At 40.7% G+C, this 72,089-nt stretch overlaps 1 protein-coding gene across 2 annotated transcripts; it reads right to left on the bottom strand.

Annotated features, from left to right (window-relative positions):
- Positions 1-20,495: 20,495 nt before the first annotated feature.
- On the bottom strand, positions 20,496-70,357 carry LOC126184951 (trafficking protein particle complex subunit 5-like). 2 transcript variants are annotated; one of them, XM_049927626.1, is made up of 6 exons: positions 70,127-70,357; positions 69,573-69,749; positions 50,969-51,095; positions 40,477-40,659; positions 26,499-26,607; positions 20,496-20,748 (listed from the first exon to the last, which is right to left on the bottom strand). In XM_049927626.1, the coding sequence occupies exons 2-5, from the start codon at positions 69,728-69,730 to the stop codon at positions 26,509-26,511; spliced, it is 567 nt and encodes a 188-aa protein (XP_049783583.1). In that variant the 5' UTR covers positions 69,731-69,749; positions 70,127-70,357; the 3' UTR covers positions 20,496-20,748; positions 26,499-26,508. The 2 variants fall into 2 exon arrangements, with proteins under 2 accessions (XP_049783583.1, XP_049783584.1); XM_049927627.1 differs by lacking the exon at positions 70,127-70,357 and adding an exon at positions 69,932-70,073.
- Between the last annotated feature and the right edge of the window lie 1,732 nt (positions 70,358-72,089).

Here is a 72,089-nt window from a genome sequence, read left to right as displayed (position 1 = left end):
TTCTAATGTGAGGTCCAACAAAGACGCCTTCTTTTAGTTTAGCTGCTGAAAGGTGTGGAAACGTTTGGCAGAGATACTAAGAACATGGTCCATCTTTAGGCAAAGCCTTTACAAACTGTTTCATTAGGCCTAACTTTATATGTAGAGGTGGTAGGAGTACATTTTTTGAATCTACAAGGTTTTTGTGTAGTATGTTCTTCTCACCATGTTTTAAAGACTCCCTCACAGGCCAGTTCTTTCTGCACCAGTGTTGATCCTTACCCCTACTGTCCCATTCACACAAGAAACACGGAAATTACTCTGTCCACAGGAGTGACAGATCAAACAGACCTGGTGGAGGGACAGCCATTCTGGTCAAAAATAAGTTAGTGCATCGAGAAATCACCTCATCTCACAGTCATGGAAGCAACAGCCATAGAAACTCAACTTTATAACAGAACCATGACACTGGTAGCAGCATACAACCCAACATCTGGGAGGAGTATGCACATACAAGACCTCCAGCAACTACGGCAACTAAGCGAATACGTTCTGATCTGTGGCAAGTGAAATGTCAAATATAGGTCCTGGAACTGCAATGCTACTAACACCAATGGCAGAACTCTGAGGAAATTCCTTGACAACAACCAAAACATGGCAACCATAGTGCCAGATGGACCCATCCACTACCACTATGACCCGAAACGATGCCCAGACATCACGGACATATTCTCGGCTAAAAATCTTGCCTTGTTCATAACAACCAAAGTGGTTAATGGTTTGGACTCTGACTACAGCCCAGTAATCCTAGAAAGTAATGGAAACCTGGCAAACTTCCATAACAATAGAACAATCAAGGACATCCAGACTAACTGGATCAAATATAATCATCTGGTTGCAAGTAACACGCCAGAAACACCACCATTGTGCACCAGGAAACAAATAAATTAGGCCATAGAGGAGTTCACAAAAATCATCACAGAGAGCAAAATTCATCACAATCATCACACACACCACCAGTCGAGACACACTACCATCGCATATCTGCAATCTAATAAATGAGAAAAGAAGAATCCGAAACAGGTGGCAAACTACCGAGAGCCTGTGGACCACAGAAAAGCTGAAATACTGGCCAGAAAATTAAAGAGAGCACTCCAACAACACAGCAGTGAACTGTGGGAAGAAACCCTGGAAAGCTGCGGTAAATCATGATGAAAAGTTCTGGAGGCTAATTAAATGATGGACAAAACATCCATACAGCCACTCCACGGGGAAAGAGGAATTGTATATGACCCCGTGGACTGAGCAGAAGCACTAGCAGACTCACTAGAGCAACAATTTTGTGCTCCTGAATCAGTAGAGCAAGACAGTGATGACCACGAAGAAATGGTGCTAAGACAAGTCAACAAGATGGAATTCAGCACAGTAGTTGCAGACAGAATATGCCACCACATCCAAAACATACACTCCAAAAAGGCTGTCAGACCAGACAACATCAAACCGCAATTACTACACCATCTCCCACCAACAACAATCAACCATCTGATGAACATTTACAATGCCTGTTTGAAATTTTCCCACACCTTGGAAACAAGCCAAGATCATAATGCTGCTAAAGCCAAACAAAGACTTGCTCTTCCCACAAAACAACAGGCCTATATTGTTGCTCAGTTTCCTGGGAAAAATCTTAGAAAAATTCATCCAGTCAGAATTGAAACAGTTCTTAGAGGACAATAACATCACAATACCAGAGCAATTTGGATTCAGGGAAGAGCATAGCACTATTCACCAGATCACAAGATAAACAGAAGAAATATGCCAAGCCAGTACTATATGCCACAGCACAGGAGTAGTCCTACTTGACATCAAAAAAGCTTTTAACAGAGTATGGCACCAGGACCTCATACTAAAACTTCGCAACTATAACTGCCCAGGCCACATCCTCCAATTGATTGCTTCATTCTTCAGAAACAGAACATTCTACGTCTACATTCCGGCTGCTGACAGCAATGTTAGAGCAATAAAGGCTGGAGTACACAAGGCTTGATGCTGGGACCCCTTTTCTATTCCACATACACTAACGACATCCCCCAGTAGGATGGAGGACATTACCACTGTTCACAGATGATACTGCAGTATAACGCAACAGTTCAAATATACAAAACATCTCTCGGAAACTACAGCAACACTTAGAGGAAATAGAACATTGGGCAAACCTCTGGAAAATTACAAACAACAAAAGAGAAGACACAGACCATACTCTTCACCAACAAAAGAATTCCACCCGAAATAAGCATCACATTTGGAGAAAATACCCTTCCATTGACACACTCGGTGAAATATCTAGGAATCAGGCTAGATAAAAAGCTCACCTTCACAGGCCATATCACTGACATATGCAATAAAGCCTCGGGAATGATATTCAGGCTTTATCCCCTCTTCAAAGAGAACAGGATAAATATCAGATCTAAGTAGAAAATATTCAAAACCATCAACCAACCTGCAATCACATATGGCTCAGAAATTTGGCCCATGGCTGCGGACACCAACATCAAACATGTCCAAAGAGTGCAAAACAGATTCTTCAGAATTGCTACTGGTGCTAGTCGGTACCAACCCAACAGAGACATTTTCACAACAAACTACATCCTCAAAATCCCTGACATTATCAAAACAAAATCCATAAAGTTTTCCTTCAAACATCCAATTCCAAACACTACCTCACCAAATTTAGGCCAAAATCCACCCAACCCCAGAAGCAAATTTCCCATAATGACAACAACTAGAACCTACCACATTCCTTAAAGCCAACACCAAACCTACACATACATCACAACTCTAAAACATCATCATCAACTAAACACTTATAATTAAGATCCATCCATCCCATCATTTTGCTACCATCATCATGAGACAGAAGGCGGGGACCAAAACTGATCCGATCCTTCGCATACAGGGGTAACCAAGCCATCAGACCACTTCCTGGTCTTCTGTGCTCGAAATTCTTCTGAGTGGCTGGTCCTCAATGTGTTAAATGAGAGTCAAACATTCTGCGATTTAAGAAATTCATTGCACATTCTCATATGTAACAGAATTAATCTTGTTTAAAAGGAAATTTACTTTGAAAGTAATGCTTTTCAAAGCATCATTCACAATATTTTCCCACGACCTGTTAGAAATAGGTTCATTTCAGCAGTCGCCAGAGAGTGCCAGAAAACGGGCATTACTGTGCGTGGGCAGCTACAATGATGTAGCCTGTACATTTTTAATGAGATCTTACATGACGTCATATAAGAAATAGAATGTCAGAGGATGCTGGAGCAACAGAATTTCGTAAACCATACTAAAATGAATAATTCAGCTTAAAGTGCACATTCATATGTCCAGATTGATAGTGAAGTAGGCCCAACCTGATGTTAAGCTTTTCATTGTGGTTTTCGGGATGCAAATTTTCTTGGAGTATCAGTACTGTATTATCTTGTATTTGGTTCTTTATTATGGCATAATGCAATAAGAGCTAGAAGGTGAAAATGTGCACTTGAAATTCAGTGAACGATTGAAACGAGCCAATAGTGTGGAATGAAACATTTCATTTCTAAGAAATTGACTGCCTCCGCAGAAAAGATTAAGAAAAGCCATCTTTATTTAGCAAACCAACAAAAATAACTTCATTGTTCTACGGTGCTATTAATGCTCGACTGCCAAGAAAGTGGAAAGAAAATAAAATCAGAAAAACTGAAACTAATAACATATTTTAGCCTTCCATAATTATGTGAATGTATTTTAATCCATTTGACAGCTCCCATCCACAGCATCCTGTTTTCTTTTTGTTTGACGTGAGAACTGTAAACAAGGAGGAAACAGCAAATTCATGTGGAGACTAACCCCCTCCCTACTACAACCCAGACTGCTCTGTGAATGCACGAATATGGCTGTTTTGGCGCACCAGAAAAAGTTTTCTGGGTAGCATCTGGCTGCTTGTTACTACTGCTGATACAAATGACAGCCACACTTCAAGTAGCTGGAAGCAGAAAAAGGTACTGCCCATATGTAACTCAACTGTGCATGCATGTGAGCCCATTGACAACTGCTCAAATGAATTTAATGTAAACAGTTATGACATCACACTCATCGACAGCAGTTTATTTTTATGAAGTATTCCATAGTCTTCGTCCTAAAGCCTTTGACACACCTTGCTGTTTATCAGTTCTTACCAGCCAAAATTATAAAAATGTAACTGAAGACTAAATCAATGAAAAATTCCCAGAATTCTAAAAAGTTCCTGAGTTTTTCCTGAATTTCCCAGTTGTCCCTGAGCATATACACCCTGAATGATCCCAGTCAGCAAAAGATCAAAGATCACGTGCGTCATAGAGCTTGCCCTTAAATACTTTCTCTGATGTCACACACTACCCAATCCACGCAAGGTACTTAATGACCACCAATCATATACCTATAAAGTTAATTGCACATACATGTGAGATACTAACTAGACTACTGTTGAAATTATCATTGAAAAAAATAACAGAATATTAAACAAGTTATAAACACAATTCAAGGGCATACCTAAATCCGGTTTTACAATACAACTAGAAATAACATAAAATTATAAATACATATGCCCAGTTGGGAGAACGAGTGTTGTCCTGCTCTTTAGTTGGACTGTCTTTTATTTTCATGTGTTACTCATTACAATCTGCACTCATCAACTAGGAAAATATGGTAAGGAACTAAGAAACACACGTTGCCTTTATACTACTGGTGAGGATTTATAGTGTTGGCAACTTTGCAAGTAAACTTTTAATAAACTAGTCTGTAATTCCTTATATACATGCATGATGTGTGATGTAGCTTCTTGTGGTGTTTACTGATGTCATTAGCTTTCATTCTACTCTTCATGATCAGTTTGCTCCAGTGGTTCAGTTGTTATTAATTTTATAAGCTATTGTAACTAAATCAGTTATAATTTTCTTAACACTTATCATAGTATCATGCTTGAAATTGCAATGAGCTACTCACATAGCCACAATTTTTCTGGTGTACTTAGTTTTGCTGTACCATGTTTGTAGGGTCTCAACATAGTTTCATTGAAAAGATAATATTCATCTTTCATTTTGTCCACATTTGCTACCACTGAGTCATCTCCATCTATCAGCCAAGTACACATGCTCAAGCCTTGGGAAAAAAACCAACAACTGGTGCCTAGCCATGAGCCCACCTGACATCCACACAGTTGGTTAGCCACCAAGAGCTGTCAAAGCACTCACCACTGCCTCTCGCTGTTTAAGCCAGCTTCTCATAATGTCACAGTGTCTCAAACTGTGTGATCTCGTTCTGTGGTAGAAGTAACAGTATAGCTGATTTAACAAGTGTTAAAGCCTATGTAAATTGGGATATTGATAGTGGAAACAAATCTCAGAAAACAAAAAGGTCATCAATGAATGGAACATTTTGAAATATTAAATTTTGCATAATACCAGAAAGGACTACAGTGGAACTTCATTTTCCTGTCCTTCTGTAATCCAGATCTCTGGTTCATCAAGATGAACTATGGTCCCATGGGACACCAGGGTGACACATGCCAACTCTTACAAAGCCTTGATTATATGGACAAGGAAAGTCGACTAGGGTGGAGATGACACTTCAAAGTTGTCCTCTAATGACTATTTTGTAACAGCCATTGATCACAGCAATATGTATTTCGTTCCATTAGATCATTATCTCCATCTTTTCGTATCTTTTGCAATCCAGAAAAGAAGTGCCTTTGTCTACCTATCATTTATCACACCCAGCTTGATTTCATTTTCGTGTGTGTTATAACTGTGTGTTCCACCAGTCTGTTCCTTGACACTTTTTTTTCCCTAATAATTCCCAAAACGCATATCTCCAATGCTCACCAATTAACCTTCAAGTTGAGAATTATTTTCTCATTTGAAAGCCCTCAGTGTTGCAAGTCACTATTAAGACACAGTAAACGGTAAGCTAGCTACTGATCGGTAGACCCAGGAGGAGGCTACTGTAACCGTGGCCAAAATGTTGGTTTATCCAGTACAGTTTTTTTTACATTATAACATAGTGTGATACTCATGGAACTCTTCTGTCAGCTGACTCTGGCCATGGAAGCCTACACACAATTAAATTATTTAGTTTATTTAATGCTCTTCAGGCCATTTTTAATCTGCTTATTTGTTCTACTACCAGTCCAGTTACTAAGATATCAACTGGTTCTATAACTTCAGTGTCAATTTGTAATATTTCCCCTTTGATACATCGTTGGTATAAGAGTTTAAAGTTATAATTGGTTTAAAGGTGTATTTTCAAGCTTGCTCTGTTAAGCATTTTCATTTGTTGTTGAAGCTTATCTACACACACACACACACACACACACACACAAGTCCAAATGGTGATTCGGATATGTTGCATTAACACCAGTTCTGTCTTTGTATTTATCTTCCCATTTTAATAATCTGAAAACTGTTTCTAAGATGGTTGAGAAGGGTATTGGTGATACATGATCTCCTTTCATGACTACTCTTAATTTTTAATTTCTCACTATCGTGATGAAGTCTAATGGGAACTGCACCACTGATGTATATTTTCTTTAATACACAAACATAATTTGAATCAAAGCCTTGTTTTTGAAGAGTCATCTGTACAGATTTTGTTGAAGCTGAGTCAAAGTTTTTTCAAAATTTATGAATCCCAAACAAAATAGTAATCCATACTCACTATTCTGTTCTTCAATTTTCTTAAATCTCAATTGGCCCACTGTGTTGTAGCCTCTTCTAAGGTCAGTTTGCTCATTTGCTTCATTAAATCTCTCTCTCTCTCTCTCTCTCTCTCTCTCTCTCTCTCTCTCTCTCTCTCTGTGTGTGTGTGTGTGTGTGTGTGTGTGTGTGTGTCATTCTCACTCTCCACACTTCATGACAGTTTTAGTGAATACAGTGATAGTTTTAGTGAATATCATCTACATGATGGATAAAAAGTCAATAGGTTTAGAGACTTTTGTTATATCTACTGTAATAATTTTCCTTCACAAAAAAGGCAATGTCACATTTTTGAAGAATAGTCTTCTTTCACAAAAACTCTGTAAGTATTTTTTCAAATTTTCTTTGTATCACTTTACCTCCGGCTGTAATCATCTCCTTCAGATCACTATCACCTCCAAGTTTCCTTCCATTCTTTATAACTCAAATGGCCTTTTACACCTCATCTAACATTACTTCCCATGCCTTTGTCTTACATTATCAACTATCTGTATGGCTTATTCATCTTTGGCACTAACAAACAGTTATTTAAATCTTGCCCAGTTTTTACAGTTTTCTGTCAGTTGCTAGTTACTATGCCATATTGAGTAGTTTAATGTGGTCTCTGCTCTACACAGCTTTTTGTTTTGTTTTCTCTACAGTCTTACTGTTTTCTTGTCTTTCTCTTCTAAAATTCTCATTGCCTCCTCTTAACAGTTGGTCTTGAGCTAATAACATGGATAGAAGTGTTGTAAAATATTTACGTAGAAACGAGTATAAATAATAGTGGCGTTTAAAAAGTTCTTATGTAGTTATCTGTGAATAAAAAAAGGTTCTTCACTGCCATTCTTTTTAGATATGTCATTCATTTAAAGAATGTACAGGGCGGAACCCAACACCAAACTTTTCGTTACTCCTGCCTCAGTTTTACTTGGCTGGAGTAAATATTATTTACTACAGAAAAGTGCCACTTTGAAAGGAAGGAATCAATAACCCAGATTGTTTGCTCAGGACACCCAAACTGATCTGAGGATGAAGCCACCATGCTTGACATGATCGAAAGCTATTTCAATGTCTCTAAACATTGCTGCTGTAGTTTCTTTCCTTGCCCTCGTCTTACAAGGCATACTCAACGAAACATAAGAATTGTTAGATTGTCAAGTGCTCGTTGCAGAGCACAAACTGCTTGGACATCAGAAGTTATTGTCGGTGAGAAATTTTCAGAGGGTGGTAAGGACTACTAGCTGTTGAATATTATTGAGGTCTATTAGAAGTGAGATAATTTTCCAGGAGGGGTACGTTTTTGTTAAGAGTTGGGATGCCACAAAATAATAAAAATCACATTTCCATTTTTAAGCCTATAAAATAAGTTTGAATTTTCTACTCAAAATGGCATAAAATTTGTTAAATTCTAATTGTAAATATTTTTACTTCATTTTTCAAAATTGTATGTGTGCTCAGTAAAGTTACCCCACTTGCGATGCGTTTGTATTCACATTTCTGAAAATATTAGATATAGAAAGGTGGAGATTTCTCTCTTCAGTTGTAGAAACTTTGATCTTTCAGTAGGTATCATTATCATACCAACCAGCAGTGTTTACAGTTGCTTTTGATCTGCAAGTTTGCATTTCAAGTCTAGTGTTTCGTTTGCACCTTAATCATTGTACCTGGAAACGAAAAGTGTCATTCAACAACAGCATATGAACTCTAGTGCCTAGTAATGTATTTGTTGGGATAAAAACTGAGTCAGTGATCATATGATTTCACTTCATAATGGTCATCTGAGTAGATTAAAGGTCATAGAAAGGCTTGACATTGTTCGTGTTGTAAAAACTGTCAAAGGGCTTCAGCTTCTGGATAAATTGTGTGTACACAAGGCTCAGTGTGCAGCTGAATTTAATGCAAAGAAAGCAAGGACAGCAAGAAGAAGAAATCTTCTAAGTGAAGAAGAAGAACCATAAGATGACTCTGATTACTCTGTTGGACACTTTTAACAAAATAAGAGATACTAGTGAATTTTTATAATAAATTACTTTAATCGCATTCTCTAGCATTTGATATTTTCAGTGTTATATGTACCTTTATCTCAGAAATCATTAAACCAATGACATTGAAATTTTAAGAAATGCTATAAAATTGTTAAAAGGTGCCACTGAATATACTCATGAGAATAACTGACTTACTTTCTGAATCAAGAACACATATATGAAATTTTCCTCAATTAAAAATGGCTTAAGGGTAAAAATTTCATAAATATCACCAAGAAAGAAATATTGATTCTACTTCAGTGAGCTAATAATACATGCTGAAATCAGCTGTCAAATTCCAATGTTCTAGGTACAACAGTTATAGAGAAAAAAAAGTACAGAAAGATAGCAAATTTAACATCACGAGATACGGCATTCCAACTCCCCTTGGGAAGCGTGATAACTTTGGCAATTTTCCACACCAAGAGGGAGTAGGGTTTTTTTTTTCTCAGACCTGGTGGGTGGGTGGATTGGGGGGGGGGGGGGGGGAGGGGGGGGCGTTAACAGCTGAAGATGTGGCCTTTGAATATGAAAAATTTATAGGATGAAGGTTTGCAGTAGATAAGTTGATAACACAGTTTTGTGTTTTGGTTGTGGTTTGCATGGGATGTTAGGAGCGAGTTTTGAGGGTTGTGGCAGATAGAAAAGGTCAGCAACATAATGTCTGCGAGCTATGAGGGATTGAAGGGTGTTCACTGCGGATGTAATAAATGCTTGTTGGCTGAATGAGGGGTGTGAATGTGGTCAGGGTTCGGGGATTTGTGATGACCTTGGCACTCAATTATTGCATGCAATTCAGAGAAGAGAAGAGTATCGCCCGAACCTCCTCTGATTGTTTCCGATGCAGTGAGGCAGGGTGATAGTGAGAGGACCTCAAAATCTCTGCAAAATGGCAGCCCAAGGTGTTGGAGATAGCAATAGAGTCCACTATGACATTGTCTGCTATTCTCAGGCCACAAATTGGGGAATGGATCTTGGTCCCACAGAGTCATCAGAGGTTGGCTCACACAACAGAAAACAAAGTGGAGCTGTTAAAAGAACTAGCGAATGAAATCCAACTAGCTTTTTTGCTATCCCAAAGAATGTGATGAACCACCTGGTAATCATAACTGTGGAAATGTTGTTCATCGAAGGTTGCCAGGGAAGAGAGTAAAGCCTCCAGTTGGCCTTACTAAGCTGCCATTTGGGTGTGCATGGAGGTGGGGTAGGAGTCAGTAAATGGATAGCACACAGGAAATAGTCGCTCAAATGTGTGTCAGAGAGAACGGACCACTTGAGATGATGGGCAAGTTGGGCAGTGCAGAAAGAGAGGTCCAAATGGGAATAGGTGTGTGTGGAGTCTGAAAAGAATGTGTGTGCTCCTGTGTTAAGGCAGAAGAAGTGAAGTTGATTAAGAAGGTCAGCCAAGAGTGCGCCTCTCTGACAGGTTCTGGGAGATCCCTGAAGGGGATGGTGCAGAAAGGAGTGAGGTAGCTGCCCAGTAAGCTGGAGGAAGTCTGCCCTGGTGACATCATATGACAGAGGGATGTAAATGGCACAAAGGGAAAAGGTCAAGCAAGGAACAAAGAGGCGAACTGCAACTGCTTGAATGTGCGTAGTCAGGGAGATGGGTTGACTATGAACATCATCCAGTATGAGCAACACGACTTCCCCCATGAGACGGAATGTCGACCTCGGGGGGGATGTCAAAAAGAACCAGGAACAAATGCAAGAGTTAAAAGCAGTTGTGAGGATGCAATTTTGTTTCCTGAAACAGAGAACAATTGGTCGCTGTAATTCTAAGAGCAGGCATAAATCCTCTTGTTGGATCAAAGGCCGTGAATGTGCCATTGGAGGAGAGCCATGATGATGAAAAAATGAAGAAGTGTCACCTCAATGGCTGCCAAGTGCCAGCCTGCGAGGACTCGTTGCGACGTGGCACAGAGGAAAGAGGATCCTGCTCCATGAGGTCTACAGAAGCATCGGCATTCTTCTGCTGTCAGCCTGCGAAGTCCACGGCAGAGAAACGGTTAGTGGTGCGCACTGGCAACATGGAGGTCAGCCTGGCAAGGGTATCACGTAGCGACACCATCAAAGAGGATCTTTGAGTCAGCGAAGGAGACCATTTGCCTTTATTTGACGTCTTCAAGCCTTTTTGGTTAGCAGAGGAAGACTCAGGTGGTGGTTGGCTGGAGGGACATAAGAAGTCTTCATCAGAGTAGTCCTTCTGTCCTTTCTGCTCTGCCAGTTGTGTAGCTGGTGACTACGACCCATGAGGCAAGAGTTTGGTAGCATGTTACACAGCTAGAGGAGGAGACTGGGATGCTACCATGATGCTGGTCGATTTCGCAACTGCGGTACTAAATTTGAGGTCTCATATTTGTGTGGCCATGTCCTTCATGAAGCGAGGTGTAGCTAGAACAGTACTGTAGGTGCCAGATGGTAGACTGCAGAGTTTCTGACTAGCCAACAACTTGCGAGCGGCCAGGTGAGGCACTTTTTCCTTTACCTGCATCTCCTGGACAGCCCGCTCATTGAGATACATGGGACAATCGAGGGAGGAGCCAGTGGGTGGCATGGTCACCATTGCAGTTGATGCAGCAGGGAGGAGGAGGCAGCAGACAGTTGCCCTCATGAGCATCCCTACCACAGGTTTCACGTTAGGTGGGTGTCAACAGGACTCTCGAGAGTGTGGTTGTAATGATGACACAGGTAGCAGTGCATCAGCTTTGGAATATATGGTCTGACTGTGACAACTTCATAACCTACTTTTGATTTTTGACATAACAACCACTCTATCAAAAAAGAGAAAGTGTGTGCATGTGGGCACTAACAAAGCATCTACTTTTTTCATAACCCGGTGGACGGCAATGACACCTTAATGAGAGAGGTATGTTTGGATTTCTGCCTCACACACACCATTGAGCAGCCTAGTGTAAATATCACCATGGGAAGAATTCGGCGTTCGATGGGCCTCAACACAAACAGCATAGCCATGGAAGAGCAAAGCTGCAAGCAATTGTTGTGCTTGAGAATCAGAAGAAGTCTCCAAAAGCAAAGTGCCATTGCGTAAATGGGATCAGGATTTCACAGGGCCAGCAACTGCACCAACACCTTTCTGAATAATAAACAGATTTACCGTAGCGAAGGACTGACCATCTTCAGTACCTGAAACCACAAGTAACCATGGTGCAGCTGGAAGGGTCTTTGAATCATTAGCCTCATTCCGTTTACGTTTTGTAGCCGTTGACTGTGAAGATGATTGGCTCATTGCAAGAAAATCCCCCATGATTGCCATCATCTCCAATGGCATGCTCCTTCCAACTGGGGCCCTCTTCAGAAGAGGGCACACCAGCCTTAGGTATTGTTCACACCTCAGGTCACACCTCCCAAACACCTGACAGAGGGACCAACAGGCAATTGGGGAAGGTAGCAGCTCAGACAATCACCCCTCCCTGGGCCCGGCTTGTATTAGGGGGTACGTGCGAACCCTACCTGTTGACCCAGGGCTGGGAATTACGCATTACCCAGTCATCTTTTACACATCAGACACATGAGTCGGCCTTCAGGAGCGCACAGGGAGGAAGAGAAAGAGGAACCCCAAATGCTGAAGCGGAGGAAGGATAGGAGAAGGTGAACGAAGAAATAAGAAAGGAACAGTGGAGAGTATTCTGACACTGACTACCAAAAATTCAGGATAGTTTTCCAGAAATAGCCCAGACAGGCTGCCCAAGGAAGGGGAAAAAGAACAGCAAGAGGATAGACATGCAGCATGGAAGGGAAAAGATGCTGCAAAGGCTGAGGACCCGTGGTAGCCAAGCATGAACCAACCAAAGAGCGGCGAGCCTCCTGGGGGGTACTCTGGTTGTGACTTTTCACTGTCTCTCATCGAATAACTTCGGTTTTGGCTGATATAAGTTTGTCCTCCCAGCAGTGACTTTTGTGCTCTTTTAGTCTTTATTTAATCTGGTCCTCAAGGCTCCAAAGCAGGTGGCAGCTGGCTGGCTTGCAATAACACTGCTACAGCTTATTGCATTCAGAGTTTGGTAACAATGAGGTATAAGATGGCAGGGGTCAGGATCTGACACCCAAGTTCAAGAACAAGCCTGAAGCTTGTTGCATAAGCAGAGGCATGAAGTAAGTCATTGACCCAATTGATGACCAAGTCCATAGAGCACAGTGCCTGCCACACCAGGATTCAGGTTTTCTGTCAAGAAAATACTGTACACGAAATGTCTCGATTTTTTCTCAAATGGAGAAGCATGTGTGAAGCCTCAGCAGGTGCAGTTATGACAAGGGAAGTACATATCGCGACAAGTCCATCTGCCTGCATTTTCTGTACAACAGGCCCAGTCTCTACACTTCGAGTTAAGGTGTCAAAAGCATTTTATGCACTTGACTAGTACAGTGAATGTGCGCTTCCAGACTGGTCCATACATTCCCATACACACTACAGATTACATAATTCTCTGCAGAAAGGCAGTCTGTAAGATTTAGGCAAGCTTCATACAGACACAGCATCAATCAGGTGCCAGTCTAAAAAAAAAAGTCTTCTGTCAAAATTTTCTTTTTAATTATGTTGTCAGTGTCTCAGTTTAAACTTTTGATCATTCTGGGTACGTGGACGTCTGTAAATGGAGGACAGTCACGAATATTTCCACCAAAATCATTATTTTGGATAACTTATCAGGTGCAACATCTCCTTCAGCGTTTCATTAGTTACCACATACCCCAGGATTCTGACATGGTCTGATACCCAGCAGAAAGCCATTACCTTCCCATGCAGCTGCAAATAATAAATGATGGTCCCCATTTTTGGACAATATTTGTCTGTCGACTGCAGGTGCTGGATGGAATGCATAACACTACGGAATCAGAGGTGAAGTATTTTGTCCCTCCAGAGTTGCACAATGTTCAATGTCAAAGGTAGTGTACTTATTTGGGAGACAAATACTGAAGACAAGGCAATGCAAACAAATGCACAGCCTAGGTTATCTGCCTTCTTAGACCCATATGTGCTTAAAACTTTAAAATATTTGTTCTTCACTGAAATCTAATAATACTTTATTTTAAATTCTAGTGAGTTCCCAGCATACATTGCAATATCATTGTAAGAAAGTGTTTGTATTTAAATTATCTTGTTTTAAGTGTTTTTTGTTCCTCCATCTGGTGCATACACAAATCACAAGGTTTTCATGCAGAGCAGGCCACAACAGGTGTCTGTAAGAAGGGTGGATTTGTCAATTTTAGTTCACACACTTTTAGCCATTGACCCTGTGCTTTGTTGGCTGACACTGCAAATGTGAGACATTGGAAACAGCAAACATTTGAATTTTAATAGCATATATGTCTGAATCATTGGCATGCATGGCAACAGTAGATAATCTCTTATAAATTTTACATTTACAATTGTAGCTTCACTGATACTGTTCATCATATTATTTTCTGGAATCATAGTATTGTTGCAAAGTCATGGTGGATTTATGTTCCACATAATAGGCAATTTTCAATGTTAAATCATGCAGCAGCAACACATCAAGTCAAGTTAATCTAACAATTCAGTTGGCTAACACAACTTTGTCTCAATTCATTACAGTAACAGACTGATACACTGTCGCTTCGCCTGGCATTTCGTTCGGCATACTGAATTGAAGGCATTGATATCTTTGTTTTTGGCTGCTAATATACCACTTTCACTAAGCCACTGAAGATTACATTAATTCTGTGCAATATTTGGGAAATCTTTGTGAATAAATTTGTCTGTGGTTGCCCTGATTTTACAGAAATTCTTTGACAATGTGATAAACTGTGTGGATTCATCAATTGCCATTTTCCCCATTCTCAATGACCAACAATTCTACTGTGAAACATTCAGCAGATGCATCAGAGTCAATTTCTGTACATTTCACTATAAAACTGACAATTTGAGACATGCATTTTCCATGATACTGACTTCTTTATTCATTTCACCTCTTTGCAGGTTTCTTAATTTGAAGCTGAAATGATGTCAACCTTCTCCTTGTCAAAATAAAATTGGATACTGCAATATGTCATGTCAGTGATGAGTTTTTGAGATTCCTTGAACATCATTTCTGTAATGAAGAATTATACCACATGAGTTAAATGTTTCACCAACTATAATTATCACCACTTCATCAATTGTCGGTGCACTGTACTGTCTTTCATGTTTGTTGACAGGTGTTTTGTCTGCTCTAACTACAACTCTCTAGTAATCAGCTATCACTTGTTCAAGTGCAGTTCACTGTGTTGATTGAATAAAGTTTGTAATGCAGTGACAATTTCTCATTTACAGTCCATGTTGAATTAATAACATTGACTGATTTGTTCATCAATTTTCGCCATGAAATAAATTTGAAGAAATTTGTAATCTGTGTTTGGCTGTGGCGATAGTGATCCCGCCACAGAATATTTGTTGCACTGAACATCATTTGGAAACATGAATTGCGTTAGTCTGGACCGAGAATGCGTATTTGTTTCCAGTCTTGCTTCCTGTAGCTCGGGTATTTCTGAAGCTCATGATGCCTTTTTCTTTGATACTTGAGATGCTAGCCGGCCGCGGTGGTCTAGCGGTTCTGGCGCTGCAGTCCGGAACCGCAGGACTGCTACGGTCGCAGGTTCGAATCCTGCCTTGGGCATGGGTGTGTGTGATGTCCTTAGGTTAGTTATGTTTAAGTAGTTCTAAGTTCTAGGGGACTTATGACCTAAGATGTTGAGTCCCACAGTGCTCAGAGCCATTTGAACCATTTTTTGAACTTGAGATGTGTACCACATATTCACTTCTCATTTTGGTGGAATAATTTATTTGACAGCACAAGTAATTTTTTGTGGCAACTATCACAAATGTACTTGGAGAAAAAATAAAATACTAATGATATCTATGAGGGTCATTCAACAATTAAAGAGGTAAACTGGTCTGGAGGAAAAAAAGCATTTATTTTTACAAAACAACACTTTTTCTACTTTTCAACATAATCCCCTTGAAAATTTATGCATTTGTTCCGACAAGCTACAAGCTTTTTTTATTCCAGCTGCAAATAACTCTCTATCTTGATGTTTTAACCAATTTCCCACAAACTTTTTCACGTCCTCATTGTCCTGGAACATCTTCCCACGTACTGCCTCCTTCAGTGCACCAAACAAATGGAAATCACTAGGTGTTAAATAAGGACTGTAAAGGGGATGAGGCAGTACTTTCCAGTCCATTTTGTGGATGGTTTAATGGGTTAGTTGAACAATATGAGGAAGAGCATTGTCTTGCTGTAGAATCACACCTCTCCTCTGAGATCCATGTCTCTCTCTCTCTCTCTCTCTCTCTCTCTCTCTCTCACATGGCAGGCTTCACTTTGTCTAAAATCAAATCCAAGCAGTATTGGCTGTTCACTGTATGCTGCTCTTCAAGATAATCACAAAAAACTGGACCTTCAGCAGCCCAAAACACAGTAAACATTACTTTTCCAGCTGATGCTTGGGTTTTGATTTTTTTCTTGACAGGTGACTTGGTGTGCTTCCACTCCATGCTTTGTCTTTTTGATTCTGGCTCAAAGTGAACCCAAGTCTCATCACAAGTTAAAATTTTGTTGAGGAAGTGCTCACCTTCTCTTTCATAATGTTCCTTTAGCTCCATGCACACTCTCAACCTTGCTTCCTCGTGTAGCCATGTCAACTCCTTTGGGACCCATCTTGCACGTTTTGCAGTACTTCAGCATGTTACAGATAATGTTATGAGCTGTACCAGTACTAACCTGAACCTTATCAACTATCAATTTCACAGTCACATGGTGGTCAGTATGAATAATGCCATCAATTCGACTTTCAAGTGAGAGCATTGAAATTGCAACTGGTCAGCCAGAACGGTGTTTGTCAGTCACTGAGTTGCGACCATTTTTGAACTGCTCTACCCACTTGTAAAAATTTACACGATTCATACAATCTTCACCATAAACTTTAGACATTCTAGAGTTTCTCACCTTCAGCAAGTGTAAAAAATAAATAAATAAATAAATAAAAAACGAATAACAGAACATTGCTCAACTAATGTGGCCGTTTCAAGCAGACTTACCATCTTGAAATGTACGTTTGAGGTTATAAACAAAACAATGATGATACATCAGCTGATCAGGGCTCATTTCAGTGATACCAACTTAAAGTCATAAAAGTACCAAACTTGCTCTACTAACAGTTTTTTCCCCAATTTGTCTCTTTAATTACTGAATGATCCTCGTGTTATCTAATGTTAACTGGCACTTGCAATTTCACATTCATTACCACTTGCTATGTCACATACAAACTGAAATGTCGATACCTGTATTTTATTCAATTCCATTACGTCATGCATTTGTGCTCAAACACCAAATACACACAAACAATTGCAAACTATATGAAACACACATATTTGCTGAAATGACTCCATCATAAAATGGATGTGCTAATTCAGAAACCTTAGTGGGCATGCACAACAACAAGTCAAAGTTTCACCACAACTGGATGAATGTAACAACAATAAATATGAGACAAAAAAGTGTATACCGTCAAACGGGGAGAATTCGGACGGTTTTGTCGTTATTTTGACTCTAACTTTCGTATATATTGCTAGATTAAATGGATTGTTATGAAAGTGGTAGGGTATATGTGTAACGAATAAAATATCCCAGAACCAGAATGTGTATGTGTAGGTATATTTATCTGAAGCAGTTAAATAAAGTGTCCAAAGTCACCCCATGGATTGGGGTGATTTCGGACACGTGTGTTTTTTAAGTCTCTGTCCGAAGTTACAGTATATAGAGGACGAATTCGGACAGTTACTGCCTTTTTTTAAAATTCTATGTGCTTTTTATTTGATTTTTTCTCTTTTCTCCTTTCGGCCAGATTTATCAAGGTAGCCTTTAACTAAATATCTAATATTCAATTTAGTGAAGGGAAATCCCCAATGTGCAGCCCTCAAGATACCTTGCTTCAACATTTCTTCTTCTTCTTCTTCTTCATTTAGCACTGGCTGTCCTCCCATTTTTTTCAGATGCGCTTTCTGCACTTTATTTGGTAGGGTTGATTTAGGTATACCATACAAATCTCAGGCTTTTCTGTACTATAATGTACCACTCTGAATATCATGGGCAGCTTTATCTAAAAGTTACGGGTCATAATTACACCGTACTGTAGCATCTCTCCTGCTCTTATACGTTCTTGGCATTGTCCAAAACCACCCCACACAGTACACAGTTTTACAAAAACCGTCGTTATTTTATTACCTTGCACAAGAAACTTGACATACTTGTACAGAAATTGTCTCAATGCTGTTACCTACTGAGCGTATCAACAATTATGGTTACAATAACTTCCCGCTTGGCGCAACAATAGAAAGTTTCAACTTTATGATAATGCTTGGATTTTTAACACTGAGACTGTTCGTATATTATTCACCTAGGAAACAATTGACGCAAAATAAAAGTTGTGGAAAGTGATAAATGCAATCTTGCACTTAAAATAACTGGCGCACGGACGTTAAAATAGATAACTCTTTGTTTCTATGCAGTAGCAAAGAGCAAAATAAGCCATACTGTCCGAATTCGCCCCAGTGTCCAAAATCATCCCGTTTGACGGTACATAGTTTTTTTGAGTATGTGACTTAATTAGCTCCATTAAACTAGGAATATCCTGGTTCACTCCAGTATTTAGGGAGGAAGCCTACTCCAACCGTAAGACAGAACACTTGTGCCTCCTACAACTTAGTCGATCAACAGTCGCTCCGCTCAAATAAAAACAGGACCTCGTCGCATTTGAGTGTTGTGCTTGTAAGTGGTACATACAGTGATAGGCAACATATGGGTATACAACTATATGTTCAAAGGACAGATATTTGCAGCCATGTTACACAATGAGGAGTTGCCACAGGCTGTATAACAGGAGGCTTCCCCATCTCAGTCAGGGGCTGAGTGTGGCATTTTTTCTGTAAGCCCCAGCAGCCAATGTAATGCCCTTATGTTCGACTACATCTAATATCTTCAGATACAATCAAGCTGATGTATATACAGGAAATTGACAAATTTTGGAAACACCAAAAACACATCATCATGCCTAATACAGTGTAGGAAATCTGCTGGCACTCAAAACAGCTTCCAGTCATCTCAGAACAGATAAACACAGGTCCTGCATGTTTTCAAGAGATTCTTATAACATTTCCTGCAAAATAGTGGCATATTCATGAAATAACAATGAAAGTGTATAGCGATCATGCAACCTTTTCTTCAAAGTAGACTACAAAGGCTCAATAATACTAGAGACATGTGACTGTTGTCCAGGGGAGATGCAACACTTCATCCTCTTGCTCACAAAACCAGTCCTGGATGATGCAAGCAGTGTGAATAGGGGTCCTGTCGCCTTGCAACACAGCATCACTATTGGGGAATAAACACTGTACCATGGAGTGCACCCGATCAGCCAAAATGGTCGCATATTCCTTGACAGTAATGTGTCATTGCAGAGTACCCATGGAAAACCATGATATGGCTGCCAAATAGCCAAACCCCTGCCCTGTTTCACTCTTGAGATGTAAACTCGGCCAAAAGCAGCATGACTCATCTGACAAAATGACTTTCTTCCACCGCTCCACAGTCCAGGTTTTATGGAGCTCCCTTCATGTTGTTTTGGTGCTGACAGGGGTTTCAAGAGTTTCACTCAATTCTGCAGTGACTTCTTCAGTTGTCGTCCCCTTATTTTTCATCAGAATCTTCTTCAACGACTATCCATCATCATCAGTCAACACACGGTCTCATCTGTGTTGTTACTTACTTGCCTGCTTTCCCTGTATGCAGTATAAATCTTCTATATGGTGCCTCTTGAAACACCAGACACTTTGACTACCTTGGTTAAAGAAGCATCCACCACACGAGTGTCAAATATTTTTCGCCCATTCACTTAGCTCAATGCACTCACAACCACAAAGAATACTGTTCTGACTATGACTGACACTTGCATTGTATTGAGGATTTTACACAGGTGTCGTTCCTGGTCAAATGCAACAGCACATATTCAAGCATGCATTTCCCGTGGTGTTTCCATATTTTTGTCCAACTATAATCAATGTTAGAAAGACGGAAACTTCAATTGAATTGCAGTATGCTAGTTCTGTCTGCCTCTAAGGCATTTTAATATGTCAAGGCTTTCATTTAATCAGCTTTAAGATCTTTCAAATGTGGAGTCAAGTAAGAATCTCAGGACCATTTCACAGAATACTTTGTGGTGGATAACTTACTGTAAAAGAAAGAATGAAAAGGGTAATAATTTAAATACTTCCCTAAGAGGCATCTTTTTTCTGTATAAAATGATTTGAGAAGGTAAATCCCACCCCGCACCTAAAATGTTAATCACTTATTACTCAATTACAATAACTCTGTGATAGCAATAAAACAAAGAATCCAAGTCATGGAGTTGACTTAATAGTAGCACCATATGCCTTCTCCAAGTCAAAAAGTATGCCTATGAGGTTTTGCTTATACACACATGGTGTACCATATCCCAATAGTTAAATGTATTTCAGCTTACACCTATTTGGGTGTTCTCAATAACATACAAATTTGGGAAACAATGTAGCAATGAAATAATGACAATAGCACTACTTCTGGACTGCACCTGAAACTTGCAAACCTTAAATTTACTGCAAACTTCCAACACAGAGTTATTATGCACAATGGTGGGCAGAACTAACCTAGATTTTACAGCCAGTATTAAAAAAAGACAATCACAAACATTTCTTCCACTACTTATTTTATTCTGATACAAAATACATTTTCATTTTAACATCACAGATATTCTCAGTCTTGATAAATAAGAAACATTTCTAAGTCTCCCACATGCCCTGTCTGCTGCTACTTGAGAACAGAAATATTAATCATTAAATGTATTATTTGAATCCTTTATTCATTGAAACAAGACAAATGTAATCACAGAAGACTTTTTGATTTAATTCTTTTCAAAACAAACTTCCAGTTAACTTCAGGATCCTGCAAAACAGAGACATACATTAACAATTTCAATATCAAAATAAGTAAGTGGCAAAACACGGTCATCACAATTACAGTTACAAAATATTACCACTACCTAAATGGCACACAATCTACTTCGTGAAGCCGTGATAAGCTACAACGGGAATCACGATAATTATTCAAACAGCGATACCACATTTATTTTAGAATAATGTTCTCTGTTGAACATCAGTGCTGAAACTATTGTCAAGTAACAATGGCCCACACATATTTGGTTAGTGATACACTCTGCAAACAGTCAAGCCACGTGTGAAGCTGTCTGCATTACAGGAAAGATTTATCAGAGGGTCTCTGATAAGGTTGTTGTCTATAAGAAAGTAGCAGTATTGAAAAATGGAGAAGTACTTATACAATATTACCACTTGGTGTGCTGAATGGCAGTTATCCTTTCATGCAGATAAATAAAAGGTAACAAATAAGAAAAAGAACTTCACAGTACACTCTCTCTCTCTCTCTCTCTCTCTCTCTCTCTCTCTCTCTCTCTCTCTGAGGTGTCAGAGGTGGGGGGAGGGGAGGGGGGGGGGGGGCACGTGCACCTCTTCTATGTGGTAACATCTATCCACTGTTGTTATTCCACCTAGGATTTGTTTGATTTCCTTATCATATATGTTTCAAATGAATCACTGTCTCACACACACAGTGAAAAGAGGAAGTATAGAAATTTTTGGATCACCTGAACTGTAAATACTATATTGACACTGTGTGCACCATAAGCTCATGAAAAAATTATTTCATATCACCCCAGTTCGTAATAGTATCATCGTATTCATGGAGTCTATAGTTTCAGCACTGACAAGTAAGCCTTCTCTATTTTGATAACAGCTTGCTGGAAACCCATATATTTTCTGGAAGCTTATGTCACAAGCAGAAAAATTAAAATCTTAGGGGCAGAGGAACAGGCATTTGGAAGCTATAGGACCCACAAAGTATCAGTAAACCGTGTGTAGGTGGACATATTACTGTCATGATGTCTACATTCCTTATGTTCCCATATGTTGTTAAGTACTAATGTATTGGACATTATCTTCTTACATTGCAGATGGATCCGAAAGTCACAGTGGCTACCTTGGTCTCTCAATTTGGAGCAAGCAATCAGTCTCCGTACATACCGAAATCAGATATCATAAAACATGTAACTACTCTCCTGGAAAATGATATGGAGATTGTGGAACATATCTGGACATTAGGATTTGCTGGAGGCGATGGGGAAGAATGGGACGAAGAAATAGACTTCAGAGATGGTGTCGATAAGGAACAGCAATGCTCATGACAACAGTCACCTACCTCTACTTTGAGTTCAACGGCATCTGAGTATGTGCTTTCGCACAAAAGGTGAATGCACTCATGGTCCAGTAGATATGACAGAAGAGGACTGAACTGCTTAAAAGCAGCACGTTTCTGTGTACTGGACCACAAATCCTACAACAGGTGAACCTCTGGTGATACGTCTGTTGCATGTGTCAGTAATAAAGCAGTTCAAGATAAATGAGAACAAGAACATTCTGTACAACTTGGAGAAAAACATGAATACTTCATCAATTCAAAAAATCTGTTGGACTGTCCTGCAGAAATTGAAAGAGAAGGGAACAGAAGGAGCAATTATTCACAACCTGACATTGTGACTGTGGGCCATGCAACTTAGGATAGCAATGGAGCTACAAAATACAATTCAGTTTAAAGCTTCTGATTTCTGGGTATATCACTTCAAGAAGCGGAATTACGTTGTTGACAGAGCAGTAACCTACACAGTGTGCAGGAATTGTCAGGATAAGGAGGCAAATTTCTCACAGGTGTGTGATGATTTTGTTGCAAAATTTCGCAACCTCACTGTGACAGAAAAGTTTTCGACGATACATCTTCCATGCTGATCACAGCAGATCTGAGAAAGAGTTACATGGCCATCGAACACTGTGAACCAGAGAAACAACAGTTGTTCACACTATTGCTGGATCAGTCTTTGCAACACAGCACAGTTTAATGATTATGCTTGTGATTTCAATGGAAGGCGAAATATTGTGGTTAACGTACGTGCTTGTATCCGAGCCTTATGGAAAATTTTCACAGTCAAAAGCCAGTAAATCCTCTGAATATAAGATCATGTGTCAGAAAAACAGCAAACGTGTCGAAAGCAGACCTCAAACGGTTCTATTGTGATGTATTTTGGCCAAGTATGCCTGATGACAGGAAGAAAATTCTGCTTTTAGTGGATTCATGGTGTTCTATCAAAGACCATGCATTGTCTGCTTCTGAAGTACCTAATGAAAGTCCTACACAAAGAACTGGTACCTGAAGGATGTACAGGAAAGATCCTGGCTCTGGATATTCATTTTTCAGACACGACAAATATTTTGTTCGTTACATAATGGACACAATTATTATCAAACAATGGAAAATCCAGTATTTAATGTAACAATATAATGGAAAGGATAGTTGCTACTAATCTTACAGCAGAGATTCTGAGTCGCAGAAAGATACAACGAAAATACTGCCGGAATGTTAGCTTTCAGCCAACACGGCCTTTCTCTCTCTCTCTCTCTCTCTCTCTCTCTCTCTCTCTCTCTCTCTCACACACACACACACACACGCACACAGTCTCCAGCAGATGGAGCCACACAGAGACTAGCAGCACATTACGAGAGAGGCAACCGGGTGGGGGTGAGGAGGAGGTTGGGGCATGGTGCGGGAGGGATAGCAGGGTAGGGGTGGGGAATGGTGATATGCTGCTGGGAGCATACACAGATGAGGTGCAGAGCAGGGCACCTAGGTGCAGTCGAAGGTTAGTCAGAGAGCATGGGAGAGAAGGGGGGTGGCGGAAAAGGAGAGAAGTAAAAAGATTTGAGTGCGCTGGTGGAATAGAGGGATGTGCAGTGCTGTAATGGGAACAGGGAAGGGGTTAGATGGGTAAGGACAATGATTGATGAAGGTTGTGCCCAGGAGGATTATGGGAACACAGGATATATAGAAGGGAGAGTTTCCACCTGTGCAATTCAGAAAAGCTGGTGTTGGTGGGAAGGGTCCACATGGCAGTCTGTGAAGCAGTTACTGAAATGAAGAACATTGTGTTAGGTGGTGTGCTCAGCAAGAGGGTGGTCCAGTTGTTTCTTGGCCACAGTCTATCGGTGACCATTCATACAGGTAGACAGCCTGTGGTTGTCGTGCCCACATAGAATGCGGCACAGTGGTTGCAGTTCAGTTTTTAGATCACATGACTGGTTTCACAGGTAGCCCTGCCTCTGCTGGGATAGGTGATGTTTGAGACCAGACTGGACTAGGTGGTGGTGGTGGTGGTGGTGGTGGTGGTGGTGGTGGTGGTGGTATGATGTATGGGATAGATCTTGCCTCTAGGTCTATTACAGGGATATGAGACTTGAGGCACGGGGATGGGAGCAGTGGTTGTGTAGCGATGGACAAGGATATTGCATAGGTTCAGTGGGCGGCAAAATACCACTGTGGAAGGGGTGGGAAGGATAGTGGGTAGGAAATTTCTCATTTCAGGGCACAACGAAAGGTAGTCAAAACCCTGGCAGAGAATGTAATTCAATTGCTCCAGTCCTGGGTGGTACTGAGTCATGAGGGGAATGCTCCTCTGCAGCCAGACGGTGGGGCTTTGGGAGGTGTTGGGAGACTGGAAAGATAAGGCACCGGAGATATGTTTTTGTACAAGGTTGGGAGGGTAATTACGATCTGTAAAGGCCTCAGTGAGACCCTTGGTATATTTTGAGAGGGACCGCTAGTCAATACAGATATGACGGCCAAGGATGGCTAGGCTGTATGTAAGGGACTTCTTGGTATGGAATAGGTGGCAGTTGTCGAAGTGGAGGTATTGCCAGTGGTTGGTACATTTGATATGGACAGAGGTACTGATATAACCATATTTGAGGTGGAGGTCAACATCGCGGAAGGTGGCTTGATTCGTTGAGTAGGACCAGGCGAAGCAAATGGGGAGAAGGTGTTAAGGTTCTGGAAGAATGTGGATAGGCTGTCCTCACCCTCAATCCAGATCACGAAGATGTCAATGAATCTGAACCAGGTGAGGGGTTTGGGATTCTGTGTGTTTAGGAAGGGTTCCTCTAGATGGCCCATGAATAAGTTGGCATAGGATGGTACCATGAGGGTGCCCATAGCCATACCCCAGATTTGTTCGTAGGTAATGCCTTCAAAGGAGAAGTATTTGTGGGTGAGGATGTAGTTGGTGATGGTGACTAGCAAGGAGGTGGTTGGTTTGGAATCTGTCAGGCACTGGGAAAGGTAGTGTTCAATAGTGGTACGGCTGTGGGCATTAGGGGTGTTAGTGTGAAGGAAGGTGGCATCAATAGTGATCAGCAACGCATCATGTGGTACACAAACAGGAACAGTGGAGGGCTGGTGGAGGAAATTGTTGGTATCTTTTATATAGGAGGGTAGGTTGTGGGTAATATGTTGAAGGTGTTGGTCTACGACAGTAAAGATTCTGTCCGTGGGGGCACACTAACCAGCCACAATGGAGCATCCTGGGTGGTTGGGTTTATGGGCTTCACAAAGGATGTAGAAGGTAGGAGTGCAGGGAGTGGTAGGGGTGAGGATAGAAATAGACTAGAGGGTTGTTGGCCGAAAGCTAACATTCCGACAGTCTTTTCGTTGTGTCTTTCTGTGACTCAGCATCTTTGCTACATTTTGAGTAGCAACTATCCTTTTCATAATATTGACACAATCATTATCCAGAGACAGGGCCATACTTGGCATTATTATAGTTTTATAGCCCTGCAGTCCTTTTCCCTAATCAATTCAGCGCTCCTCATTTCAAGAACTTTATTAAGTATGCTTTCCAGAAGGGCAGATACTTTGACGAACCTGGAATGTGGATTGCGCCAATGGATTACTGTTTCAATTCATTGACAAAAGATGGATGTGCAAAGTGTGAGGCTACCACTTTTGTAAAATGTGTATTGTGAACTGTCTTTCTGCTCGTCTCACTGTTTACTTCATGAATTGCACAGTGATAGTCTCTTTTAATAGATTTTGTTTGAAGTCAATAACAAGCCACATTTTCAAAATACCAAAGAGTTGTTTCGTCCTTTATGTTGAGATCTCCAACTTCTTACCCTATTATTAGTTCACATAAATATGTGTAACGAGCATTTTAACAACTTTTTGTGTCATGTTTCCAACACTTTATTGAGACTTCGTGGGTCCTATAACTCCTAAATGTTTGCCCCTCTGCCACTAAGATTTCACAATTGTTCTACTTGTGACGTAAGCCTTCTGAAAATATATTGGTTTCCGGCAAACTGTTATCAAAGGAAAGAAGATTTACTTGTGAGACCAACACACATTCCATGAGATATTACGTATTTGACACATTTGTACACATAGCTGAGGAAGACACTAAAACTGAATTCTTTTTCAAATGAAATTTGTATCAACGATTACTCTTTTTCTGAACTGAGCACAAACACTATGGAATGAAATTTGAAGACAGTAACATGCTTTCCCTTGATAGCACTGGAATATAGCAGACAGTAATATAAAGGACATAACAGGAAATCCATATACAGGAATGTACACTCCACTATGGACTGTGGACAACAACATAAAAGACTATCACAACTGACAGCTATAAATTGTTTTGTAAATTACTTGACATAAATTGGAAGCAAGTGAAAGGAAGACACTAGTTGTTAATGGAAAAATATGAACACAACTGAATAATTAAAAGGAAAATTACTTACCCATCGAAAATTAATTCTCTTCTAGTTGCTTGTCCCTGGCAATGACGGACTCTTCAAATTGAATCATGTACGTTGTGCCGTTGTGCCAGTGCGTAGTCACCTTTGCTGGCTGCAAAGGATTTTTTTTTTAATACTCTAGTATAAATGTTTTCAGTTATCTCCTGTTATATTCAAAGACAACAGAAATGCTCAATTTAAATAAAAATGTTCCTATAAAAATATACCCACATTTCTGAGTGGTTTATAGGACTGCATAAATTTCACTTTCACTCATAGCCTGTAGTTTCAATCTTTCCCACCAATCCTCTTTGCTCCTAACATCTGTGCTCTGAATAGCCTTGCTGCAATGAATCCAGGGAAAAGGTACAGGAGACACCCAGGGAAGTGTGATAGGACCGCTGTTATTTTCTATATATAAATGATCTGGTGGACAGGGTAAGCAGCAATCTGTGGCTGTTTGCTGATGATGCTGTGGCATATGAGAAGTTGTCATCACTGAATCACTGTAGGATGAGACAAAATGGCTTAGACAAAATTTCTAGTTGGTGTGACAAATGGCAGCATCTCTAAATGTAGAAAAATTTAAGTTACTGAAGATTGGTAATAGAAACAAACACATAAATTTCGAATCATTATTAGTAGTGTGCTGCTTGACACTGTGATGTTTCAATAAATATCTACACGTAACATTGCAAAGCAATATGAAATTGAATGAGCACATAAAGACTACACTAGGAAAAGCAAATGGTCGATGTCAGTTTATTGGGAGCATTTTAGAAAGAGTGGCTCATCTGTAAAGGAGACCCCATACAGGAAACTAGTGCTATTCACTGTTGAGCACTGTTTGATTGTCTTTGATCCGCACCAGGTTGAATTAAAGCAAGAGGAGCAATTCAGAGGCAAGCTGCTAGACTTCTTACCGGTATGTTCAAATTGAGATAAGTACTAAGAGATGTTTTGGGAACTCAAAGGGAAAACACTGGAAGAAGGGCAGCATTCTTTTCAAGAAGTACTTTGGAGAAAATTTAGAGAACCAACATTTCAGGCACCTGCACAATGATTCTACTGCCACCAATGTACATCTTGTGTAAGGAACAAGAAGCTAGGATTACAGAGATTAGGGCTTGTACGGAGGCATACAGACAGTAATTTTTACTCCCTCTATTTGCGAGTGGAACAGAAAAGGAAATGACTAATAGTGGTACAGCGTACCCCCTGCCACGCACTACATGGTGGCTTGTGGAGTATGTATGGACATGTAGATACATTTCTGGAAAAGATGTGGAGGATAGTTTATCTACGAAGGTCTCACAAAACATTCAGCATACGGGGAGATTTAATCTCACTGCATGTGTGGCATCCATTGGTGCCCTGGCTACCAAACCTTTTGGTTTGGAATGTTTGGTATTGATCATAGAGGAGATATTGTTGGTGATTGGTGAGTTTAATGTGAACAGAAGCTATTTTGACACGATCAGTGAAAGAAAGATCAATTTTCACACAGACTACTATGACCCAGGGAGGGCCAAATGAGAGACAAGTGGCAGCAGAGGAATCTGGAGTCTTGAGAAAATAAAGCAGATTTCCCTGCCCTGCGTTCAGATTATGAACTTGTTATCAAGGAACTTAGGGAATGTGAAAAGTTAAAATTCTGAATGGCTAGTATGCATCCCTCTGGATAGCTTACGAACAAGTTGGCGTAACACATTGCCATGGTAGTGTCTACAACAGTGCCATATATATTTAGGTACTACATTCAAATAGGAAGTACTTAAACATGAAAAAGGAACAATTTTACTTCCCTTCTATTCTCCTAAGGTGCATACATGCCTACAGCGATCCGGTTATTAAGGAACATAACAATCAATAATGGCTCTTTGGGACCAAAGTCCATTCCATAATTTCGGGCCTGACAGTAGCCGACAATGTTATAGTGGACCCTATTGCCATCTCAAACACCTTGGGCCACTATTTTGTAGAGATTTTGAACTCCACTACCACCCTGTCTTCCTCTATTGGAAACGACTGGAGGAGGTTCGGGCAATAGCATCCTTTTCTCAGAATCATGAGTGCTACAATGCCACCTTTACTATGAGGGAGCTAGATCATGCTCTCACTTCATCCCAATCCTCCACCCCAGTACTGGACAGTGTCAACATTCAGATGTTGCAGAACCTTTCTCATGCAGGCAAGCACTTTCTCCTTCATACATACAATCGCATCTGGCAGAGGGCACATTTCCCAGATGCTGGTGTGAAGTCACTGTCATACCCATACATAAGCCCGATAAGGACAAACACTTTTGTTCTAGTTATTGCCCCATTTCTTTCACCAGCTGTGTTTGCAAGGTGAAGGAACATATGATTCATGCCCAACTGGTATGGTGGCTCGAGTCTTGCAATTTACTAACCACTGCACAGTGTGGATTTCTGCAGTGTAGCTGCAAAAGATGCACATTAATGTCACCAAGCAGCAGAATGGACTGAGGGAGTTGCCCAGCAAGCTGGAAGAAGTCTGCCCCGGTGACACTGAGATCTCAAAGCAGCTGTGAGGATGCAATTTTGTTTCCTGGAGGCAGAGAACAAGCAGACACTGCAATACCAAGAGCAGCCGTCAATTTTGTTTCCTGGAGGCAGAGAACAAGCAGACGCTGTAATACCAAGAGCAGCCGTTAAGTCCTACTTGTTGGATCGAAGGCCGTGAACATTCCATCGGAGGAGAGTCATGGCGAGGAAAGGGGAGGAGGGGAAAAATGAAGGGGTGTCACCATGGCAGCTGCCGAGTGCCAGCCTTCGATGACTCACTGCTACAGAGCACAGAGGCTGGAGGATCCTGCTCCATGAGATCTACAGAGGTACTGGTATTCTCCTTCTGTCGGTCTAGGGAGTCCAGGGTAGAAAACTGGTTGGCAGTGTGCACTGACAACACAGAGGTCGGCCAGACGAGAGTAGTCAAAGAGGATGTCCAACTGTTTACCTGTGTTTCATTTCTGGGAGCCTTCCTGGTTGGCAGAGGAAGACTCAGATTTTTGGTGGCCGGAGGGACGTAAGAAGTCTTTGCGAGAGTATTCCTACAGTCCTTTCCAGCCTGCTTGTTGTGTAGCAGGTGACTTCGTCCCGTGAAGCAAAAGTTTGGTGGCTTGTTGCACAACGGAGGAGAAGATACGGATGCTACCATGACAGTGGGTGATTTTACAACCACAGTGCTGAATCTGAGGTTGCATGTCAGCGTGGCCATGTACTGCGTGGAGTGAGATGTATCAAGAACAGCGCTGTAAGTGCCACATGGTAGAACAGATGGTTTCCAACTAGTCAGCAACTTGCAAGTGACAGGGTGAGGCACTTTTTCCTTCACCCGGATCTCCTGAACTGTCCACTCAGCAAGATACACAGAACAATCTCAGTAAGAGGTGGCATGATCACCAATGCAATTGATACAGGGAGGAGGCAATCATCCTACCACAGGTTACACGTTTGGGCAGGTGTCGACAGGACATTCTAGTGTGGTTGCAACGATGATACTGGTAGCAGCTCATCAGACTTGGAATGTACAGTTGGCCTGTGATAACTTCATAGCCTGCTTTCAACTTGGAGGGAAGCACCACTCTATCAAAAGCGAGAAAAAGAGTGTGTGTGGGCACTAAGGATGATTCTATCGTTTTCATCACCCGATGGACAGCAATGACATCCTGATCAGAGAGGTACATATGGATTTCTGCCCTGGGCAGACCATCGAGCAGCCTCATGTAAATAACACCATGGGAAGAATCAGCATTCGATGGACCTCAACAGGAACAGGACACCTGCAATGCAGCAAATCTGGAAGCAGTTGTGCTTGAGAATCAGTAGTAGTCTCCAAAAGCAAAGTGCTGTTGTGTGAACGAGAGCAGGATTTAACAGGGCCAGTAATTGCATCAACACCTCTCTCAATAATGAATGAATTTACTGTAGCAAAGGACTGAGCATCTTCGGTACATGAAACCACTAGGAACCATGATGCAGTTGCAAGGGTCTGAATCGTTAGCCTCATTCCATTTATATTAGTGGATGTTGCAGTGAAGAAGATAGATGATTGGCTTATTGCGAGAAAATCTCCCCCATGATTGCCAGCGTCTCTGTTGGCATGCTTCTTCCAACTTGGGAACACCCCCCCCCCCCTCCCCAGAAGGGGGCGCACCAGCCTTAAGTGATTGTCCACACCTCAGGTCACACCTCCAAAACACCTGACAGAGGGACCTATCAGCAATTTGGGAAGGTAGTAGCTCAGGCAATCACCCCTACCTGGGGCTGGCCTGTACCAGACATTATGTGTGAATCCTACCTGTTGACTCGAGGCTGGGAATTACATGTTACCCATGCACCTGTTAGGTGTCAGGCGCATGGGCTGGCCTTCAGGAGTGACCAGGGAGGAAGGAGAAAAAGAGGAACCTCATACGCAGAAGCAGAAGAAGGAGAGGAGAAGGCGAAAAAAGAAAGAAAAAAAAGAAACAAAAAACAGTGGACAGACTGTTCTGATATCGGATACTGAAAATGCAGAACACATTTTCAAAAACATCCCAGACACGTTCCCAAAAGGAGGGGAGAACGAACAACAAGAGGATAGGCATGCATCATGGAAAGGAGAAGATGCTGCAAAGGCTGGGGGCCCTTGGTTGCCAAGCACGAACCTGCCAAAGAGTGGCGAGCCCTCTGGGAGAAGGGGGGGGGGGGGGGGGGGCTGACTGGATGCCTGCTTCGGGACATGTATGGGTTGTCATTGCTGTGCTCATGCTTATGCTGTGGTTTTCGGGCATGGCCATCTGGAGGCACTGTAAACTGTAGTGCGATGGCGGCACCAGGGTCCCAGGCACTTGGGGTTGTATCAGCCATGCTGGAATGTAGGGGCAGGGGTAACATCCGGCCAGTGAGTGAATCTGTCAATAATTGTCAGCAGATATTGATACCCACTGGAGGAGGGTAGAAGGTCGACAATGTTGAGGTGAACATACGTGAACCGGTGTTGTGTGGGGAGAAACTTGGCCACAGGGGGATGAACGTGTCATCCGACCTTGGCACGCTGGAACAGAACACTCGACCAGGTCCAGTAGCCGCAGTCGCATTGGATGCCTGACCAGATGAAGGTTTTTTTCATGAGGGCGGCAGAAGAGCGGATGCCTAAATGTGTGAGGCTGTGAATGAGGTCAAATGTCAGTTTTTGGGAGGTGGGGATGATCATCTGAATTGTCAGGTTGTGAAGGATCCACAAGGACATCACACCTGATCTTACGGTCAAAGCTGGTTGGAGATTTTAGCTGGAGGCTGAGGGCAGTCAGCATTCTGAAGGGTGTTGGCTAGGTCTGGGTCCCCCTCTTGAGCAGCTGTCAGGGCATTGTAGTCCGAGGGTTGAGTCGTGGTGCAGGAGCAGCTAAGGCAATCTGCTACAATGTTATCGATGCTGACAACATGCCAGACGTCGGTAGTGAACTGTGCGATATACTCCTGTAACCTAAACTGTCCAGGCGAGATCTAGTATGTGTCCTTCCTGCAAAAACCAGAGGTGAAGAGCCCTCGAATGAAAATCGAAAATAGCAAACAGCTTCCTAGACTGCTAGCAGCTTGCAGTCGAATGTGCACCAGCGGCGGCGTGCATCAGAGAGCTTGGATGAAAAGAAGGCAAGCAGTTGTCAGACGATGTCTACGTATTGTTGTAGGAAAAGCCTGACAGCTGTCTGTCTTGTGTCCACCACTATTGCATGGGGTGCACTAGGGTGGGGGTGGGCCAAAGGGCCGGACTGACAAGGTTTTTTTTTCGCCTGAAGCTCTCAATCATGACCTGAGAACAAAGGACCAGTTTGTTACCTTTTTTATCACCACAGAGTGCAGTAGTAATGGGTCTTGGGTGGCAGCATTGTCCTTAAGATGCTGATGGAGAAAGTTGACCAATGTTGATGAAATGCCACAGGCCTTTGAAGGTAGTAGGGCATGAAATGTCTGCTATCGCATGTACTGTCTTGGGGAGGAGGGGGGTGGGAGCCGGTGGTAGAGAGTAAGTGTCTGAGGAATTCTATCTCACTCGCTCCAAAAACGCATTTTGTCATGTTGAGGATCACTCTAGCTTTCTGTAGGAAGAAAAAAAAAATCATGCAGGTGTTGGTGGTTCAGTAGGGTCCCTAGAGTAAATGAGTATATCATCTAGGTAGGCAAAACAGCCAAGTGCATCCTCAAGGATGTTCTCCAAAAATCACTGCCAGGTTTGTGTGGCATTGCAGAGGCTGAATGTCATGAATGCACTCTTGAACTGGTCAAAAGTTGTGATAATGGCTGTTTTCTCAAAGTCCTCCGGGGCATCTGGGATCTGTGTGTAGACTTTGGCGCAATCTATCTTACTGAAGACAGTAACTCCCGAGATGACATCGTCGTAGGTGAGGAGCAGTGGACAGGAAATCTACGAAAACTGCATCAATGGAAGAAAACCACAAGTGTGGGTCTTGCAGATTGAAGGGAGGCAAGTGAGCAGCCACACGGCTGGGGATAGGGTCTGCAGAGTTGCCCTGCGCTATTGCTATTGCCCTCCGCTACAGCGGAGTGAAATTCTCATGCTGGAAACATTCCCCATGCTGTGGCTAATCCATGTCTCCGCAATATCCTTTCTTTCAGGAGTGCTAGTTCTGCATGGGTCGCAGGAGAGCTTCTTTAAAGTTTGGAAAGTAGGAGATGAGGTACTGGCAGAAGTAAAGCTGTGAGGATGGGGCGTGAGTCGTGCTTGGGTAGCTCAGTTGGTAGAGCACTTGCTCGCGAAAGGCAAAGGTCCCGAGTTCGAGTCTCGGTCCGGCACACAGTTTTAATCTGCCAGGAAGTTTAATATGGCTGTTGTACCAAGGTCCCCTATACTTTTTCCAGGCACATACTTCTCTAGCACATGGTGGACATTACCTTAATTCCAACAAAAAATGCTCATTATCTTTGTGTCCCACAGTGAATGCTTGAAGCTGACTATGAAGATATTCATTAATGACACTTTTATTTGCTTTCCCAAACAAGAACTCTCTACGCTGTTTCTTTTGTTTTTTTTACAGCTTACACTGACACAGAAGCCACAACGACATTATGGTCGCTAATACCTTCTTCTACATTAACTTCCTCAAAAAGGTCAGGTCTGTTTGTTGCCAAGATATCTAATATGTTCCCATCTCGAGTTGGTTTTCTAACCAATTGCTCAAGGTTGTATGTTGAGAGCGCTCCTAGAATAACTTCAAACGAACCTTCGCTTCTGCCCCCTGTGATAAACGTGTAATTTTCCCAGTCAATGGATGCTAGATTAAAGTCTCCACCTATAACTAATGGATAATTTGGATATTTACTTCCTATGTACTCAAGACTTTCCCTGAAACATTCTGCAACATTTGTTGCGGATGCTGGTTGTCTATAAAAACATCCTAATACAGTGATCAATCCTTGTCTGATTGGCAGCTTTATCCTGACATTTCACAGTCCGACCCAGTATCGATCTCAACTGCATTTAAACAGCTTTTAACTGCATGGTGGGATGTAAGAGGGATGGAGAAGGCAAGGGGCAGGTTGAGGTGTGAGCGGGATGTGCCCGGTCGATCTACCAGGAACTGATTTCGTGCAACCATGTGGGGTGTGGTAATCTTAATAATAACAATAATAATAATAAAGAAAAACCAGTGTTTCAGTAATGAGACTCAGTGCTTTGGTTTAGAGGGAGTCACCAGTGAAGAACAATTTATGTTCCCTTCTATGCTCCTAAGGGGCATACATGCCTCTAGTGGTGCGGCAATTAAGAAAGATAACAATAATGCTGCTGATTAAGAAAGATAACAATAAATAACAAGGCATGCTAGAAGAGCTGTGGGAGCTGATTCAGAGAAATAATTCCTGAAAGCTAACAACTACAGTAAAATATGACAAGTTACTACATCTTAATCAAGGGGGGAGCCCTCACTCGTAGTAGAGTCTCTGGACAGGATGGACCAGGAATGGCTTACAACCTTTGTTCAGCATCATCTTCCAGTGCAGGAAAACTTAAAACCTGCTTCAGTGGCACACTTGGCAGCAAGGGGTGCCAAAACAGTCGGAGATGGAATGCTAGTAAAATTGCCTGGTACTCTTGTCACACACTACGCTTCACTGGACTACTTACACCACACTTTGTACACCGGCAGTCAGTAGATGCAACTCGAGGGAATGCAGCTCAAGAAAGCAGTGCGGAAAACACAGTAGCACTCCTCTTGTTAAACAAGATCTGGTTTTACATAGAAAATTATTGTTCTTTCTAATATCGTAAAGTTTTTCTCATTACAGAGAGCCAATTCGTTGGGGAGAAACGGAGGATGTTCAAATTGAGTAAGATATAGTTCAGTATTAGCTTTGGGCTGATTCTGATCCGTTGGATGGGTGAAAAAAGTAGTTTCCACAATAGGGACAGGCGAAGACAACTATAGCATGACAATATGGGCATGGCATTAAATATGAGGCAAGTGGAGATAACAACTCTGTGTAGATGACTTTTTTTTTTTTTAGTTCACGTTGAAAACTTATGGGACTGTGTTATGATCATGGTGGTGAATGGTATACCAATGTGAGCAATATTGCATATCTAGTTTGGACAATTTTTATAAGTGCTGCAAGTGTTAGTTTAGTAGGTGGAAGGCAAAACTTCTTATCTAGTATATGGGTTGTAGGAATAAGAGTTCAGAGAAAGATTATATCCAATAGAGAAAGAATAATTCATGGATGTCTGTGCATGGGTAGTTTAGTCTTAATACGACTAGACTGGTGAAGGTTATGACCTGATCAGACATGAAAAGATGAGGGTCTTTGTGAATGGAAGGAAATTATGATTCTGACCAGTAGAATATGATGTGAGACTGGGTTTTAGCAAAGAGCAAGTGAACTGTTTTGTATTACACAGACAAGCCATGTTGCCTAGCGGAAACACAACAACAGCGTGGACAATGTTTTATTACATATTCAGCCTCAGGTCACTCAAATAGCACCATTAACAGTTCCGACTGTTTAAAAAGACAAAACAAATGGACAGTAAAATACTAGGATACTAAATTACAAATCAAACCAACTTCTCTCCACAACTGAATGGCCCGAGGCAGATACACACATTAAAATATTGTGTACGAGGTGCATTCAAGTTCTAAGGCCTCCAATTTTTTTTCTCCAGACTGGAGAGAGTTAGAAACATGCGCAATGCGCATTGTTTTAAAATGAGGCCGGGTTCATTGTCAATACGTCCCAGAGATGGCAGCATTATACGGCAGATGGAATTTTACCGCCAGCAGCGAGAATGAGAACTGTTTTAAATACTTAAAATGGCGACGTTTTCCTTACTTGAACAGGGTGCAATCATTCGTTTTCTGAATTTGCGTGGTGTGAAACCAATTGAAATTCACCGACAGTTGAAGGAGACATGTGGTGATGGAGTTATGGATGTGTCGAAAGTGCGTTCGTGGGTGCGACAGTTTAATGAAGGCAGAACATTGTGTGACAACAAACCGAAACAACCTCGGGCTCGCGCAAGCCGGTCTGACGACATGATCGAGAAAGTGGAGAGAATTGTTTTGGGGGGATCGCCGAATGACTGTTGAACAGATCGCCTCCAGAGTTGGCATTTCTGTGGGTTCTGTGCACACAATCCTGCATGACGACCTGAAAATGCGAAAAGTGTCATCCACGTGGGTGCCACGAATGCTGACGGATGACCACATGGCTGCCCGTGTGGCATGTTGCCAAGCAATGTTGACGCGCAACGACAGCATGAATGGGACTTTCTTTTCGTCGGTTGTGACAATGGATGAGACGTGGATGCCATTTTTCAATCCAGAAACAAAGCGCCAGTCAGCTCAATGGAAGCACACAGATTCACGGCCACCAATAAAATTTCGGATAACCGCCAGTGCTGAAAAAATGATGGTGTCCATGTTCTGGGACAGCGAGGGCGTAATCCTTACCCATTGCGTTCCAAAGGACACTACGGTAACAGGTGCATCCTACGAAAATGTTTTGAAGAACAAATTCCTTCCTGCACTGCAACAAAAACGTCCGGGAAGGGCCGCGTGTGTGCTGTTTCACCAAGACAACGCACCCGCACATCGAGCTAACGTTACGCAACAGTTTCTTCGTGATAACAACTTTGAAGTGATTCCTCATGCTCCCTACTCACCTGACCTGGCTCCTAGTGACTTTTGGCTTTTTGCTTTTTCCAACAATGAAAGACACTCTACGTGGCTGCACATTCACCAGCCATGCTGCTATCGCCTCAGCGATTTTCCAGTGGTCAAAACAGACTCCTAAAGAAGCCTTTGCCGCTGCCATGGAATCATGGCGACAGCGCTGTGAAAAATGTGTACATCTGCAGGGCGATTATGTCGAGAAGTAATGCCAGTTTCATCGATTTCGGGTGAGTAGTTAATTAGAAAAAAAAATCGGAGGCCTTAGAACTTGAATGCACCTCATATTATTGCAAATGGAAAGAGCAAGGATAGAGAATTGACTGGCAAGGTAGCACTGGATGAGGCTAAAGGTAGAAGGTTGGGTAGGGCACATAGGCATATTATCGTGATGTAAAATGTTGTAGCAGACCCAGAACAACAAAGATAACACACAAATGGAGGAATAGATTATTGAAATGAAAATGAAAAAGATAAGAATGTGGGCTAATATAAAGAATACAAAACAAATACTAACCATCATCGTACAGAGGCATATAGGCAGCCATTTTTCCCTCGCTCTGTTTGGGAGTGGAACAGGGAGAGAAGATGCTAGTTATTGTACGAGGTACCCTCCGCCATGCACCGTATGGTGGATTGCGGAGTATGTATGTAGATGTAGATGATTATAAAGGAAATAAAAATGAGAAAGAGGAAGCAAGGTTCTAACGGGTTATCATCAGCTAGCCATAACATTCTTATGACTGGTGAACAGGCCAAGGCAACAACTTAGTTTTTCAAAAGTATCTGACATAGCCCCAACAGTGTAATTAAATGGCTGGTTAACTTGGGGAAGGGGACCAAACAGTGAGGTTATCAGTCCCATCAGATTAGGGAAGGATGGCGAAGGAAGTCGGCTGTGCCCTTTCAACGGAACCATCCCAGCATTTGCCTGAAGCTATTCAGGGAAATCATGGAAAACCTAAATCAGAATGGCCGGACGTTGGTTTAAACTGTCATCCTCCCGAATGCAAGTCCAGTATGCTAACCACTGCACCACCTCACTCGCAACAGTGTAATGAAGTATAGTATAGTATAGTATAGTATAGTATAGCACAGCACAGCAAAGCACAGCACAGCACATTTGCTTAAGAACGAGTAACTTCACTCGACACCAATGAGCTACATGTTTATCATGAGCTACATGTTTATCACTGGTAAAGCTGGAGAATGTTACTGATGAATTAAGAATGTGTCAGATGGATACTACTTTACATGAATAGGGTTCTTATGTGATCACATATTTTCTTCAAAGGCAAGTCGTCAGATAATACCACAGAAAGTTGACAAAACTAGACAGTGAATATGCCTTACAGAGTTGAAAAACCACTAAGGTGAAAAACAATGGTCTGCATTCTTCACGAGTACCAACTGACTAACTTACACTGATCGGTAAGTGAAAAAGTCATGGACACAGTTTCAATTTCTGGCTGTCACTATTAAAGTAAATGAACCCCATGGCAACTATAAAAAAGACAATTTCAGTTCAAATGATTTGGGAAGTAACAACCATTGTAGATGGGTAGAAGTTACATGCAGCACAGAATGGGAGATTTCAGGAGCCCAACACTATCAGGTAGCCCTGCAATAAATAGCTATCTCAGTTGCTACACACTGCCACCGTCATTTCACCATGAATCATGGGTTGTGCAAATGTTCTGTTGCTGTGAACAACTACCACATCACCTAAGCAAACTCTTTTACAACACTATGCAATCAAAAGTACTTCTCCATAACATGAAGATTTTTCCAGCTGAAGTACAAACAATAACACATAATAGGTAATAGGGATTAGTCAAGATATCTCAATACATTCTGTGAAGAATATGAGTGTGTGTGTGTGTGTGTGTGTGTGTGTGTGTGTGTGTGTGTGTGTGTGTGTGTGTGTGAGAGAGAGAGAGAGAGAGAGAGAGAGAGAGAGAGAGAGAGAGAGAGAGAGGGAGGGAGGGAGGGAGGGAGGGAGGGAGGGAGGGAGGGAGGGAGGGAGGGAGGGAGGGAGAATGGAGCACAAGCTCGAATTGTGTCAGAGGGAGGGAGGGAAATCAGCCGTGCCCCTTCAAAGGAACCATACCGGCATTTGCCTGGAGTGATTTAAGGAAATTGCAGAGAATCTAAATCTGGATGGCTGGACGCAGGTTTCAACATTATCCTCCAGAATGCGAGTCCAGTGCACTAACCACTGTGCCATCTAGCTCAATGATTTAACATAAGAGGCAGCTGGGTTAATGCAGTTCCAGGTACACCATGTATGTGACACCAGTGTTCACTTCTATAATAATAGATGTGGTGTAATATCTGGAGGACATTGTTGCCAGGAATTTACCACATGTAAGGTGATCTGCACGATAAAAGCTGTCCATTCACAGCATATACCATCTCATGCCAATGGAGTGACCTGAAGTGTAATATCACCACTTTCGACTCACTTTCAAATAGCAGAGGTATCAAGAGATTAGTGCAGCTCTGTCCAAAATCCCAGACGCAATTACAGTCAGAGAAAGTCATTTCTTCCTGTTCACACAGTCTTTCAATACAGGTGACACATGCAACAACTGCTGGAAATCTAAGAGAATGTAGATTATAAAACCAAACTGCTCAGCCATCTTTGAGAAGGAAATCAATTTTCATATTGGCCCAGTGTTGTAGCTCAATGAGACATCAAACTATAGAAGCTGGAGACACTGGGCGCAGGAACACTGCAGCTGAAAAACAACCAATGCATCCCTGTTTTTTTCTGGGCTGCGGAGACTGATTGACACACACATACCTGGACAGAGCAAGTTGAATGAGAAATACCAAATTTGAGTACCAAAGACATCTGTATCAGTGTGGCAGAGTGGTGATGCAAGCAATATTCAACACTGAAGGATATATTAACCTCAACATCATCCACAATAGCTCCAACAGTTCTAGGGCACATGGACGAGATCCTCTGACCCTTTACTGTGTCATGCTGGTGCCACTGCCAAATCTTTTATTTCTTAGGATGATAGCTTTCTATCGCAGTTGGTGGACAAACTGTCACAAGATGAGGGTATCAAAGAAGATCAGGGTTTAAAAGCTGATCAACAGTGAACTCATTACAGATAGAGCACAAGCTCGGATTGGAGAAGAGGGAAGGAAATGAGCCATGTCCTTTTCAAAACAACAATCCCAGAATTCGCCTTAAGTGATGTAGAAATCCTAGATCTGGATTAGTCTGACGAGACTTAACTGTCAACAAAGGTCTCACTCTAATACTATAACCGATGCGCTCAAAGGCCTTTAACCTTAAACAATATGTATAGTATTTGCTTGCAATATGCACTGTAGTTCGGCCAACACCTTCTAGGACTACTGAGCAGCTGAAGACTGTTCTTCTCGAGTAGCAGCAAATTGTTCCTCAGAAATTCATCAATAATGTCACAGTTAGTGACATGATGGTGCAAAGCAGAGTTGGTGATTTGTGATAATCACACACTGTATTATAGTGCTGTAACTATTTTGTCTTTGTGTGTTAGGGAGTAATTACTGCGCCTAGATCATATAGACAAGATTTTCAGAGCAACTATAGCGTAGCAAGTTATACAGAATGTGATACCTTCACATAATGTATGATATTATGTCTGATCCAATAATTGTTTTAAATATGCCAACAGAGAACCTTAATATTTTGACCACTGGTGCTGTCTCCATGTTAAGGTGTTAAGTTTTTAAGTTTTTAAATGTCTGTAATATCAATGTGTCATATGAGAGAACAGCTGGTAAATTACTTACAAATCCACATCCAGTAAGAAAACCTTCCATGATGCCAGCAATAAAAACTGCACAATTCAAACTTCCTTTGTCTTTTGGAATGGATATAAACTTATTTACAAGTGGTTCTTTCTCAGTTATGAAGTACACTGTATCATCATCGGTAGCATGCTCCACTTTATCTGCTTCCCTTCCAAACAGAGACTAGAAAAAAAGAAAAGAAAAGAGAGAGAGCATGAGATTCAGTACAACAGCAAAATACTGTAAATATTAACATAATCACAATTCTTTCAGTAGCCACTGAAACAGTTCTACAACAAACAGGTTTTCAGAATACTTTCTGACGTACTAGGGGACCTATCACTTTCCTAAAAATTTGTATAGGTATATAAGATTATCCGAAGATAAATGTGTGGCATACATTATGCAATTAAAAGTTTTTTTTTCCATGTGGTCAAGTATACTAGGCAATGACGATTTGTGACAAGTCAAGCCTGACAGAATCTGAATGTAGATACAGGCCTTTGGTGGGAAGTTCACTTTTGACTGAACAACCTAAATTTTATGGCCACATAAAAAGTTGATCAGGTGTGCTCATGTGACAACTAGGAGAGCATCACTTGCAAAAGGCAGTACCTGTTTGCCTCTATGTAAAGTGCATAGCTCTTGTTATAAATAATCAGTAATTATGAAAGATGAAGAGTTGGGCACCAAAGTGGTGATTATTAGTGTTCTAGTTCAAGTGGTTCAAATGGCTCGGAGCACTATGGGACTCAACTTCTGAGGTCATTAGTCTCTTAGAACTAGTTAAACCTAACTAACCTTAGGACATCACACATATCCACACCCAAGGCAGGATTCGAACCTGCGACCGTAGCGGTCTCGCGGTTCCAGACTGCAGTGCCTAGAACCGCACGGCCACTTCGGCCAGTTAGTGTTCTGGCCATTGAATAAATTATCATATTGCTGGAAAGTAGATGTTATAGACACTGCTACACACCCATTTTATATTAAAAATTTAACTTTAGTACAGAGAATAATTTCCACCACTAAAAATTAAACATTACTGAACTATAAGTAGTTCACAGCCCACGTAAAATACTGAAGCTTCAAAATGATGCTTCTATTTTGTTTACTAGATATTTAAGTAGCTCTAAGATATTAGCACACAGTTTTGTAAGTAATAGATGGAGATGTAGAATAGTGTTCTGTCTCTTAATTAGCAGTTGCATAAAATATTTGATAGAACTGAGAACAACACATACATTAATAGAACTTTACCAACATATTTCAGTGTAAATTCTGATTTGCCATGAGGTATAAAAGGTATGCCTTTAACACTGCAAGCTGTTTCTATTATTTAAAAAATTCTATAGGTCCACATAAATAACTTGAAAAGAACTTTCATTCATTACATCAGTAACACAGTTTTTTGTCTGATTTACTATGTTAGATCATGTAACTATTAATTCATTAATTAGTGCATGATCCTCCACAACCAGAATACTCAACATGTTCCTTGCATTTATTAGCCTCAAACTACAGTGCTGCACAAGTACGGCTTCTGTCATGGATGATTAAAAAAAAATCTTAGTCTTGAACTACACACAAATATAAAATATACAAATGTTGTGTTTGGGACTCCCCCCCCCCCCCCCCTTTCCTCTACACACACACACACACACACACACACACACACACACACACACACACACACACACATTTGACAATGTATTTAATATAAAATATCTATGTATTCAGTTTCCTGGCAAAATGTCAATTTCTGACTAAAAGACATATTTTGTTGAATGCTCATGCTGTGACAGAATGGCTTAATGCAGCTAGCCAGGAACCAGAACAGCAGAATGTACCAACTGAAATTTAATCAGTTCTTGCTGAACACAGAAATCAAGAGGATAGTTTCCAGACACCAATTTGTGGCATTACCTCTGTAACAGTTGTCTAACATAACACAGAGCCAGAACTACTACGAGATATTGCCTTCATAAAATTGTTAAATTGCAGTACAGTGTATAACAAGTCATAGCAAGTGATGTATGACACGGCACCATGTCAACTGCAGCAGAATGGACATGTAACCAACTGTAAGCCAGCAGTCATTGTCAAATATGTGCAAAAGCTGTCCCTGAGAAAGGTTAAGTAGCAGTAACATACTCTGTTCTGTACAAACAAACAGATGGCTGCATGGTGAGCATGGGATATCACAGACAATGGTAGCCATGAGTATAGTAATAATGTCCTTTCATGAATGCTGAGAATCCTGGACAACTGATAATATTCATAATTTACCAGTACTAGTTGAGGTACAATAAAAATCAAGTACCCTATCAGAAAGCAAATTTTAAGCATCGATTTCTGGTCTAAAGGGACAAAAATGAAGGAACTGTCCACCACTATCAAGTCACTGTACAAATCTAAATAATTTTGGTCACTAATGTCCAAGCAAATAAAAACAGAGATGTTAGCACACAAGACACACTTTCTATGACTAACACAAAGTATTATTATTATTATTATTATTTTATTACATGTACAAAAAATGGGGAGCCTGCAAAAAATCTACATTATTTATGACAAAAATTGTAAATCAGGCACTATAATAAAATAGTTATCAAGCCTGAAGTCTTATTCTAGTGAAACATTTACACTCCTCAGAAAACGTTATATGGAAGATATCACAAAATAAGAATGCATAATTCTAAGAAAGATACTTGGCCCATAAGAACAGACGGTGGGTACAGACTGCAATCAGAAAAAAACAACTGTAAAACTGATAAACTCACGGCAGACATCAGAAAAAAGAAGACTGAAATTTTATACGCATCTCCACACACTCCCAACATGACTCTCCCAAAGAACTGTGACACACATAGAACAATTTGAAACTATAACCCAGATCCACATCACATAAGATTTAGAAAAGGCATTTCCACCAGAAACCTATAAAGACAAAAAATTTGCAAATGGAAAGTACTGCAAGAGAATGAAGCCACCACCAGACTGAAGAAAAAAAAAGACTCCACAGAGAAAAACCATGAGCTGCTTCAAAACTCACAGGATTGAAACACAATAGCTTTGTGTGACTTGATAGTGCACAATCACATCTAATAATAACAATAATAATAATAATAATAATAATAATATGCTGCATGGGTGGGCAGGGACAACACAGTAAGGTCATCAGTTCCTGGTTCATGGAATAGTCCAACAGCCAGAGGTACTGTAATAGCATCTAGGAGTGGTAAAATCGAGGCATTGAAAGGAATATTGATGCCAGAGATGAGAAATAACTGTATGAGAGAAGAAAGTATATGGGTCCGGCTGGTCTGTAGACCAGAAAGCTGATCCCCTCCCCAGAGCCCATATGCTGCAAGACTGGTTGGTTGTTGACATTAAAGGGACCAAACTGTGAGGTCATCAGTTCCTCCCACCTCTATATGTATTGAACCACAAATAACCCTCACAAGGAGGATACAACAGGCAAATCCTGGGTAGTCTGATTGTCAGCATGACACAATAAGACAGAGATAAAATCAAGGAGAAGTACGAGGGGAGTGAGACGGCGTAAGGTGGGTGAGCCACTTTGCCCAGAATGCAGTTGGAAGTCTCTGGAGCATGGTATGCGGTGGGAGATGCACCCCCTGCATACCACCTTACCATACGATACCCCGAGGAAATGAGAAACATACACAGGATGATAAAAGTATAGGAAAGATAAACCATTAAAACAGCAAACATAAAAGGACAAGGAGAATAGAAAGGTGGGAATGGTAGGGGATAGGCAGACCACTGAGCAAGGGTCACCATGGGACCCCTGCACCAGAGCAGGCAAGGGGTGCTCCTCCAATTCCCCATGCAATCAATGAAGCCACAGAGCCCCACCTGACAAAGACGAGTAGAAAGCACCTTTGCGGGAGGAACATAAAACCACATGAGCCACTTTGGTACCAAAGGTAGCATGCCAGGACTATCACCACAAAGCAGCCAATTTTGGACAGTCTAGCAGGATGTGGGCCACCATCAGGTGAGCATCACACCAGCAGTAAGGTGAGGTGAGCCCTCACCTCTGAGAATTAGGCCATGTCCCTCTGTTTATTTGAGGAGTCCAGGGTGAACCATTCCAAGTTCCAGACATCCAACAATCAATGGCACAGAATCGACCAAAGGTCCAGTTCTGGAAACCCCATTTCCAAAATCAGCATCCTAGTAGCCAACTTTGCCAAAATGTCAACATGTTCATTCCCTGAGATCTCAACATGTTGGTTAGTTGGCTGGTTGGCCGATTTGGAGGAGGGGACCAGACATAGAGGTCATCAGTTCCATTGGATTAGGGAACGATAGGGAGGGAAGTCGGCCATGCCCTTTCAAAAGATCCATACCAGCAATTGCCTGAAACAATTTAGGGAAATTGCAGAAAACCTAAATCAGGATGGCCGATGCCGGTTTGAACCATCGTCCTCCCGAATGTGAGTCCAGCGTGCTAACCACTGCACTACCTCACTCAGTATCTCAACATGTCCAGAGGTCCAAACAAAGATGACTGTCCATCCGTCTAGCTTGATGGAGGTCAGAAAGAAGATCCTGGACAATTGTGACTAATGAGTGATGAAGGTAGCACTGGCCTATAGGGTTAAGGCTGCTCAGGGAGGTGCTGCAGATTATAAGCATCTTGTCAGTGCAAGAACGAGCATGGCCAAGAGCTCGTTTGATGTCAACCAGTTCAGCAGTGAAGACACTGCATCCACTCAGCAAAGAGCATAGTTCACTGCACCATGCACGTGTGTGTGCAAAATGTTCGTCCATTCGAACCTGGAAATGCGTCGAGGGCAGCCAAAAACAGGTGATGAAACACCATGGGATTAACTGAATCTTTTGGTCCAAAGAATAAATCAAGAAAGATCTGAAGTCAGGGTACATGCATGGGGGTGTACACAATTGCTTCCTGACAAGAGACAGCAGAAGTCTTAGGCAAGAGCAGAGACACTGTAGTCAAACTGCAATAGTAATTCCAGTTCTGGGTATCTGTTGTGGGAGGTGGACCTCTCTACTAAGAAAAAGGACATGATATTTTGGATACTTAGAGGAGCTGTGGACATGTATAGTGCAACTGAGTAGCTGTTGTTAGTGCCTGATCCACAGTGGAGGGATCAAGGCCTCCACAAGTAGGTTATTCAGAGGGCTAGTTCAAAAGGCTCCTGTTGCAAGCCAGACTCCACAGTGGTGTATTGGTTCCACTGGCCACAATGCTGAGGGCGGTGCTGAACCATATGCCAGTCTCCCATAATCAAGGTCTGACAGGATCAAGGCTTTGGCAAGCTGCAGAAGGATAGTGCGGTTTGCACCCAAGCTGGTGTCACTGAAGCAGCAAAGTCAACTACTGTCAAATATTTTGAAAAAAGCGTATTTGTGCAATCAGCTGTATAATGACATATTTATTCTCAGACAGTTTCATAGAAGTTAACTGTACGGTACAAAAGAGATGATTATAAAATGAAGTATTTGCAGGCAATGTAGAGAATAGGGGGAAAATAAAAAAGGTTTTTAAAAACTACAGTACTTACACAGTATACATTAATGGATCACAAATAACTGTCATAAGTCGGTCTGAACATAATTCATATAAATATGCTGTATATTAGCACAATTAATCTAAATCAAATGTACAAAAAATGCATCTATCAAGTCACATGACTGGAAATCATCACACAGTGATTAAGTGAGCAAGTGTTGGTATCGTCAAAACTGAAGCAGTAAGATCCCAACTATCTGTAGGACGAGCCCACAACACACCCATGGCAAGTAGGTGCAGCTGAGCTGTAAACCTGGCAATCACAGTCTCCTTGGGAAGCAACAAGGGCCTGATAATACACCCGACAAGGTACAGGCAAGAAAGTAGACAGCATTAAGATTTCACATGCAGCTAGTCTTTAGTTCTCATACTTGTCAGCTTTTTACCAAAGTGGAGACCCCAAAACTCTGTACTGCACAACAATGCCAAAGTGTCTAGGTTAGGATGAACCACAGTATGACTACAGAAACACGACTCATCTTTTTGTGAGAGAAAACTGGAAGCCATGTAACAGGGTCCAAGTGGAGGCCCTGCAGATGGCTCCTTGGAGCTGATTGAGTTAAGGCTACAATTGGGAGCTGTAATAAATGCAAAAGTCAAAATACAGTGGGGGGAAAAAAAAGAAAGAAAGAAAGAAACCACACACACACACACACACACACAAACCTGGTCTGACAGATCTCAAGGGCTTGCTCTATGGCAATAAGGCATAGAGTGCTCAGGTATGCCACTTTCTTGGACCCATGGAGAGCTGAACAACTTACTAACTCCGGCCCGAAACAATTGGAGGGATGCAAATTGACTAATATAAAGTGGTATGGAAACTAGAAAGATCTGGTCATGGAGGCTGCGTAACATGACATAGCTTCAATCAGTGTCATATGCCTTTTGTAAGTAAGAAAAAAACTGCACTATAAGTTACTGTTTAGAAAAATTCCAACCTAACCAAAGGACAGGTTGAAAATCACCCCTCCAGGAAACCATGCTGAAATGGGGACAAAAGGCACCATGATTCAAGAATGCAGCACAATCATTGGCCTACCACCCTTTCTCAGAATTTGCAGAGCACACTGGTGAGGCCAATCAGTTGGTAGTCATAAATGGACATTGAGATTTTGGCTGGGTTCAGTATTGGGAAGATGATAGGATATTTCCAATGCCAAGGGAAAAATCAGGTCTACCCAAATACATTTCAAGACCGTGAGTAGATAGAGTCTGAATTTCATTTAGATGTTGGATTGTCTCATTATAAATCAAAATATGGCCTGGGATCTTTTCACGAGAGTCAAAAACTTGAAGTAGCTCCCAGTTGATGAAAGGTTGATTATCTAGATCTGGACCTCCAGGCTGACAAGAAGAGTAAAGAACAGGAAAGGTGGGTGGAGGTGCACAGGGGTGAGAACAGCAGGTGCCCCCAATTCAATACACACAATGGGGCTTTGGCACCACTACCAACCCATCTCGACTCCACACCATACCATGATCACAACTACGGGGACAACGCTTGAAAGAAGAAGGCACAACAATAAGGGGAAGTGTGGAGGGGGTGACCTGGCCAGCTTGGATGCAAGTCTAAAGGCCTCCTAAAACAGTGACAATGCTTACCAAGGGACTTCAATTCCGAAAGGAAATTCAGGAACTTAGATCTGGGAGAACAAAGCACTTTCGCAAAGAAAACCGAGGCAAGGGAATTACGAGGGTGCATTTAGGGTCAAACTGCAGGGGCAGTCCAGCAAAATATGGATCACCTTGAGGGGATTGAGGAGGGAGGGGGGCAGCACAACTACAAAGTAGAGTAAAAGACCATGAGACCATGGGTCAACTTGGTATGGCAGATACCAAGATGACACAGGATGACCGATTCCCACTAACAGAGCTGAGTGAAAAGGGATTTGACATGAGATTGCAAATCTGCCCCCAGACGGGGCATGGTGAATGGGTGGTACTGCAAAACACTTAGGTAGCAAGACAGTCTACAGCGGCATCTGCACAGGCAAATAATAAAAAATGACTATTCAAATTTTGCAAAGCTAATATTACAAATACTATCTTTAAACTTAATCTTTAAAAGAATGGTTGATTTAACTCTGACTTTGCAGAATCACATGAAAAACATTCCAACTCTTCAGGAACAAGAACTTACCAAAATTTGAGATGAATAAACTTTATTTGTGAAACCAGATGATTTATATTCTGGATGTTTTATAGCTTGTTTTTACAAGAAGTTATGGTATTTTGGTATGGTTAGTGATGTAAATGCCAAAGAGGAAAATGTATCTATAAAATTTCTACATCCTCATGGACCATCAGAGTCATATTTCTGGTCCGACAGCGAAGATTCATGTGCGATACCCATCTCTCTTGACATTGCAACTATGGATCCTCTAAACACAATGACTGGGAGAACTTACAGATTCATTCAAGACATACGTTAATATTCAAGTTTCAAAAATACTCAAGAACGTCAAGAGTAAGTGACCTAGAATTTAGAATTATTTCAATAGGGATTTTTGTAAAAATACATCAAATACAATCCTAAATATGTGTTATCAAGATCAGATTTTTGTTTAAAATCATGTTCCCTCAAGCAAAGTATTTAATCTCACATGAATTACTCAATAACAATTACTTTAAGAGTTTTTAACGCAAAATTAACGTTGTTAAACAAGTGTAAACTCAACACACTGTAAGCAAGGATGAAAATTTTGCTAATTATTTTCATCTATGAAGTAATAAACAATGAAGGAGTGAAAACTCACTAAGGGGGGTAGGACGTCAAACGGGCCGACTTGGAGCAGGAGAGGCACCACTGAACATTTTAATTTCCACTGTCTATACTTTTACAAGTAAATTCATAAAACTTTGTCAGCATGACCAGGAAGGATTCAAGATTACAATCATAGCAGCAGAAGTTCAAAAACATAACAAAATAATTTTTTTACATGTGAAATTTCATCATTTTTTCACTTACTATTGGCTGCATTTGTTGCTATAGGTACACTTTTCTTCATAAGTAAGCGAGATTGTTCAATGAATTTTGCACAGCATACAAACCATAGTTACAGGTGTCTGAAACTCTAGACTCTATTTAATTTATGAAAAAATGAATGAGCTGTTACGTTTTAAACTTTATGTTTAGAAAAAAATCAAATTTTGTAGTTAATTATCTCAATTTTTACCACAGTTTTTAATAGATTTGGAAAATTCTAGAGTTTCATACACCTGTAAGTATGGTTTGTATGCTGTGCAAAATTCATCAAAGAATCTCTCTTACTTGTGAAGAAAAATGTACCTATAGCAACAAATGCAGCCAACAGTAAGTGAAAAAATGATGAAATTTCATATCTTAAAAAAATTTATTTTGTTATGTTTTGGCACTTCCACTGCTATGAGTGTGAATCCTGAATCCTTCTAGGTCATGCTGACAAAGTTTTACGAATTTATTTGTAAAAGTGTAGACAGTAGAAAATAAAATGTCCTGTAGTGCCTCTCCTGCTCCAAGTCAGCCCGTTTGACGTCCTACCCCCCTTAATATTATTTTCTAATTTGGTGGAGTAATTTTTTTTAATTATTCAATTATCCTATTCCATTTTGATGTTATTGCTCTTAATGTTGTTCCTTGTATATGGTTTTAAAAAATTGAAAACTGCAATTAAGGCTTTTTTCCTTGACATGTGAAATTTCATGTTGTTTTAATTCAAATACCTCTGAATTCTTTGCATATTGAGGCATACACAAAAATTTATCAGTATTTGTTAGCAGATAAGGAAGATATAAATTATTTCATATATTTGAACACATTGTGTTTCCTCCACCTGACAACTACAAGCTGCAAAAATCCATAAACTTTACCTGGCTGTAAAATCCAAACCATCTGGGATATAGCAAAAATGTTTTGGATTCTTACTTAAATCTATCAATAGAACAAATATGCTATGTTATGCCAAAATCTGATACCATGGGTATCATGAGGCAATGAACAGACAAGGAATGACCCTTACTGAAGTGCGACAGAAGAGAATAGCTCTCCCACAAGACATACTTGCAAACTACATGTAAAAATCAATTTGGTCTGAAATGCTGAAGTTGGCATTCATGTGTTTGTGAGGCGTGCTTGCCCGTATGTGTGAACTGTGTGTGGCTCTCTTTTTACTGATGAAGGCTGTGGCCGAAAGCTTTATGTAAGTGTCTTAATTGTGCCTGTCTGCAACTTGAGATGTCTTCTTTATGGTAAGTAGCAATCCGTCTTTTCCTACATTGTTGTAAACTATGTGTAGTAGTTTTCAATATGCCTCTAGACAGTTTATCAACATACAAAAATTTCTATAAAGAAACCAGGTGGCCAGGGTGGCCACTCCACTAGTATACATATTAGGACATTTGCAATATCTCAACACTCTGCCAGATGTTGAGCACAATACACATATCAAATTATACACATCTCAAATTACTTCACACTGAGTTTAGCACTGTTCTTGATAATATAATCTTTCTCTGAACTTTATGAATTATACAAAAAAAATCTTCGCACTATGGCTACAACTTAAACCAAAGGCAGTTAAATGTTATGACACATTTGGATGATTGTAGTGACAGTAATTTCAGTCATATAAATCAAAATGTTTTATTCTGTTACAAATATTCTGAGATGTATAAAAGGGTTACTTCAGGATCCACAGGTTAAATAAGGCACCTGTGAAAATTAAATCTGTTACAAAGCAGTTTGACTTTATGTTGTTGGATTTAAATGAAAAATGTATAAATGATACCACTTATAATTCATTACATTTATAATTCATAACCGACACATACTGCTAACTGAACACAATATAAAAAATCAATTTTTAATGCCATCAAATTTTCACTACTTTTAAATCTTAAATTCTGCACTACTACACATTTTTAATCTATCATTATACTCACCAACCAAAATGTTGACTTCATCAATAAAATAATAGTTAATACTTTGACTTCACGTCTGCAGTCTCTTTCACGGACAAAGAAAAGGTCTACGAGTCTAATACCAACATGCTTTCCCATTTCAGTAAGTCTGAAATACACAAACAAATACATAAAATACGGCTAGTAAAAGATAAATGTTATTGCTGCAAATGGATCAATTTGTGATTTTTGTACAATATATTGGGGGAAGGGAGATAGGCTGACAATTTGAGACAAAGTACTTTTGGTGAGATGTATAGGTGAACTACTGCTAGTGGATTGTACTCGACTAGACGTCACACACTTGTCATTATCCTGAAGACACACCGACTCAAAGTTTCAACAGGAAGACATTGTAAAGACCATGAAGTGAGCAGCTGTACACTTCCTTATGACAGACATGTAAATACGAATTTAAAAAAAAAAGGGAAAAAAAGCTAATACTTTTACAGGAGAGCAGAAAATACTGCCTGTGTTTCAGTGGGGGAGAGGGAAAAAGAGGCAGGAGGTTTAATTCACCAACAATGAGGCCATTGTAAATGAAGCATTCTAATGGATGTTAACAATTTAAGTAACAATTTATCACTGATAATTGTTACAGTGACCACTTTAAACAGTTACCAGGAAACCACAGAATTTAATGGGCAACATCATACATAAATCATACTCAACTCTACAAACTCAAAGTTCTTATTTAAAACACTAACAAATAGTTACAACATGAAGATTTTGCAATATTTTTTATAAATACTTCCTTTTGGAAACCTACTGTGTTCACTGTTCTTAACTACTGGAACGCCTCATAATTGTAACACTTCCTCACAACTTTCTAAAATGGTTTACAAATACTTTACATAGGACCTGTCTCCCACTGTAGGAGGGCATAATGGGAGATTGCCGACTCAGTAATAGACTATTCTGTCACAACTAGCTGGGTAGAGAAAACTCAATGTAACAAAGTACATGGTGACCCAGGAAATGTAGCCAAGGAAGTGTAGAGTAGCCACATTGGTGTCTCCAATCTCCTTATTTTACTTTTATCAATATCTTCGGAAGGGCTTCCAGGTGCACAAAATCAATGTATGCTGTGGTTTTTTGTTGTTAACTGGGTTCACAACACTCAGTGTAGTGGTAATCAGTTTTCATGCAAAACTCCTTTTGGAACACTGAGTCTAAAACTTTCAAAACCCTTTACTTTCTGCATGTCAGAAGGACAGTAATAATACTGAAATAAAATGCTTCAATATACAATCCAGTAAAATAAAGAAGTATATGACACTAGTCCTCTGAGATGTATAGCTGACTCACTACTAACATAAAAAAACAGAATGAATGCATGCACCTGTAATATTATTATTGGTTTGTGGAACACTCAACTGCACGGTTATCAGCACCTGTACAAAGCCCCAATCTTTACACAGTCCAATCTTGCCACGTTCACGAATGATGAAGACAACACAAACACCCAGCTCCAGGGCAGAGAAAATCCCCAACCCGGCCAGGAATCAAACTCAGGACCCCGTGATTCAGAGGCAGAAACACTAGCCACTAGACCATGAGTTGTGGACTAGTTGTGGTGATTGATTGATATTTTATATCAAAACACACACACACACACACACACACACACACACACACACACACACACACACCTGTATAAAATCTAAAACCTGTATGAGTAGCCCACTCTTACAACATCCTAAACATATGAGTAGCCCTCTTACAACCTCCTAAACATAAGTTGCTGTTGTAGAGCTGTAACAGGGGGGGGAAACACCCTGCAAAGTTGCCAACAAATAAGAATCATTGCACTGGACTCCCTGCCATGGCTATTATACTATTTAAGGCAATGGTAAATAAATTTAGATTTAAAAACTGCCTTGAGGAACACCATTCTCTTGCTCAAATCTGTCAGACAGAACCTCACTATGTATAAAAAACAGTGTGATAGCTGGCTACCTCTGAGCACCATGGGACTTAACATCTGAGGTCATCAGTCCCCTAGAACTACTTAAACCTAACTAACGTAATGACATCCCTGCAACCTTGGCAGTCGCACAGTTCCAGACTGAAGCGCCTAGAACCGCTCGGCCACACCGGCTGTCAGTGTGATAGCACAAACCATATGAATATAGGCAGGCTTCCTCAAAAGCTCCATTGATGTTAGACATCTGGGAATACTGTCGTACCCTCAACAGTATCAAACATCTCTTCTACATTTAAAAATATGCCCATTTGACACTGTTCCATAGACAACCTGTTTCAAAGCCCCCTCACACACAGGGTCTAGTTGTCAATGGTGGATCGATACCTCCAGAACTAACACACAGTGTGAGTTTTGCAGTTTCCATGATCCAACCGTGCAACTATTTATGGTTCACTCATAGCTCTTTCCTACACATCTACATAAAGTGTACTTCACTGGTTTGAGGAGTGGGACCAAAAACGGCTCCATCCACTAGTTGAGAAATTGCCCTTTCTGCCATGTATTATTAACAGTTGTACAAGGATTTCTTTTCAAGTTGCCACAGCATGCTGTACTTTATTCAGCCAAGACTGCACACAGTATCACAAACCACAGACTGTGGTAAATTCAGCTTCCATATGGACAAGGGGCAGTTACAGGACTCAGCATAATTGTACCTGGTTGTGATGGGATACTGAATCCAATCAGACGATAGCAGTAGTCTTGACAAAATGCTGTGGACTAACACTGGTTGTTATTTGGAGACACCCCTCCTTCAGTTCATTTGCTATGAAAGACCTACAATGTTTTCTGGATACCCTCCGAATACAATCTCTTCTTAATCACTTAATAATATAGTGGAAAGCCATGAAGTTCTCTGTAAGTGGTTGGCATCTGAATCTCTCTAGAGCCACCCACTTGTCCCTGACATCAGAAAGGTACTCCTCCCACCAGCAGAGTAGAGTAGGCAAAGAAATCAGCCATGTCCTTTTTTTTAAATAAACTTCCCAACATCTGTCTTCGGCAGTTTAGAGACACCATAGAAAAACCTAAATCTGGATAGTCATATGAGGATTTGATTGCCATCCTCTTAAAAAAAGTTCAGTGTCTTACCACTCTGCTACCTCACTTGGTGGGGATGAGTACATCAGCAGCTGGCTGGTTCACCATAATAATGTCATCCACCTATTCCTGGCTACTGTCTTCATGTTAAAACATGATTAGTTTACTGTACAGTATCCATTTTGGCATCTTACTCTCTGCCACTACTTGTTCTGTTGTATCCAGAGGAGCAAGTGCTCACTGGAATATTAATTGTCAATCGCCTTCCACTGAGCAGTGCCAGTTTTTCAAAGTAGTGAAAACTGAACTTGAATCTTGACTCTTGCGTTAATAAAATATGTATTCAGAACTCCTAATGACACAAAGAATTTCCAGGCTACAAAAAAAGACTCCACAGGGTAAAACACAAACTAAATGAAAGTATACAATGACATTTCAAATACTTCAGAGAAACTGTGAACTTAATTTACAAGCTATTCAATTGCTCTACACTTGGAATCAATATGTCAAATCACAACATAACTAAAAGTTTACGCACCCACAGTAGTGACCTTAGTGAGGCACCAGTGTGTAGAGAATAGTATAGTTTGTGTATAGTCTGTGCTAAACAGATGGGATCCTGCACTTTTGAAACAATGCTGGTTCACAAATGATGCAACGAAATACATTTTGTTGTCAAACAGCTGAAATAAATAAAATTGCAAATTCCATAATTTTAGTATGTGCTCTGATAAGACTGTAATTTTGGCCTTGAAATCGGGACAATTATTGACAATCATAATACTTGGGACGTCTGCATTTTGTAATTAAGCTACTCCCATCTTATCAAAATTTGGAGTTGCCCCCCCCCCCCCCCCTGCAGTCTGCAGGGCCGCAAGTGACTCGCAATGCAAGACTTCCACGGGAGAATATTTGCAATGGCACATATGTGTGGATTGTGTGTTTCAGCATTAACCTTTATTTTGTTATACTTACTGATGCTCCAATAAAAACTGCAGTTTTGTTGCAGTAAAGGAGTGTATCGGTTCTATTTTGAAGTCAGACACTGAATGAATTATAATTATTTAAAACTCTTTCTTAGTTTTAAATCATGTCATGGTGTGCCCAGGGAATGAAATGCTCTAGGATTGCTTGTTTATAGATAAAATTTTCTATACCTATTCATTAATATGGCTGACTCACTTCTGCCATAAACTGGTGCGAATTTAATTTGTTTCGTGTGCTACACTAATGCTTTGATGCTGCTTAGTTCTTCCCCACAGGCACAACCCTGCTACATCAAGGGACATCTGTCTTGGTTGTCACTGCCTGCAATCCCAGTGCTCCAAAAGGCTAGGCAAGTACTCCAAGATATGCATGAGGAGTTGACTGCTTGGGCATCATGAGTGTAATCCTGATGTTGTTAGGAATCTATGACAGGGTACCAGATGATACCCCACATCAGATTGGCTGCTATGTTTGCAAACTTTGGCTTGTGAGTATCTACACAGACATTGTGTATCATCTTATGGTTCTCAAATGTTGAATACTGTCAGAATATGGAAAATGGAGGGAGTCAAACCAGATATTGGAGGATTATTATGCTGCAAAGGATAAGATACAAAGAATAGTCCAAAAATGAATCTTAAGGGATTGTCAGGTCAGCAAAGAAACAATGGGGGTCATTAAAAGTTGAAGAAATGGTAAATGGTCAAAGCAAGGGAAAATGTAGCATGAGGAAAAGATAGAGGGGTTGGGAACATGTATGTACCAACTAGCTGAATACCCAGCATTGCCCATGTATGTATGTATTTACTCCAATCTTTAATTATTCCATCTCATCTGCCTCTCTCCACCTATCTACTCCTCCTCTGTCCAGTCCTCACCAATCTGCTCCTCTTCTGCCCCCTCTCCACACATCTGCTCCTCCTCTGCTCCCTCTCCACACATCTGCTCCTCCTCTGCTCCCTCTCCACACATCTGCTCCTCCTCTGCTCCCTCTCCACACATCTGCTCCTCCTCTGCTCCCTCTCCACACATCTGCTCCTCCTCTGCTCCCTCTCTGCATATCTGCTCCCCCTCCACCCCCTGTATTTCACCTACATCACATCTCAGATGTATATTTAACATATTCCATACATATGTCACATGTATCTCTAGTGAATTTCACCCTGCAGTTTTGTTTTCATGCAGCTCAATTTTTATCACATCATATCTTCTGAACTATTTGTCATACAATGCAAGTTTTTGCAAGTACATTCAGAAGTTTATGTGAATACTGTCTACAAAATGTGTTGCAAGTAGATTTAGTTGTGAATTAGTAATAAAAAGTCATGCGTAATGCAGCAGTAATATTGCATGAACAGCAAAAATTCAGTAGGTGATGAAATATTTTCCTTTCATCACTATGTGGGTGTGTTGACGAGAAAAGTCGCTTAAAAGTTTGAAATTATGTGCAATTCTGGATGAATGTAGTATCACTATTTAGGCATCATGAGCTATACTACACTCCTGGAAATTGAAATAAGAACACCGTGAATTCGTTGTCCCAGGAAGGGGAAACTTTATTGACACATTCCTGGGGTCAGATACATCACATGATCACACTGACAGAACCACAGGCACATAGACACAGGCAACAGAGCATGCACAATGTCGGCACTAGTACAGTGTATATCCACCTTTCGCAGCAATGCAGGCTGCTATTCTCCCATGGAGACGATCGTAGAGATGCTGGATGTAGTCCTGTGGAACGGCTTGCCATGCCATTTCCACCTGGCGCCTCAGTTGGACCAGCGTTCGTGCTGGACGTGCAGACCGCGTGAGACGACGCTTCATCCAGTCCCAAACATGCTCAATGGGGGACAGATCCGGAGATCTTGCTGGCCAGGGTAGTTGACTTACACCTTCTAGAGCACGTTGGGTGGCACGGGATACATGCGGACGTGCATTGTCCTGTTGGAACAGCACGTTCCCTTGCCGGTCTAGGAATGGTAGAACGATGGGTTCGATGACGGTTTGGATGTACCGTGCACTATTCAGTGTCCCCTCGACGATCACCAGTGGTGTACGGCCAGTGTAGGAGATCGCTCCCCACACCATGATGCCGGGTGTTGGCCCTGTGTGCCTCGGTTGTATGCAGTCCTGATTGTGGCGTTCACCTGCACGGCGCCAAACACGCATACGACCATCATTGGCACCAAGGCAGAAGCGACTCTCATCGCTGAAGACGACACGTCTCCATTCGTCCCTCCATTCACGCCTGTCGCGACACCACTGGAGGCGGGCTGCACGATGTTGGGGCGTGAGCGGAAGACGGCCTAACGGTGTGCGGGACCGTAGCCCAGCTTCATGGAGACGGTTGCGAATGGTCCTCGCCGATACCCCAGGAGCAACAGTGTCCCTAATTTGCTGGGAAGTGGTGGTGCGGTCCCCTACGGCACTGCGTAGGATCCTACGGTCTTGGCGTGCATCCGTGCGTCGCTGCGGTCCGGTCCCAGGTCGACGGGCACGTGCACCCTCCGCCGACCACTGGCGACAACATCGATGTACTGTGGAGACCTCACGCCCCACGTGTTGAGCAATTCGGCGGTACGTCCACCCGGCCTTCCGCATACCTACTATAAGCCCTCGCTCAAAGTCCGTCAACTGCACATACGGTTCACGTCCACGCTGTCGCGGCATGCTACCAGTGTTAAAGACTGCGATGGAGCTCCGTATGCCACGGCAAACTGGCTGACACTGACGGCGGCGGTGCACAAATGCTGCGCAGCTAGCGCCATTCGACGGCCAACACCGCGGTTCCTGGTGTGTCCGCTGTGCCGTGCGTGTGATCATTGCTTGTACAGCCCTCTCGCAGTGTCCGGAGCAAGTATGGTGGGTCTGACACACCGGTGTCAATGTGTTCTTTTTTCCATTTCCAGGAGTGTATTTCTTTACTCCCATCCTCCCGTTTTGAGAGGTAGGCAGTTCTTACCCCACTTCTTTCCTGACAATAAGTAGTTTGTGTATAAAGTTTGACTGACATCAACACAGTACTTTTGGAGGAAAAGTTGAACATACACACACACACATACACATACATACACTGATAAGGATCTGCGACTGTAGCTATGGATCACACAGCACTGATTTAATCTGAGTACAGCTATGGTCACTTCTTTCCATTTTTGTGTTTGGATAACAACCATCAACCTAGCGTAGCAAAAATGTTATTCACCCGAAGAGCTGACACACTTCCATTGATTGACGGTCTCATCCCGACAGTCCCGTGCCCACTGCAATTGTAAGTAACAATATCACTGAGACAACATGTGAACACTTAGTGGTCTGCTGCAAAGCTCCATATTCAACAATGTACGATGAACGGTGTGCTCCAAAACACTTGTTTATGCACCAGCATTGTGCTCTTTTTGCAGAGATGCCACAGATCATCATCTATCCAACTTTATAGAGCAGACAATCCTCTGAACCCAACGTGCTGTGAAGAGTTGTGGACATCCAACCATTTAGCACTTCGCCGTAGTTTCACTGTCCTACCACTTTCCATAGATGGTCTCGACAGTAGCGTGTAAACATTTGACAAGCTTTACCATCTTCGAGATACTCGTCATTCACAGGTTCTGCAAAATAAAAATCTGCTCTTTGTCATCATTGCTTATCTCAATGGATTTCCCCATTTGCACCCCTATCTTTGCTAGGGTGATCCTCCGTTCATGTCTGCTCTGCTTACATACTTCTGTTACCATGTCATAGGAATGCAACACCATCAGTGGCAGCCAACGTCGTGGTGGACAGTGGTTGTAATGTTTTGGCTTATCAGTGTATCAATGACATCTCTTCTAATATGACAACAGGTGATTCTAAAATATTTTTGTTTACAGATGACACTAGCTTGGTAGTGTGTCAAATACTGGAGTTCAAGGCTTGTAGAAAAATTAATGTTAAAGCAGACTCAATTTTTAGTTTCTGAAAGAGAATCCCACTAAAACTGGGATTCTGATTACACAGAATGGGCATATGATTCGTAAGTCTGAACAATTCAAATTTCTGGATGTTCAGATAGATAGCAAACTGTCATGGAAAGCCCATGTTCGGGATCTTGTTCAAAAACTGAATACTGCTATATTTACCATTCGAACAGTATCTGCAATAAGTGTGGTTCCAACACAAAATTAGTTTACTTTGCTTATTTTCATTTGCTCATGACAGATGGCATAATATTCTAGGGTAACTCTTTCCATTCACAAAGGGTATTTTTCCAAACTTACAGTAGGCTGCAGGTGAAAAATAGGTCTGCAGCTTGTTTTATAATTTAAATATATGGCTGCATCTCCGGCATACATTGCATTAGGAAGGATTTCTTAATGGTGACTAGTTTTGGACACTTATTTTCAAGCCATCCTAGAAAAAAAATGACCGTTGGCTGACAATTTTACACAAACGAGGCATTTAAATTTGCAGTAAAATATATTATACTAATATACATGTAAGGTATATGAATTTGTCATGATTGTTTAGTTTTATGAGTTGCCTTATTAGTTACATACCATATCTTACGTGTAACAACACAGGCAAAAGCCCATGTACAAAAATTGTCCCTGCAGTAATGATCAAAGCGATGCTATGGCCTATTGATACGAAAGGCACTTCTCCATTAGAGGACTGAATATAAACTAATATATTACTGTTGAGATTATCTGCTTAGGGGGCTGTCTTCTTGTAAATTGGAAAGTTAATTTATTTTTAGAGTGGGAGTTGCCATACTTTTTGGTTTTGAGTAGTAGTAGTAAAGATGTGTAGCTTTTAGGAACTGGACTAAATTATGTGTAATGCATAGCAGTATAACTACTGAGTTTAGTTCATGAAACTCTAGTGTCTTCTGCAAGTGAAGTCATGCCATGATGTAACGCATAGCACTTTGGTATAATTCAACCCACTAGAGGCCAAATGACTGGTCTTTGGAAATTTTTTTTTAGTATTGTAGGGTTTTCTAGTCTACATTCAGTTAATGAAAGAAAAAAGAATGTTTTGTTTAGTCAGCAAATATTTTATCTTTGATGTGTGCTGCTGTCAGCAGTCGCTATAGGCTTATGCTTTTACTGTAACACTTACGATATGGTATGTAGCGAGTAAGTCAATTCACAAAACTAAATGTTTATGACAGATTTGTACACCTTACCTGTATATTAGTGTAATATAATTGTACTGCAAATATGTATGCCTCATATGTATATAATTGTCGTGTCAATTGTAATTTTTTCTTTGAAGCATGGTTTGAAAATGAACATAGGTATCCAAAACTAGTCACCAAGGAATAATAATAATAATAATAATAATAATAATAATAATAATAATGCAATACAGCTACATTCAAACTTATATATACAACTAGAGAAATCCGTAATTATTGATACATGTTCAATCACCCGAAAGTTCCTAAATGCAATATAACATATACCGTACAGTTAAAAGGAAGTCACGCTTGATCAAGGTCCGCGTCACTTTCCATTTTCAACCAGACATAACGTCTGAGAAAAGAAAGAAAGAAAGAATAATAATAATAATAATAATAATAATAATAATAATAATAATAATAATAATTACTTCTTAATGGAACGTATGACAGAGCTACAACTGCTGTGGCCTTCTCCACCAGAAGACATCACGGCACTTAAAGAGTATCAGCAACCAAACTGACAGCCTGCAGCCGCGGATTGTCCGCTTCGCAGGCACACCGAAGCACTACACAACCGACAGGCAATATTGATTAACAGCCACAACAGCAACAATAACAACAACAATAACAACAACAACACAGCAAAGACACCAGCGGCCACCAGGGGCCACTACCAGCCCACATAAACATAAGGAAGAGGTCGGTGCAGATCCCGAAACTATTTTCACACGTCAAACCATGTGATGGAAAATAGTTCCGAGGTACTCCTCCGCCGAAGCGCTATAAAGGCCAGCGCTCGGCCGCACATTGGCAGTTCATCGACCGCCTGTAGACGTGGATAGCTGCCGCCCCGGCAGCCCGGCTTGGATCTTCTCGCTGATCTCTGGTATATCAGAGAAGTCTCTGGCAGAGACTAGTAGGAAATTATTTCAGTTGTTTTCTATATTATTATTGTATGTAGTTGTGATTCGAAGACAGATCACTGTTTTGTGCTGGTGTTATACTTGGAGAATTTGTTTTGGTAAATTGAACAGTCCAATACATTGTTTCCGGACTTTGATCGTTAGTTTTTTCTGCTTACACTGACATATCAACAACCATTTATTTCAAAGGGTGTTTTCAGCTCAGAAATCAGCAGTTTGAGCAAAACACGGCTTACGTTCATGAACTACTTGTTGATCCCTGTTCACAAGTATGGGAATTCTGACATTGACCTCTCAATATATTTTCTCTTTAATGTCATTTGTTGTTAACAATATGAGCTTATTCTGAAGAATCAACAGCTTTCATTCAGTTAATACAAAACAGAATGCCAATCTGCGTTTGGACTGCACTTCCTTCACTCTTCTACAGAAAGGTGTGTAGTATTCTGCTGCATCCATTTTCAATAAGCTACCCTACAAATCTACAAATTAAAACATCTTAGCAGTAAGCTTCATAAGGGTGTATACGTGGACGAGGAAACAAAATTACCGGATTTCCTGGTTAAAAATACACTTTCTCCCGAGTGAAAATACACTTTCTCCGTGCTAAGTGAAAGTATACTCTTCCCCGGCACAGTAAAACTCATCAATCCTTTGAATGTTTATGGTTTTATATACCGGAGTAGAAATATTCCCGGCGCTTTAGAAAACGAAACTCGGGGGGGGGGGGGGGGGGGGGGGGAACAGGAAGCACATTCTGAGGAGGACAAGCAGATGTCCCGAAAGAGGGCTGGGAGGCACTTTCCAACTGGTAACCCCACATGAGGGCAGGTGTCAGGGGTCAGTGCCCCTTGTATGCAAACAGAATAGGATACATTGATTGAGCAGAAAATTGGCAAATGGAAATTGCGTAGATGAGCAAGAGTTAGTACCATGGGAACTGAAGAGGGAAGATCCCCACTTCCTCAAGTAGACTGTCTATGGAACTAGTCCAGCAGGCACTAGTTGTATGGCGAGCTCCATGATAATGGATTAGATCTAATAATTCTAAAGCCAAATGTGCTGCTGAGTCATTAACATTGTGAGCCCAAGTGGGACTGGACCAGAGCCTGGTAAATACAAGGAGAGTAGCACAATCTGCACCCCAAGAAGATGCCGAAAGTTTCTTAGATATTTTTTTCCAAATGTACTAACCATCTTGAGGTTGTTTTATAGTAAAAAAGGTTGGATTCAATTTGTAATTATCACAGTCTCTTGTCAATTACTTATAATCAGCTCTTGACAAAAAATTTCATTCTGATCACATTGTCAAAATATTTAACAGGAGTGTATTCTCACATCCAGGTACCAATGTAAACTACTGATGTGCTATTTGGTAATAGTTCAACGTAACAATTCACAGAACTTTATCAACTTGTTGAATATTAAGCCCTCCTTGTCTATTTCACAACCCAACAGCCTGTGATGATGTTGGTTTGTGGGGCATTCAACATCAAGGTCATCAGCAATCGTACAAGTTCCCAATCTTTACAGTTCCAATCTCGCCACTTGCCAAATGATGAGGACAACACAAACACCCAGTCCCCGGGTGGATAAAATCCCCAACCCGGCCGGGAATCAAACCTGGAACCCCGTTATTCAGAGGTAGCAACACTAGCCAGTAGACCCCGAGCTGCGGACAATCCAACAACCTGGTATGTGTTCATAGGAGAAAGCTCTACATTTCATCAAAACTATTAAATGCATTCATTTCTCCTAAGACAACTCTTAAATTGGTCATGGTATCACCATTTTTGAACATAACATTCCTCAATACAATTTAAACTAATTTAACATGCTCAATCAGTAAAACAACAAAGCTGTGCACGTGGCAAGACTGCACAACTATGCTACTTTTATCTCTTTTAGAAGAAACAGTTTCTCAAGAGGTTGGAGGAGCAAAAGGATTTTAGAGCAGGGTTAAAAACATTTCTTCTTGAGAACTGTTACTGCAATTTATATGAATATGTGGACACAAAAGAATTCTAATTGCTCATAAGCATTCTCTCTCTCTCTCTCTCTCTCTCTCTCTCTCGTGTGTGTGTGTGTGTGTGTGTGTGTGTGTGTGTGTGTGTGTGTGTGTGTGTGTGTGTGTGTGTGTGTGTGTGTCATCCACTGGCTTTGACCCATGTCATCATCATCATCTAGATGTCAGTCACTCCTGTTTCGAAGTTATAGAATATGGCGAAATGATGTCACTCATTACACACACAAACAGATCGAAGTAACACAAAAAACATGTAATTGCAAAAATAACTCAAAACTAGCCAAACAAATACTGACACAGAAATCAAACAAATGCTAGTATGGAAATTAAACAACCAAAGTCTTCAGCAACCGATGAAACCACAATAAAAAACAACCTGAACAAAACCTGGGAAAAGAAATTTCACATGACGTGTATAGCTCAAAATCCACAATACTACGAACCCCACAAAACTGCAAAATCCTGTACCAGGAATTTTACTTGATCTATGTAGCTTGAACGAAGTCCACAGTAACACTAAATTGAGCTCACCCATACTGAAATGCTAATTTCATCAATGTAGGAAAAACGAACACCATGATATGTACATATTACAATCAAACCATTACCAACGAACAATACAACCAAAAAATTCATAAGAAATTGCATTAATACCAATTTCAATATACAATAAACATGCAATTAAGCCCCCCCCCCCCAAGCGCGCGCGCGCGACACACACACACACACACACACACACACACACACACACACACACACACACACTACAATACATAGGGCCTACTATAGTAAAAACAGAAAAACAGTGATCAGTTTCTTCTAGATGGGGTCTAAGGCCTCAATAAATTTGAAGGAGGATATTGTTTTACCAGGCTGTTAGATGAATAAGTGTATATAGTGAATTTTGTAGCAAACATTACAAGATTTGTTTTCTTCGTGCTTCTGACCAGATGCAGCATTCTAGTAACATAGTAATTCTATTATTCTCATAAGTACCATCCTGTCATACACCTTAAATTTTAGATTATGACCACTGACAACCACATTGTGCACATATATGCATGGTCCATGATTTTTGACAAAACGAGTATTATGTATCCACATCTGTTACAATAGCTTTTGCAAGATGCACTTGAGGCTGGGCAGCACCTAAAGCCAGCAGTGAAAGTAAGATAATTTAAAACACATTCCGGTGGAACAATGTCCTCCATGAAAACCTGCTTACCAACCAAAGCTATCGGAAATATAGCTATAACAAAAATTGCGTGTCATCAACACAATCTTCTGAATGGCCAGCTTAGATTTCTAAAACCAGGAACACCTATAGATAGAACTTCAGAGGTTGTCCTGATGACAATGACACATATTGGTCCCTGGTCCAAATTCCACAACTACGGTCAATGTCATACCTTCTCCACAAACTTAACACTTCACATAGTCAGCTATTAAATCAAATAACTGTAGGCATTTAATTGTGGTCAGCATTATGTCCACTATTGCAGCTTGCACTGACCTACTCATGAATCCATTGTCACATCCACAACCAGCAATAAATGAAACACAAAATCAAATTTCCAACCATAAACAACATACCACACTAATAATTCCAAAACACAAAACAAATTTATTGCCCATAACTGCCAACACCAAAATAACTCACTAACAAACCACCAAAACTCTTCCAAAATTATTCTAACAAACAGCTTTCAAATAGCCCAATGAATCACTAACAGTAGAGCACACCACTCACTAGATTCAAACAGTCCCTCTGCGAACACAATCCATTTCAAATATGACGTGCCATTATGATGTTACGCAACAGGTCAACCAAAAGTTTGTATTCAACCTGTCTGTTTTGACCCGACCCATGACGTAACTGTGTTGTGCAATGTCACGGTGAGTGTTTTTGAGTGGGTTGTGTATGTAGATAATGTGTTTTAGTATTTGGTGGCTTTCTTGTGTTGGATGTTTTATGTTTCGGAGTTGTTTTTTGGGTACGTTTGTTAGCTATTTGACAATGTGAGTTGAGTGTCAGGTTGCTACTGGAAGGGCTTGTGCTGGTTTGCTAGTAAGTTACTTTGATTTTGGATATTGTAGCTGATGGGCTTATGTTTGCAATTCAGTTTCTAATGGTTGGAGATTTAATCTGATTTTTCTGTTTATTTGTGAGACATGGATTTGACAAGAAATTTTTCGAGTAGGACATTGCTTGTTACAATGGCCGGAGATATGTTGTTTATGATAAAGTTCCTACAGTTATTTGGACTGAATGCGAATTTTTTTTTTAAGTGACTTTCGCAGTACCAGGTTTTCATGTTGTGTGTGCTATTGAGAAATTCATTTGAGCTACACAGGTCAAGCAAAATTTACAATACCAGCAGTTTTTGTTTTTGCACTTTCTGTTTGTGGTGAATGTTGAGAATTTTGTATGCTTTGATTTGAGTTCAAATTTTTTTGAATGATGGTGTTATTGTTGTTTATTTTGTTTGTTCCTGTTCAAAACCCCTATGGTTAATTTCATTCTATCACTGGAGTTAAATATTTAGTGCATTGTCTAAGTTTGTTTCCGGGTGTAATGAGTGAGATCACGTTCATCATATTCTATACAGTTGTAACAGGGGTGTCTGATATACTGATGACGTCACAGGTCAAAGCCAATGGGTGGTAATGCGATCTTCGGTTTTGCCCAAACATAACACAGTTCTATCACAACTCATAGAAAATGGGTCGTACCAAACTTCAGTTGATTCGTAGATGTAGATGTTTCTGCTGATGGTTTCTTGTTATCTCTGATCCAGATGCATTTGCAAATGCATCAACTGGATGACAAGAATCACATGCAAGGAGATTTGTGCTATGTTATGAATGAAGTATTGTTGTAATTACCTGACAATGCTGGTGCTGTAGGAGGTGCTCTTTAAATACAATGTTTTAGTCTTCTTTAACAAAACTTTTTATTTGCCAAGACAGGAAGGACGAATACATCAATTACTATTTTCGACCTGTTAAATGGCCATCTTCAGATCACATAATAGAAAGCAGAATTTACATCGACAGGCTGTCAAATGGATAGCTTCATCTGATACAGTCAGCAGACAAGAAGGCTCCTTATACTCTCTCATTGTATCACTATGGTGTATGTTATACTGTGCAATGAAATGGTGCCTAATATATCTAATGTCTATAAATCATTACCATGATTTTTGAGTTTGTTATTGCAAACTTGATCATGACAAACCGCCTGCTTCAGCAATCATTGTAGATACTGCTTTCTATTATGTCATCTGAAGATGTAAACTGTGAACTTTCATGGACAGAAATCTCACAATAAATAAAGTGCTCTGGGCTATTGTGTCGTTGTCAAATGGATTCCACATTTAAACCCAATGTTTTGATCCCATCAGCTGAAGACATTTCCAAGGGGCATCATAGCTTCTTTGACTGTCCGATTCACACCCTGGCTTGCTACTGACTGCAGCAAAATTCCAATTACACATGCTTCTGCACAGTGGCGCAACATCACACGTTTTGAATACCTGAGCGTTAACTTGCCAGCGTCGACTGCCATCATCTACTGTTGCTATCATCCCATGCTGGAAAACTGGTACATTTCTTCTCCAGCACCATAATCCAGATGTCATTCTATTGCACACCCTCCTCCTTCCTACTAAAATTCCTAGGGTGTTTTACACTCTCTACAGCCTTTCATGCTATCTGTTTGTGGCTGCCAGTACTTGAGTCCTGCCAAACTGAATGTGGCAATCTCCTGACTGCAAAATATGTTCTGTTGACAACAGAAATGCAACGGTTGTTTTGAATGTGACCAACTACCACTGTAAGATTAACAAATTATTAGATCGGCAAACACATATGAAACTGAGTAAAGAAACCACTGACAAAGTTCTTTGAACATCTGATAAAGTCCTCTACCAAACAGAGCATTCATGAAAGTCAGTTCAATTCAGCTGCACAGCAACCAAGACTTTATGGGTTCCCAAATGCTCACAATGGACATGTTCCTCTAAGACCTATTGTGAGTGCTACTGTTTCACGAATCTATTTGAGTACCACATTCTTGACAATATTATTATGATTGTATGTGGGCAAATAGGATACATATATCAAGAATTTGGCACATTTTATCATTAAATTAAATGGCATAGTGGTCCAGTCAGAGGACATATTAGTTTTGATGTGGTATTGCTATTTACTATGGTTGCGCTCAATGAGGTGTTGCAACAGCTGAATCAGATGTTTGCTCCCAATATTGCCTCTCTCTCTCTCTTTTTTTTTTTTAATATTGCCTCACAGCCACATATTTCAAATGTAACAATGATCCTATGGAAAGGTGGATCATGTCACTCTGGAGAGCTCCTTAAGCACAGTCATAGAGAATTTCTTTATGCATAAATATGAGGATCAGTCATTGGAAACAGCCAACAAGAAACTGAATATCCAGTACATGGACGATAAGTTTGTTTTGTGGAGACATTGCAGTATGAAACTAGCTCAGCTTCATAAGCACCTCAACATGATTAATCTGAAGATCCAGTTTACCACGGAGCAGGAGGCAGGTGAAAGATTAAATTTTCTTGTTGTTCGGGTTTTCAAGAAAGAAGATGGTAGCTTAATCCATACAGAACCTATGCACACAGACCATCACACACACCAGGATTCAAACGACAAACACAACAAAATCAAGGCATCATAAAAACATTGACAGATAGAGCAAGGTACATCTGCAAACCACAGCTGCTCGATGCAAAATTAAAACATCTCACCAATGCATTGCTCAAGAATGGTTATTTGTCTACTGAGGAAAAAAAGAGCATTAAGACAACTGCACTGAAATCATAATGATGCACAAGTGACTGAAACTGACATTTTCCCTGCCTTTAATTAAGGACGTTACTGAGTGCATAGGAAAAATCTTGGAAAAGTAGATTGTGGTAATCTATAAACTCACCGGAAAGATACAAGATCACCTGAAATTGGCCAAGGATGCTCGCCAATCAGTGGCAAAAGCAAGAATTTATAGGGTTCCGCATAGTTGTGGGGAGGTGCACATGGATACTTAAAAAAAGAGCCCAAGCACAACTGATTGACGGATCACCTGGTACAGAACATGCTTTGCACCTAAGAGATCAAGACATTCATTTCCACAGAACTGAAACAATGGCAGCCACAAACAGACACCATGAAAGGCTATAAAGGAGGCCACAGAGATTATAAAATACCCCAGGAATTTCAATAGAAAGGAGGATGACATGAAATTGAATGACATCTGGATTCCAGTGTTGAAGTTGTGTACCAATCTCGCACATGTTGTGACAGCAACAGTGGATGACTGTAGTCGACAACAGCCAACTATGCTCGGGTATTCAAACCATGTGATGTCACCCAATGAGTGGAAACACACAAATGGAAGTTTGCTGCAGTCAGTGGCGAGCCAGGGTTTGACACGGACACAAATAGAAGTTTCAATCCCCTTTGCAAATTGGCCTCCACAGATGGGGACAAAACTTTGGCTTTAAATGTGAAAGCCATTCAGTCAAGGCACAATAGCACAGAAATATATTAATTAAGATGTGAAGGTGGCCATGTAACTGGTCAAAACTAATAATCTATATATCCATTCTTGCAATCTTGGCAAAAAAAGGTTTTCTAATGAAGACCATAACACTAGATGTATGGCCTACTGTTGGTTGCAGCTATAACATCTTTTTCAAAAACATACAGAACAAAGTTTTAGTGTTCCATTGCTGCTACTGTTTGTAGTTTGTGTGTAGGGATTGAGCTGATTGTAGGTTCTAGAGATGTTACGGCATTAGAAGACTGGGGATTAGCAGTAATCCTGCCACCCCGACTTGGGTTTTCTGTGGTTTTCCAGACTGCTAAGGTGAATGCTGGGATGGTTCCATTGAATAAACCATAGCAGACTTCCTGCCCCAACCTTGCCTTGTCAGGTCCTGTTTCAGATATGTTGCCTATATGTGTACAGTACATATATTTGAAATGTATTTAACATGTGCCATACCACTGCATGACATAATAATTGAGCAAATAAACTTACACTATGCACCCCAGACAAAATTTCTTAAATGCACACTTAACTCCAGCTATCATAGCATTGTCTAAATCATTTTACATAATAAAATAGCTAGTGCCACCAACACAAAAACCTGGATAACAGAAATGCTGTCGCAGTTTTTAATGAGCATCATATCCAAATAGAAAACTGTAGTCAAAGGAATAGGTGACAGAGCAGCAGCAGTGTGTCACTGACAACTTATTTTATTACACTCTTAGGAGCATCACTATCACATTTTACTATATTCTGTGTAAATGTAGCATGAATGGATGTCTGGCTGTATTATATATATCCAAATCAAGTTATATTTTAGAGAAAGTAGTAACAAAAGAGAAAACTACATCTATTGCAGTATACTCACCTGCCCTGTAGTTCTGGAATGGTGTGCACTCTGTTATGGCAGTACTGGACAATTTCTGAGAATAGGAAAGCATAACAGCTAAGACTAACTTCACCCTTCCCTCGACTAAGTGGCTTGTCCAGTATATTTGATCTCGTGCGAATTTTTGAGAGGTTCATAATCGATTCTGGGCGACTTCTAAAAATCAGAACGTAAATTATAAGGAGACAGCATATACAAGTACAATATGAATGTTACATTGAAGCTCTTCAACAACAAAGAACAGCTCCTTGTTCCTAAACAAAAAACTATAACTGCAAATTTCAGTGCTTAATTTTCTAAAAACCAAGAAAGAAGAGGTCAGCCACTAGTGCTCTTACTGTGGTAAGACATAACTCCACCCATGTAGTTTTCCAATACAAATGAAACAGAACAAATTTCCGGTCTCATGAGACGTAATATCATAAGGTGTAATGTGTTGTCCATATTCGGTAATACATGCCGAATTCAGATACCTTAACGTCTATGTAAAACGGTAATATGTTAAAACGTAAAATAAGGAAAATTAAACTGACCGAAATTCAACTGTTCAGCCGGTAACACCAACGCATAATTTCCTGCTTCGAACACTCACTGAAATCTTACGTGCCGTTCTACATTTCTGAACACTTCCTTGCTACCTAATTAAAGCCATACCATGACAATAGCAAATCCACTCGGTTTACATTCATCATTAACTCCATAGTCACACCACTACCTCCTCCATTTGTAAACATTAAACAAGCTGCTGTCACGGATGGCTACTAACAGTCCACGACGCACTACCAACTGCAGTTTCATAAAGACAAAGTAACACGTTCAATTTATCGTTAGCATATTATCTCCACATGAAATTTTTCTCCGAAAATAATTCGTCGTATAAATTTAAAAACGAGCTAAACTGTAACGAAAGGTTTTTTAATGTACGCTGCACTACTTCGTGAAAATTGTGCGGATTTCGCCTCAAGCTTTCATTGGAGATGTCGCATACCATTTCTGCTCTTGCTAGCATTAAACCTTTTCTGCACTTTCTGGTATAAAAAACGCGTCTGAAGAAAGTTTCTGGAGTGTAATGATTCATGTATCAGTAACAAACGTTTATGACCCAACTGAAGTATTACACTTACAGTGGAAAGTAGCATCCGCTTGCATAAACCTTGCTGTTTACTAAGTAACATATGCGTTACTCTCTGTTGTTCGTAAGAAATTTTACTCATGTAAAACAAGGTGAGTAGAGAATAATCCAACCAACATGTAGGTTTTTTTTTTTTTTTTTTGGAAAAACAAACACTTAAATCCGCTACATACTGTAAGCGAACTAATACACGGTGGCAGAATCACGAGAGTTTCAGAACAAAAATCGCATTGAGTGTTACAAATAAACACATGCCTCATATTGTTTTAAAGACCGGAACAATTTCGACGGAGGAAATAATGCTAAACAAGTAATGCGTTGTAAGGAAATATTACGAAAGTCGAGGTTAGCCTGGAGTGAAAGAAGCAAGTATGACAAGAAGAGTACTTCAGAAATAGTGTTTCATACGTATCTAACTACAACATACAAACTCAGTTTTATGAAAGATTCTATCTTACTATATCACAAAAAGAAATTACAATGTGAGAGGAACATGGCGCGCGTTTGACAGCGGAATCGAAACAGTTTCCTCGTATGTATAATAAGAATACTGTCTGTGTTATGCACATAACGCACGGTATGCCAATACGCATAAATATTTTTACATTCGCTGTCCCCAACGCACCCCTCCCTCCACACTACCATCACCAAGTTTGTCAAACACACAGCATATCAGAATTCATCACAAAACAAATATGGCAGTAATAGTTAAAACCATGATTTCTACTGGTTTTTTTCGGTATTAGCATTTCAGATCCTAACAATACCGTCAAGCCATAGCTATAAGTCTGGCTTTACTCACAGCTTATTTCCCATGTTTGTGGCAAAATATGTCCGGACAAACACAAAAACACAGACTTCCACCAACAATCGTCACAGGAAACTGTTTCGGGTTGTCCACTATGAAGAGACTTCTAAAATCTTTGGTTAACAACTCATCGTTTTGCAGAGTATGGTCATGCAGTCAAGAGTAAGGAAAATTAATCGTTTCTAAATAAAGGTTATCGGAAATACAAATTAATCAACTTATGTAATTAAATCTTAAATTCCGCAGAAGTTTAATTGAACTGTGAGGTAAATATTAGGTTGGTTACCCAATTCTGTCACAGATATACTTAACATCGATTAAAACAAGTGAAAACACGGCACTGACTTCACGCAATGTTTACAGAACTTGCACACATTCTTTTTCAGTGGTCAGTGTGATATAATAAGGCACTGAAACAAAAAAGAGAGTTATTTGTTATGTAATATATATTTACACAGAGAATATTCTGATTATTCCTTTATCTCTTGGGCACGCATCTGGGACAGCAACATTTCACCTTCCCATGATTTCATCAAAGCGGGTGTCCAAGAGTGCC

Source organism: Schistocerca cancellata, chromosome 4, assembly GCF_023864275.1.
Source record: "Schistocerca cancellata isolate TAMUIC-IGC-003103 chromosome 4, iqSchCanc2.1, whole genome shotgun sequence".
Taxonomy (NCBI): Eukaryota; Metazoa; Arthropoda; class Insecta; order Orthoptera; family Acrididae; genus Schistocerca; species Schistocerca cancellata.
Note: the sequence above shows the minus strand (reverse complement) of the source record. Positions and strands in the feature narration are given on the sequence as shown.

Coding starts and splice junctions, on each gene's coding strand:
- LOC126184951 (XM_049927626.1), bottom strand. CDS start 69,730: ATGAACCTCTCAAAAATTCGCACGAGATCAAATATACTGGACAAGCCA. Junction 51,096..69,572: donor ATTCCAGAACTACAGGGCAG/GTGAGTATACTG, acceptor TGTGTATTTCAG/ACTTACTGAAATGGGAAAGC. Junction 40,660..50,968: donor TGAAGTCAACATTTTGGTTG/GTGAGTATAATG, acceptor CTTTTTTTCTAG/TCTCTGTTTGGAAGGGAAGC.